Source organism: Amia ocellicauda, unplaced genomic scaffold (genome assembly GCF_036373705.1).
Source record: "Amia ocellicauda isolate fAmiCal2 unplaced genomic scaffold, fAmiCal2.hap1 HAP1_SCAFFOLD_151, whole genome shotgun sequence".
In the NCBI taxonomy this organism is placed as follows: domain Eukaryota; kingdom Metazoa; phylum Chordata; class Actinopteri; order Amiiformes; family Amiidae; genus Amia; species Amia ocellicauda.
The window spans coordinates 69,332-141,420 of record NW_027102714.1 but is presented as its reverse complement, the minus strand read 5'-3'; the positions used below and the strand labels follow the sequence as shown (position 1 = coordinate 141,420).

Below are 72,089 nucleotides of genomic sequence, written 5' to 3'. Positions count from 1 at the left end.
CATCTTGCACTATGGTGTCGGTAATATAGTTTTTTCGTGCAATACTTATTTATATTGTATTCATAATTCGTTTTGTCACTTGTTTCTTGCATACTGTTTTTATTTTGTGTGTTTTTTTCTTGTTTCAAACATAAAGAAAATCTAAGACATGAAGCTATGCAGTTTCTGTGTAAGTGTATGAACACAATGATCGGTGGTGGAATTGGCTGCGATGCAAGGGGACCAGCTAAAATCTTGCCTAGGGCATCAAATTGGTCAGGGCCGGCCCAGGGCGGAATGACTGATGTGAGTAGATAGTAGGGTTTTTTGGGCGCGGCCTATTTTGTTATGACGTATGCCCTAAGCTTATTAATATTCCTACGTCATAATTGGGGGGCGTGATTTTAGAGTTATTTCCTTAATTATTCCTACGTCATATCCGCCAGAAAGTGTACACCCCTAAAACCCTGAACAACAAGGCCCCCCATAACCGGTTGTTCTTGTTGTTCTTGTTGGTCAACTGTAGAGTGTGAATGGGTCGGCTCTTCCTGTAGCGGTTGGGGGTCTTTTTTAAATATACATGTAAGGGGCCCAGGTCTTAACAATGCCATTTTGAATAGTGCGTTTATCATATTCACACTGTCTCTGTCTCTGTCACTGTCTGTCTCTCTCTCTCTGTCTCTCTCGCCCAAGCATTTTATAAGATCAACAAGTTCTGTTGTCTGTAATGGTCCCAGGTCTTAACAATGCCATTTTGAATAGTGCGTTTATCATATTCACACTGGCTCTGTCTCTGTCTGTCTCTATATCTCTCTCTCTCGCCCAATCATTTTATAAGATCAACAAGTTCTGTTGTCTGTAATGGTCACAGGTCCTAACAATGCCTGTTTTGCATAGGGTACTTATGTTAACCCCAATGTATATGGCTCTGTCTCTCCCCTCAAATTTAATTAAAAATAAAATTAAAAAAAAGAGGGTGTGTGTGTGTGTGGGTGTTTGTGGGTATAGGTTAATTGTATTTGTATATAAAAAAATAAATAAAAAATAAAAAAAATAAAAGCTGTGGTTATATTTTATCTCACACATAATGTGTTCATTCGTTTTACTTAAATACATTCTAGGGTCTTAAAGCTCATAAGAGTTAGACTTAAGATAAGGATATGTTTTTAAGGTATTTTAGCAGGCTCAATCCCTGATGATAAGGAATCATTTAAAAAATAAAAACAACTGATCACTCAATGCTAAATAGATCACAACACTCAAGGCTAAATCACTCACACCACGGGGGACGGGGGTGGGCTCAGACAAACGTAGGCATGGCGTGTGGTCTCAAAACATTCAGAATACTTTTAAACTATATAATTTATAAGCTTTGTAAAATAAACCCAAATATCTCTTTTGTGGGGATAAATGCTGTTCTGAGTAGTTTGTGACTTGTTTAATACCAAACAAAGCATCGCTATTAAAAAAAAAAAAAAAAAAAAAAAATCACTGTAAAAGCGCTACTTATTTTAGATCTTTATAGTTATTTTCTTGGCTCAGGTTGTTTTTTAGCGCGTATAAAGGCCTGAAATATTCTTAGTGTTTATTGACTATAGGTCTTGATGCTTAAAAATGTTTTTTTGAGAGACCAAAAGGTTCTAATAAAAGTTTAGAGTAGAGAGGAGAGAGATCGTCGCCATCTTGGTTTCTATTTGAAATTGATGCAGGGTCATTTTATTGGTTGGTTTTGATATGTTAATTGATAACAGGACGGCACAAAGGCCAGCCCAGAACAATGCCTTACAAGCAGATCCGGCATCCGGCCATCAGTATAAGTATGAAGGTCTGGTCTTCAGCTCGACAGACTCATACTGACCTTTCGATTTAAGCCTAAAGATCAACAATGTCCGGAAACAACATCAACGACTTCGATTTAAACGAGTTTTTAGGTAAGTCTTCAGATTATTTTCATTGACTCAGAGCGTGGGCATGTATTGTAAATAAGGTTATAACATCTGTTTTAAGTTCTGTAAAATTATTTTTCAGCCAGTCAACAGGAGTTAATTCCCAACGCTGAGGAGATCATCTGGAACAACGACGGTAAGATTTTTGTGTTTGCGCTCAAGGGTTCTTATGTATGGGTGTGTGGTTGTGTTTTGAAGCGGCTCATTAGAGTTATGAAAACGTTTTAATATATATTAATGGCGGTCTCTTTAATTACACAGAAACTATCGAAAGGCCTGTGATTAATGTCTCCGAGGATCAACCAAGAGAAGTGGTTGTCCCTAGACAGGCTGTCTGCCGACCGGGTAAGAACTAAACCCCTGTTTGTTTGTATAACGTTTCGGTAAGATGTTTGAGGCCCGTTTTGTTAATTTAAAAAAATATCCTTTCTAACAGTATTAAGAAACGTGGTTCGAGACAACGAAAGGCCTTCCACATCGAGGGATTGTTTCGTTTTACCTTCGAGAACCGTAACCTTTCAAGAATCTGAAAGGCCGTCAGCCCCTGTATCTGATAGCGGTGAGTATATATCTGCCGCTTGTAAGAGGTTAAAGCTTTTTATAAAGAGGGGTGGTTAAAGGTTAAACATGTCTCTTACCTTCACAGAAGTGCAAAAAGCTAAATCAGCTGAAAAACATAAGAAACGATTATTCTTTGGAGGTAAGTAAGATCTTTCAAACTTTAATGTTTTTAAAAGGGTTTTGTTTGCCCGTTGAGGGCTAATATTTAAGCGAGGGGTGTCCATTTCCTGTAGGTCTTGGGGGTTCTGGGAAAGATCTTTAGAAGTCCGGACAGGTCTAGGCTTGTTTCTGGGGCATGTGTTTAGAAATGACCGATTGCCCGACCGTCTGGTTAGGAAGTAAAGCTGTCCGAAAGGTTTTAGTAAGTTGTTTGGCTTATCTCCCGCAATTATACTTCTGTTTTAAAGTGGCTGTAGGAAAAGGCTTGAAGGTGTTCATTGTATTTAATATTTAAACAGATCGTGAAAACGTTTGTGAAACAGGAAGTCCCGGGATCAGGAAGCGTTTACACTTGGAAGGTTCGTTTAAAAATGAAATGTGGTGTGTGTGTGTATAAAAAGTGTTTTATTAACAATATTACATTTAAGAAACAGTTTATTTACAGAGGCTTCTCTGTTTTACATTTATTATCAAGTCCTAATAAATATATTGTCTGTAAATAATAAGGCGTTGTAGTGAATGTCTAAGCCTATTTTCAAAGGTCTAAAAAAGCTAAAGGTTTTGAAGGTCCTGGACATGTTGTTTTAAGTTTGATTTCTGTCGCCGTTTAAAGATGTAAATGTAATGTATATTTTTATTCTTCCCAAGACTCTTGGGATAGTCATTCTGTGGATGAGCTATTGAGGACAATTACCCCGTCTAAGTGGGATCAAACATCTTCCCCGGAGAGATCACCGAGAGGATCCCCCACGGTGGTCTTGGAGACCCCCCAACATCTACTCAGGCCACAGCCTTCTGGGGGTAATTCAACAATCCAGATTCAGCCCGCCGCATTGTCGGGCGGAACAAATACAGGCAACCAACAACCTCAGGGGTCGCCGTCAGTCAGGGTTGACACACCACCCAACGACGGACTGGTTTCAACATCGTCCCCCCAGCCCCGTTTCTTGGCTACAGAAACGCTGAACAGTACACCGCGATTGGCCAGGGTGTCACCGCAAAGGCCTTCTTGGTCTCCGTCCGTGAGTATACGCTCGCTCCCTGCCTCCTTCGACCGAGATTTACCGGAGCGACCATCCTTTGCAGCTGAGCCAGGACACCATCCCCCGGAGCTACTTCCTGAAGGTCGGCATGAGTTGCTACATACCTTGTTACTAAATCAAAGACTTGTGTTAGTGGGGCAAAACCTTGTGATAGAGAGTCAAAACACCCTTATTAATACCCTTACTAACGAATTGTACCGTATTTAATGTTTTAATAGATACAAAACGCCTTACTATTGTGGGTTGTTGGAAAAATAAAAAATAAAAAAAAATGTCCGGACTTGGTAAAAGAACTCACAAACTAAAGGATTATGAACAAGTTAGGGCCCCAAAAAGACCTTCCCGAGAGAACACCCCCGGCCCTGTTGTGAACTCCTCTGATGTCCCAATGAACCAGGAACTATTACAAATGATAAATGATTTAAATAACCCCCAATCACCACCGATAGAATGTGAATTACCAGATTTACCGGTGAACCCCGACCTGTTACAGATGGTCAATGATCTAAATAACCACCTCCCAACGGTAGCGCTTATAGAGGTTCAACCCCTAGTTCACCCCGATTTGTTTGAAATGGTGGAGGCTTTGGAGACGCTACCCCGACCAAATTCTGCCCCTATTATAAATGATTTGAGACCATTAGAACACAGTACGGCGGCAGAAGCAGCCGTCACTATAGAGGAGGGTCTTGACATTAACCGGGTGGATATCTTTGAAGGACTTTTACAGGCTTTAAATGAGCCTCCTCAAAAAGGGGGTTTTGTAGATGTCAGCGGTGGGGGTGTTCGGAATGTGGAGGGTTCTGAGACTGATAAGGCTGTGGATGACATGCTCTGTGAGAATGTAGGGGTTGAAGGCTTTGTTCAAAATGATGATGTGTCCAAGAGTACCAGTGATCCCGTGATTATAGATAGACCGGCCTATAACAATTTTGAAATGATTCAGCGTTTTAATTTTGCAGAACTTTTAAATTGTGACAATTATGCAGAAATATTTGTCAACATACACGAGGCCTTGCAAAACATGCTTGAACAGGTTGCTGAAAGGGTCAGACCTCGAGATGTTGTACAGTTAGAACTCAGAGGGGATGATTTGTTTAGCAACCTATCTGTAATGCTGAGTGGAGATAATTTAGATGTTGATGAATTTCTGGCTAAAATCGAAGCGTTATTGCAAAGTAACGCATCCATCTTAGCTGATGAAAGTCTGTCTCTGGTAATGAATGTGTTTCGTAACCCTGAGGGTGGGGCGCTTAGAAGACTGTCGAAATGCTTGAAGAACGACATAATTAGGAACAAGCTCAGGCAATTAGTGGTGAGTTCCAATGGTGACAATAAGCTCTGTTTTGCTTACAGTTTAATAAAACTACTCACCCCCGACATGCCTGAACCCCAAGCTATGCAAGAGGCTTTAATGCTTCATCAGAGGGCCGGCTTAAACTCTCAACAGATGGTTGCCTTTTCAGACATTGCCATGTTTGAGGAGTTGTTGTCTTTAAAAATTGTTGTGTGGTACCGTTGTGAGGTAAAGGAAGTATTTGTGAAATTTCAGACACATCCTGAAACCCATACACAGACACTGTTTCTCTTCCTAAGTGATAGTCATTACTTTGGAATAAAGAGTTTGACGGCTTTTTTGGGTTGTTCGTATGTTTGTCATTGGTGTTATAAGGCCTTCAATGATAAGCTTAAGCACCGCTGTGACGGTTACTGTAACGTCTGTTTCAATCCGCAATGTCGTAAGGGTTTGGCCCCTACCATTCGATGTAAAGATTGCTTAAGGATTTGTCTCTCCGCGTTCTGTTTTTCCGAACATAAGGTGCAGAGGGCCGCTGCTGAGGGGGTTAAAAAACGGAGTTATTGTGATCAAACTAAATATTGCCCGCAGTGTTGCCTCCAGTACCGTTTTCATGAGGTTAAACCACACAAATGTCTGGAACCGAGATGTAGGATCTGTAATGCGGATTTAACCCCGGGGTCTGAACACCAGTGCTTTATTCAGCCGGTTAAAAAGGAGCCGCCGCACAACCGGTATGTCGTTTTTTATTTTGAATGCCGGCAAGAAAACGGGGTCCATGTTGCTAATTATATACACTGTATTGACATGTTGGATTGTGAGTGGTCAGCTAGCTAAACCAAAATACCTCAATTACACATTTATTGCCCACAATGCTAAGGGTTATGATTCTTACATATTGATGAAGTATCTGGTGGAAAATGGGGTGACCCCAAAAATAATAGCTCAGGGTAGCAAGATCATGTGTTTCACCGACGAGGCTTTCAACCAACGTTACATAGACTCGTTAAATTTCCTCCCCATGAAATTGAGCGCTTTGCCTAAAGCTCTGGGTTTTGAGGCTCAGAAGAAAGGTTGGTTCTGCCATTTTTTTAATACTAAGGACACTCAAAATTATCGAGGGTCCTACCCGCCCGCCTCTTATTATGGGGTTGATACTATGATGTCTCATGAGAGGGAGGAATTCTTTAAATGGTACAATACGGTTAAGGGAGGTGTTTTTGATTTCCGAGAAGAGATGGCCGCTTATTGTAAAAATGATGTGGTGATCCTTAAAGAAGCCTGTTTGCGTTTCCGCGCCGAGGTTATCAACACGTCGGGTCTCGACCCTTTGCAAAGTGTGACCATAGCGTCTCTCTGCATGAAAATGTATCGATCCAATTTCTTGCAGAAAAACACTATAGCGGTCACCACTTCTGACAACTATCGTGCTAGACAAAAGAACTTTTCGACTGTCTCCATACAGTGGCTGGAATATCTGAGTGCCCGGGATAACATCTTCATCAGACATGCTTTAAATCAAGGGGAAGTCAAAATGGGTCCTTACTACTTAGACGGTTTTAGCGACGTGTCCGGGCGGCGTACCGCTTATGAGTTTGCTGGTTGTATTTACCAGGGCTGTCCTCAGTGCTTCGACCCAAACACCTTTAACCCCGTAACACAAAAACTCTGCGGTGATATGTACTATGATTTCCAGGAACGAATTGAAACTTTAAAAAACACCTATGGTTTGAATGTACTGGTGATTTGGGAACACGCGTGGACGACCCTGAAGCAACAGGATGTGGGGGTACAACGGTTTATGGAAACCTTGGACTTTCCTGAACGTCTAGAGCCCAGGGGTGCGTTATTTGGGGGTCGTACCAACGCCCTCTGTTTACATTATGAGGTAAAGGAGGGTGAGAGAGTAGATTACTATGATTTCACCAGTCTGTACCCTTATGTCAACAAGACCAAAATGTACCCGGTGGGGCATCCAACCATTGTTTATCGTGACTTTCTCGAAATCGGACAGTACTTTGGTTTGATCAAAGTCAGCATGTACCCTCCTCGCGAGCTGTTCTTACCCGTGTTGCCTTACAGGTGTTCGGGAAAATTGATGTTCCCTCTGTGTAGAACGTGTGTGGAAACTGAAAATCAAAATACCTCTTGTCTGCACAGTGATGACGAGAGAGCGCTGACGGGTGTCTGGTGTAGCATTGAGCTTGACAAGGCGGTGGAGAAAGGTTACAGAGTCGGTAAGGTGTATGAGGTTTGGCATTTTTCTGAAAAATCTGATACTCTTTTTGCTGAGTACATTATGACCCATCTGAAAGGGAAACAGGAGGCATCGGGCTATCCCTCATGGTGTGTTGACTCCGCTGCCAAAGAGCGGTACGTTCAGCAATATTTTGAAAAGGAAGGGATCCGTCTAGAGCCGGGGAACATAACTGTAAACCCCGCCAAGAGACAAATGTCCAAACTGATTTTAAACAGTCTGTGGGGTAAGTTTGGGGAAAGAAATAACCGTCTAAACACAACCTTGATTAAAACCCCTGAACAGTTTATAGAATTTATGTTTTCCAAACAACATGCAGTATCACACTTTCAATTCTTAAATGACCACGTGGCACAGGTCCAGTGGAGGGCCCCTAAAGATTTCCCCACCAAACAGGGAAACGTTAATGTTTTCATAGCGGTTTTTACCACGGCTTACGCCCGGCTTGAACTGTACAACTTAATGGATCAGCTGCAGGAACGCACGCTCTATCATGATACTGACTCTGTAATCTTTGTCACCAGGCCAGGGGATTGGGTCCCTCCCCTCGGGGACTACCTTGGGGAGTTAACGAGTGAGCTAGATCCTCAGGACCACATAGTTGAGTTTGTTTCAGGGGGTCCTAAGACTTACGCATACAGAACGGCTGCGGGTAAGACCTGTATGAAAGTTAAGGGTTTCACTCTGAACCATTGTAACAACAAGCTCATTAACATCAAGTCTCTGACGACCCTGGTACAAAGTTTTGTAACCGAGAAAGACGCGCCTCCTCGCGAGATTATTACAGCCGGAAATCAGATCTATCGCAATAAAAAGGGGTACACATTGGAAAATAGATCACTAAACAAACGGTTCAGGGTGGTGTACAATAAAAGAGTGTTGAAGACTGATTATACCACTCTGCCTTATGGATATTAGCGGTGGTTTTGATAACAGACTTCAACACCCTTTCTCCTGTATTATAGCCGGTCCCTCCAATTCGGGTAAGAGCTATCTTATAAAGAACATCATAGAAGATGTGGACGCAACCGTGTCCCAAGCTCTTGACAACATAGTGTGGTGTTACTCTTGCTGGCAACCTCTCTACGATGATTTGGCATAAAAAAAAAAAAATCTGAAATTTGTGCAAGGTCTCCCCGCCTCGTTGTGTGACGATGACCTGTTCCCGCCCGGACAAACTAATCTAGTGATCCTTGATGACCTGATGGAGCAGGCCGGTGACAACAGTGAAGTGGAAAAAGCTTTCACAAAGTACACTCATCATAGGAATTTAAGTATTATTTATTTAGTTCAAAATCTATTTTTTCAAGGTAAAAAAAGCCGCACTATTAATTTAAATGCCAATTATATAATTATTTTTAAAAACCCCAGAGATAAACTACAGGTCACCGTCTTGGCTCGTCAAATGTACCCTAACCAGACCAAATTCTTTTTGGAGGCATTTGAGGATGCCACCAAAAAACCCTACGGGTACTTGATTGTGGACTTAAAAGCACAAACCCCAGAAGACTTTCGCCTCAGAACAGGTTTGTGCCCGCCCGATTGGCCGGCAGTGTATGTGCTAAAGAAAAGGAAATAAATAAGAATGTCTGTTCGGATTAAAAGAAATCTGCCGCTTTTGCAAATGTTATTTGAGGGGAGCCCGTGCCATAGGAAAGCTGTGCTGGCAGGGGCCCCCTCGGATTTGATCGAGACCCTGTGTAAAATAGCTTTTAACATCTTACGCGGTAATATACCCCTAACCCCTTCTCAACATTCTAAACTCAAAAAACAAAAAGCGGTTATCAAGATCATCGCTAATAAGAAGTATTCTATTAAAAGAAAAAGAAAGAAGATTAATCAAACCGGAGGTTTTATAGGACCGCTGTTGAGCATAGCCGTGCCTTTCCTAACCAGTCTTCTAGCTTCCAGAGTGGGTTAATAATGGAATATGCTCAGAAAATGTTTTTGATCCCTCAGGAGCAGCTTGAGAAACTGAGAAAAAATGTTGTCGGGCCAGAGCCCATTAGACAAACGGCCGAAAACAACCTGGACTCTGAAATGAAAGCTATACTGGCCAGGGCCGATTTAAATCAGTATTCCAAAGCCCAGATGTATAGCAACACGTTACAGCTCTACCTCCGTCTGGTTAGACAGGGTGAAAAAGATCAAAACATTTTAACTTTAACCATGGCCTCTCAAGAAAATGGTTCTGGGACTGATGCGGGGGGTACGGTTGATAAAGATGTTGCGGTGCCCGAACCTGTTGAGAGTTCAGAGGGAGATGTTGTAACGGATGTTTTGAGAAACATGCCGGCCAGAAGCAAAAGACATGCAGAATATATTCTGCACAAAATGGTTCAGAAACCGCGGGTAACGACTTGGAATGAACAGGGTGAATTTGTTTTTAAAGGACAACTGCTCAAAGGTTCACACATGTTTGATTTGTTGAAGAGTGTCACTAGCACTAATAAGGTACCCGATAGTCGCCGACCTGTAGGCTGGAATGCTTTCCTACAGGCGATGGCCTGTCTGAACATACCCCAATCAACAGTCCCTAACCAGGAAACGCGACAAAAAATCCGTCTGTGTAAAGAGGTGGTGACTGATCTGACGCCGATATCTCATTACTCTGACCGTGTTGAGCAACCCTCCTCAGGATCTATCCATCGTTGGGAAGCTTATTAGTCTCATGTTTTTATTTGTCTCCCCTGTAAATAAGGAACCGACAAACCATTTTTTTATTTTTATTTTTTATTTTCAAATGTTGTACATTTATTTATAACATAACCCTGCTTTGTATAAGATTTGTGCTGAATAAAAACAAAACTAATGATTCAAAGGCTGTTTTCATTATTTTTTCACTTTAACACGCATGACATCTTTTAAAATCCTCACAAGAACACCCCATCTGTATACATGGCTGGCTAGGGTCGTAAGTAATTGTGTTATAAGGGGGGGTCCACAGTGTCCTGACAAACTCTGCCACTTTTTTATCATTTTGGCCTAAATCCTCACTGTACAAGGACATAATATCGGGGTATGACCTTCCTTTAGATCTATGATATAAGAAAAACACACAGTGTTGACCACAAGTGAAGGTCTGAAGACTTTGTACTTGACGACCGCTGTAAATGGTTTCTTGACAGTTGTTGAGCAGAAAGTTATTGATCTTCCGAGGGAAAGGTCTGAAATCCGGGGGGTTTCCATAGGAATCAAAAAATTCCCCACGGCGGTCCTCCCTTAGATAAATAGCCAGCCAATGTTCTCCAGGCATATTTTTAGGGTGTGTGTTGATTATGTACATTGCAGGTAAATTCTTGATCTTAAATTTAGGCAGCTGGTCGCAGGCGTAGACTCCTTGAAACACTTTCCGTGAGCCGTCCAGGGCATTCATGATGTGGTTGAGCTCTCTGGTGTTCATTTTAATAATAATCATACGGAACGTTTCTCCTCTGATTCACCTCAATAATGTTGTCAAACACAGCATACACGACCATATTTACAGTGCGTGGTAGAGGCTGCTTGAAACGCATCTCCAAACGCATATTGCCCGTCTTCATCAGTGAAAAATGTTGTCCACACTCTTCGTCAGGGGTCAGGTTGAAACCGTACAGGGTGTAACCGCTGCAGTATTCCCGGCGATCGATCAGCAGAGGTTGATCCTTGAGATGGCGACCCGTAGCCAGTACTAGACTGTAATATTCACGAACCGCGTTGCCGTTTTCAAAGTCAGGTTGAAAAGGTCTGGATGGAACCTGCACACCATCGACGTACAGTGCTATAAATTCCGCGTTATAATGTTTAAAGTTAAAGGGGTTCTTGTTGTAAACCCCGGTAAATGCATCATTATCCACGAGACCTATAATAACCTGTTTTGGGAGCTGGCCTAGAAACAGATTTTCCTGGTTCATCACCCGTGTCCCTGCGGGGATACTGTGGACTTTCATATAGACTCTTTCGATCGGGTACTTGGCGTTTGCCGTCATTAAAGCCTGCGCATGTCCTAGTTTAACCGCCGGGGAGACGGATACTTTTTTCACAAACAGCGAGGCCGATAATATGGTCAGTTTATATTTTTCAGTATCAGGGGTCATCAGACAAAAAGCACTTTTACTACGGATCATTTTAATTTTAATGTCTACCCCGTTGAGCATGAGTTTTTCTTGGAAAAATATGTGTGCATGAATATGTCCCATTAGCTCAAAGGTCCTCCCTTCTGTTGAAAAGGCCGTTCTTTTTTGCAAACCCTTATTGAGTCCCTCTGGATCCTGGTCGTCCATAGCTTCCGGGGTGTCTTTGAAGAAAAGGCCGGGGCTGAACTGTTTGCTTAGGGTCTCCTCACTATAATTAAGGATACACTCCATCATGGCCCTATAGGGGTAAGTATTGCTGCTTTGACTAATGAGCCGATCTCCCAGGGTCACATCCACCTGTGAAAACATGGTGGCCACCGGGTAATTGATGACCCCAGCGTTGGCCGTCTTCTCGATTGCATCGCCATCCTCATCAGTCACTTTACAGTTCATTAAAATAAATGTGTTATTCAAATCAATATAATCCTCGCCATTGCCAGCTATAAAAAACTCCAGAGGGGCCGTATCTGAAATTGCGGAAAGAGGGGGTATCTCTACATATATGCTCTTATCTATACTCGTTTGAGTGTATGGAACTGTAAACAGATCCAGTTCTGATTTGACGCATTCTTCCGATAGACTGTGGACAAAAGACATTTTTAAAAGATGTATCCTGAGGCTCTATTTGTCTTTCTTTGAGATTTTCTTTTTGCAGGTTTTTTCTTGTGCTGCTTCCTTCTCCGAGTGTTTCCACGATATGTTGGAGAATGAGAGCTTCTTCGTTTTTTGTTAGCCACGGATCTTCGTCGCCCTGGTGGACACATACTGTTTCTTCTTTTACCCCCCCTCCTCGCCATTACCATGAGACCCGAACCCTCCTGCTGCTCATGGCTAGCTGCCCGGTTCATAACATTGGTGAACACGTCACTAACAATATTTTTAGCCGCTGATTTCAAGTGGGGTCTGGCTATAGCAAAGCCTCTCTTAAGCAGGGGTACGGCCATTCTAAAGAGACCACGAAAGAGTCCTCCTAGACCGGCTCCATACATTGTGGGGGCTCCTACAAAACCGGGCAAGCCGTTCCCGGCTTGCATCTTGTAATAATCCACATAGGCGCTAGGATCTACATAACCCCTCGAGGTAGCCATTTTAATAATGTACACACTGTTTCAGGGGTCGAAAATGTAGTTTGACAATAACTTTACCGAAGCGGAAGGGTACGTTGATATTCTGATCCGATTTTACTTCGATCGTGATGTTGTCAAAGTGGGTCTTTGAGACTGGTACGTAGTGTGGCTTGTCATAAGTAATTGTGACCATGTCATTGCTTTTACCTTTAATAAGTACATTTCTCAAAAGGGGGACATAGCTATCCCCGACCCTCTGGTGTGTTATGATATCCGTATACACATAAAGAGTGTAAAAGCCGCCCCTGATGTCAGCCGGGAAGGGGGCCACCACTTCTGAGAACCTGCTCTCTGTGTCAGAATAGAACCCTAATATACGCCCCAGTTGTCCTTTGGTTTGAATGCTAATACCAGGTTTTGACACCTTGTACACTCTGTTTTTAATAGGGTTGTAATATAGCTTGATGTTGGGGGTGCCTTCTGAGAACTGTTTATGCATCTCATCTAATATTGTATCCACATTGTCATAATAACCTCCTTGCATCGTGAATGTCCATTGACTCTTTTTAACATCGTCAAAAATGGCGAAGGTGGCATCCTTATCTTGTAAAACAGCCCAAGTGTAAGGATACTGTATTTCCGCCAACCCCACTTCCCACGACCCCCTTAGATCTATAGATTTTCCAAATTGTACCGTGTAACTGGATATTTCATTTTTAGGGTATATATCGAGAGAGGCGTTACTGGGTAGAGTCACGTAGAAGCCTCCTGATTCCATCTTGAGTATCGAATGTAATGACCCCCTCACACCGGCGGGCATGTTGTTATAAGGCTTGAATATCACAAACCTGTTGTTCAGGGACCCAACTATTGAACTTTTCAGGCCATCCAAGCCATTTCACCAACACATATTTTTTCCGGTTCTGGGTTTTCTCAGCTAATATCTTTTCAACTCTGTATACAATGTCTTTACCCACAATAATTTTTTGTAACTCGGCTTCGTAAAACGTTCCTTCTATATCCTCCCCGTCATAGTCTTTTAACCGGTACACGGGGGGGTCTCTAGCCACCTGTTCGGTAACTGTAAAATATTCGTCAGAAAATGTTTGTTCATAATCTTTGGCAAAAGTACTCCTTAGCTTTGAAACGCGAACCACATCGCCGATGTTGAACTTATAAGTAGTTTTCCCCTTCTTAATAAATGGGCCGTATAATTTTTTATAGACCTTAAAAGAATTACTTTGATCAACATCTATAGGCTTCATTTTAATACTGGCGTGATACCCTTGGTTGTAAGCATCGATAAAATCCTGAACTTTATCAAAATACTTGAACGTGTTGACCGCTGTAAAATATCTCCACATTTTGGTCTTTATGGTGCGGTTAAACCTCTCCACCACCGATGCCTTAAGCTCATTACCGGTGGTGAAATGATGTATTTTGTGTCTCTTCAGTAGATTCTGAAATTCTCTGTTGAGAAACTCTTTTCCTTTATCAGTCTGCAGTTTTTTAGGACATCGTCCCTGGGACAATATATCCTCAAAGGCCCTTGTCACCGCCCGACCTGTTTTATTATGTAGAATGCGAGCCCAGGCATATTTTGATAACACATCGATACACATCAATATAAATTTGTGACCATTGTTATGTTTTGATAAATTTGACATATCGACTAGATCCATTTGCCATTGTGAGTCTATGTCAGTTGCATATACACGGTTTCTTTTAAAGTTAATCCTGAGAGGTTTATGTAAGGTATAGGCGTCTTGTTCCCGTAACCATTCTGAAACAACCACATCATTAACCTTCACACCGGCCTCAGCGAGTCCCCTTTGAAAACCCTTCTTACCCGCCAAACCCCCAATCGTGGCTGGGTTGTAGTATAGTTCATGCATTTGGGGAGCTTGCCGAGTCATTCTGCCAAATAAACACACAGACCCACACTATGCGCAAAGTTTTTATACAAGGTTTTTTATTCAACTTCAGGAGAGCAGATACCCCTTTTTAGACATTTGAGAAAAGTATAACATACACAACAATTTTTTCTACGGTCCAGACAAAAAGAAATCAGATGATTGGTTACTTGATCTATATCAACAAATACCTGTTTCTTTATCTTGTAGGCACACACCTCAGTTACATATGTAAATAAAACAACAATATGACCTATTTTAAAAGTAAACAGAGGGGTATTAAACATGCTCAGTAAAAGGTCATACAGATGTTGATGAAATGGCCTAATATCATTCTTGGCCCCCTTGAGCGCTTCATCCCAGTGTTCATACCCCCCGGTCTTTGTTACAGCAACCATTAACTTTTCCAGGTTTGAAAGTTGATCCTCATCGATGGTTAAATCTGTAGAGAAAAGGCTCGCGTTGGCTACTTTTCTGTCAAGCACATGGTGTAATAGCGCTCTCAGGTTAGCTGCAGAGTGTTGATGACAGAACCAGTTGCAGCAGCAGTCCAGAACATTCCCCATGTTCAAAGTCCCTTAGTTCAGGTCAGAGTCTGAATCAGTGGCGTAGATGTCGAATTCTTCGTCGCTGCCCCCAGCTTTAACTTCTTTACGGAAGAAATAAGCTTTTAGCTTGCCAGCGGTTTTTCTACTTGGCTCATCCAGGTCATTGAGCAGCTGCCCAAGTTTCTCTATTATAAACGGCTCCTTTTTCAGCTCCAGCAAAATCTCATCTATGATTTTCTGGACTTGTCCAGCAGTGACATGTATGTGGGAGTAAGACAGAGCCTTGATTAGTGCCGGTTTCAGCCACGGTTTGTTCAGTCTTCTGTAAAACACGTTGAAATAGAACAGGAAATAGTAACGGTCTGGTTCAAACAAACAACTGTGTCTCAACTGACTGGGGTGATTCACTTCACACCCCCGACAGACTTCTTTCAGAGCTCGGTCGATGAGAGCACTCAGAATATACACCAGGGTGCTTTTAACCACTCTGCTTACTTGGACACCTACCCCGGGCATAAATCCTGCGTCTTCATCACGCCCCCGAGACAGTCCGATGCTCATTGGGTCGCCTGGTGGTTTGTGGGGTGTTTCTACATCCATTGGACTGACCCCCTCCTGAGACGCACAGACGGTAGACAGTTCGGCAAAATCGAGGCCCTCCATGAGCTCCAGAGGCTGGGGATCCCCGAGACTCATTTGGACATCCATCGCTCCGCATGTTGTTTCGTCCTGAGGGACCGGGGTCTGAGGTCTTGGAGGGTAACCGCAGTCAGAGGGTTCCGGAGTGTATACAAAATCTGGGGAATAGAACCAGGGGTGATCCCGGGTTTGAAGAGGCCTGTAGAGCCTGTCGACGTCCGCAGCTTTCGGGTAAGACATTCTCTTTAATTTTAAACCATGAATGAATTGTTGCGCCTTTTATCCTATCTCTTCACTACGTCACGACACACCGCCCTCTTAGAAGAGAGTAGACCCTGAGCCGTCAGACCCCCCTCCAACCCCCCACAGGTCGTCTGTTTTATCATCGTCGTCGTCATTCAAGGGGGATATATAATCCATAATCCAGCATATTCAACTTCTAACAGAATCCAGTTGTGAACATTTGGTCAAGATGTCAAAACCATCATTTATACAGTTTATGACCTCTTTCAAGAACGGCCAGTCCACGGCGTCAAACATAATTTCAGTAACCTGTTTTTCTGGATCCTCCACAACCCCTTCAATAGGGTTTGTAATCAGGGTACTGCTAAACAAAACCTTACGATCAGTAGTTAGAGATAGACTCTTCACCACTGTACCGTAGTTCTGCAAGCTTTCCCATTCACACCTTTCAAAACTCTGAGTCGGAGACTCCGTTTCGCCTTCTCTTGGACCCTCTTGCAAGCCTTCTAGAGTCTTATCCACAAGCCCCAGGTCTCTCCATGCCATCACCTTCAACCAGTCCTCAAAAGAGTATTCAATCACCGTCTCAAAAGGTTCCAACGTACCCTCCTTCTCTCCCAAAGCAAAAAGCTCCACTCCAACATAGCTGGGATCCCTTTTAAAGCGGTAACCCCGTCGACCCCCCCAGAACAACACCCAGGAGCGTTCAATCTTCAAATTGGTGAGTACAGGAACCCTTGCCCGGGATTGTTTCTTGCGGGGTTTCATGTTGATGTCGCTGGACATGTTGAAGAAGCGGGATGTTTCAGATGCTGAGAATTAAAGAGGTATTGCCTAAAAGCAGCGCGGGGTCTTAAATAGAGAGGAGAGTTTCGGGGCGTTGCCTTCAGAGGGGGGGGGGGGTCTTTATGGGTGGCCTTGTTGTTCAGGGTTTTAGGGGTGTACACTTTCTGACGGATATGACGTAGGAATAATTAAGGAAATAACTCTAAAATCACGCCCCCCAATTATGACGTAGGAATATTAATAAGCTTAGGGCATACGTCATAACAAAATAGGCCGCGCCCAAAAAACCCTACTATCTACTGATGTGCGGTCCTAATTAATCGGCTACGTAAATCATTCCTTTCCGACCGAACCTGTAACGCTCAAATAAATAATCTGTATAATTTATTTAGCCATCTAACTTCAAGTTAACCTGACACTGAGCAGGTTTGATTTTTGTTTGTCCGTGTTCCACCTCGGGGGGTAAATTCAATAAACTATGCGCTAAATAAAAACTGACCTTTAAATAAACAGTATTCATCTATCGAGAATCTATGTTCATGGTTTGTATAGAAGTATTTCCACATATGCATCTGGACACTCGGGCAAGCCAGCTGAGAAGTCGCTCAAGTCGCCGCAGCTAAGTATCGCCTTTTTCTCTCGCGTTTCCTAGTTTAGTTAAGAGTTACATTGATTGTTTACGTGGTTTGTTTAGCTAAGAATGATATATCTTGCACCTGTTTTGTAGTAAGAGCAGCGACTGTTTGTTAGTGAATTTAGCAAGTTACTTAGCACACTCAATCAGAAGCTTTACACTGTAGGCTGTGATTATTCGCATGTATCTAGTCAGATGAATGATCTGAAATGCATCAAAAGTCATGGAATGAGAGACTTTCCGGGCGTTGGTGGTATAGTGGTGAGCATAGCTGCCTTCCAAGCAGTTGACCCGGGTTCGATTCCCGGCCAACGCAACGTTTTCTTTCTAGGCTTCCGCCATCACACTTGTGATGCTTCGGGGGAGTTCGACACCATTCAAGCTATTGCGACCCTACTAAGCCTGCACTTACCGCTGTTTTCACTAACACACTTCTGGTGAACCGTTGCGCATGAACAGATGACGAATAAATGGCCTTACACTAGTATCCCACAGCACCAGCTTCGTCTGTAGAAAAACAAAGGTTCCTCTGCCTGCTGCAGGATACCCACATCACACTTGACTCGCAGACCTTTACTGCGCCCTCTTGCTTGACGTGGGCCGTGCTCCCAGAAGCGCTGTAACATACATGTGCACTTGCGTGCAAAAGTATTCGGTATTACATTTATTTGACGTGTTCATTGCTTGAATATACTTTAAAAGCTAATACACTCCTCTCCATGCTCACCAACAACAATGTTGGCGACGATGACGGCTAAAGTAAGGAGAAATAGAAATGCCACTTCCATTCACTCCAATTACTATTGTTGTTATTATTACAAGGGAAAACTATGACCCTTGGTCATCAGTGTCTTGGGCGGACAGTTATGTCATTTAACAACATCCAAGATACCCGAGCCATCGGTCAGTCAGCACCGCTAGATGGCGGCAGTCAGACACTCATGCAATGTTTGAAGGAGAAAGTGTTCAAATAGAGGAGCGCACAACTCTCTACGTGGCACCGATGTTAACTAGTTTTCACAGAAACCTGTGCTATGTGGCTCGTTGGTCTAGGGGTATGATTCAAAGGGTTCAAATCCCGGACGAGCCCTTTGTTTTAGTCTTCTCTCATTCATTTTCATTTTGACAGGGTACTTTTGCCAACATGAAAAACATTTCCTTCATGTATCATGACTTCATTATGGTAATATCTCATTTCGTATGTTTCCAAATAGGCCTCTTAACAATCATCTACAAGCCTACATATACCAGCATGATTTCATACAATGTGCACGATATGTAGTCCATGTCTGTCTCTCTGTCTCTCTAGATATATGTTTATAATTGAGTTGATGATAGTTGCATCTGTGCGCCAAACTGTGTCTGAGCAGCAGACTGTAACTTGAAATAATTGCATGAAAATGTCTGTATCTTCTTAATTTTATGCAGGTTAGTTCAGCTAGTAAGAAAGGTCACTATCTTTTTTTTATCTTTTTCTGTAACTAAACCATTCAGTCTTTCTACATGATGCCGTAAATCCAACATTTCCCCAATTCGCTCCCTGCGAGAAGACAATGCGGTGTGCAATGAAAGTGATAGCCTGTCACTTGGCACTTCAGTTCTGCGTACCACCAAGTCTTATTAGACTCCTTAGTTCTAACTGCAAGTTCCCTGCCATGTCCATGAAAGGGGATTGAGTCCGTATTGAACCATTATCTAAAACACAAAACTATGAGAAAGCTGGTGCGCATCGCTACCTTCCGAGTAGTGGCCAGTACTACTACTACTAAAGGTAATTATACTAAGGAACGAATGAACGAAAGAGAGAGTATCATTACTCAGTACACTTAGAGGCTATGTGTGTACTAGTAACTTGTTACTTGATTTAAGTCACGAAAAGTCGCATCCAACGTCAGTCCCATCCTATGTAATGTGTGATGTCCAGAGCCGGCCCTAGCCATTTGGGGGCCATATGCGAGATTTGATAGTAGCCCCAGAACCATCCCCCCTCTCGATGAAAAACATTTTAGTGGTGCCCATGTTTATGGCGTATAGAGAATGTTTAGTTAAAACTAAAATAAACACAAACATTTAAATAATGCACATCACAGAACATGTATTGCACTTTAACATACACTGTACTTGTTGAAGAAATTGATGTAATAATCAATACAAATGTAAATAGTGCACTATGCATATTGAAATCAGAGCAATAACTAATAAACTGTTTAGGTAAAATAACATCCACACCAAAAATACTCAATATTGAAAATACTGTAGTGCACAAAAAACTGAATTTAAATAATACAATACTATCAAAAATCATTAGCTGACAACTGGCAAACTACTGCAGTACTTAACTACTAGCTGATCATTATCATCATTTGGATGGCAACTGGCAGTAGGCTAGCTAGCAAAGTGAGCTGGATTATTACTTTATAATGATATATAATTTATAAAGACATGTAAATTCCTCACAAAGTTATGACTTAAAGTCCCACTGCTTGGAATTTAGAAAACACAGAACATCACTAAAGTTCCCCTGACATTATCTTTATAAACTCCACCACAATATACATTATATCCATCATATTTACATTACATTTAGCATACATATCCCTGACGCGTGTATTGACCTCACTGGAGACAATATGCTCGAGTCACAGATTAAATGCCCCTCTCCCTCTCGGGTTTACATGGTCTTAGTTTATTGCACTAGAGACGAGTTGTTTACCCGCAGCCCTGCACAGGGCAAAGGACTGTCTTGTGCATTGCGCCTTGTTTAATACTTTGTTTTAATGATCTTACAGAGTGGTTTTTTACGTCACTGGTGGGGCTACAAAGCCATGAATCGAAGTGTTTTATCAAGTTAGGATTAAAACACGATGTACAAAACTGAACAGTGTACAACAGACCCACAACAATTTAGAGAGCATAATGATAAAGGAAACCACTGATCTGCATTAACCATGAAACGTCCATCAGCAATGTACTTTACCTTGAAACCCACAATAAATGGACCAGACCGTTACCTTGCACTTTTAAAATGCGTCCATTTCCGGAATGTTACATGGATACCATCATCTCAGACATTAGAATTTGCACGTAAACTGTGGGCTTAGATCGTGGAAAATTGTGCGTGTTTTCAAAATTTCTACGCCATTTACTGGTGTTCTTGGGATGCTCCTTCTGTGTGACCGTATACCTCGAGTAAACGTTTACTCGGTCTGCTTGAGCAAGTGGGTTGAAATGACGTGTGTAAGCCGAAAGCCAGTAATGTATTTTGATACCAGACATTACAGCTTTCATGACCAGGGGCGCAGCGAGGATTTCAGGGCCCCATGAAAGTAAAAAAGGTAGTTACCGAAGTGTGACCCATCGGGAGGATAGCTAAACCCGGGGGTTATGCCTGTGAGGAGAGGTTGAGGGGTGGATGAGGAAGCTCGCCACTTGATAGGTCCGGTCGTTGAGGTAGGAGGAGAAACAAGTGAGAGCAGTCCCAGAGATTCCAAGGTCAGCGAGGCAGGAGAGGAGGATGGAGTGATCGACGGTGTCAAATGTTGCGGAGAGACCAAGGAGGATGAGGATTGAGGAGAGGGAGGCTGCCCGAGCACAGTTGAGGGAGTCAGTGACTGCCAGGACAGCAGTCTCAGTGGTGTGAGCGGTGTTTGGAAGGCGGATTGCAGAGGATCAAGAAGTGAGAGATGGGAAAGGAATGCAGAGAGCTGACAGTGGACCGCACGCTCGAGGGTCTTTGAGAGGAAGGGGAGTAGGGCGACAGGGCAGAGACAGGTGCCTCTGAGGAGAGGTGGGGTCAAGGGTAGGTTTCTTGAGGAGTGGGATGACCGCAGCTTGTTTAAATGCAAGAGGGGAAACAGCCAGAGAGGAGTGAGGAGTTGAGGAGGGAGGAGAAGAAGGGGAGTTGAAATGGAGCAGACGCTTGCAGGAGGCGAGTAGAGAGAGGGTCCAGGGGACATATTATGGGTTTGTGACCTAGGAGGAGAGAGGAAAGTTCAGAGTCTGAGAGAGGAGAGAATGAAGAAATGGAAGCTTGATCGGTGGGAGACTTGGGCAGGGTGGGAGTGGAGAGGAGACTGTTGAAGAGCTTGTGGATGTCTGTGATCTTGTAGAAGAATGAGGCAAAATGATGAGGTGAGATGAGATGAGGGAGGAGGGGGGAGAAGAGAGAGAAGGTGGAGTAAAGCTTGCGGGGGTTGTGGACAGTGGATTCAAAGAATGACTGGAAGTAAGACTGAGGTGAGCGAGGAGGGGAATGTGGGCAGTAGAGAGTGGTAGAGTGCGAGGGTAGCTGGGAGTTTGGATCTCTTCCACTTGTGCTCAGTGGTGCGCAGACTGGTTGAGCAGAGAACAGAAGAGGTCCAAGGCTGAGGAGGGGAGGGACGGACAGAACGAGACAGTTCTTTATTTACACCTTTTCCTGAAATCAGGAGCGATTCAAACTTCTGGTTTGAAATAGCTGTAGAACTGTCGCTATTTCGGTTGGAATTTCATGAATAAATTAATATAGGGACAACCTATGGACTGCCTACAAGACGCACAATCCCAAGAAAAAGGGAGCAAAGTCGATACACGAATTGTTTATGAAGGCAAAAAAAAAAATAGGCAATTAACCAATCGTGAAGCATGAACCGATTCCAAAGTACAACAACCCTGCTAGCACATTGCCTCAATGCTGTAGCAATATAAATTATATTGCTACAATGTTATTGGCAATGTTGTGTGTTAGCAGGGAATACCTGTACAGTTTTTTTCCAACAATCTGAAAAGTTAAATACTGGTGCTGAAAAATTAGGTACTAATAAAACAGAAGTATTTGGCACACACAAGTAATGTGTGTTGGTTCGGCAGTTACTGCTCTCAGGAAGGTAATGTGACTGCCTCCCGTCTCCCCAAAGCTCCCGTCATTGATGAAGCAGGCGTGACCGCACCTTCCCAAGCTCTTCACTATGACTTCACATCTTGTCGCTATTAAAATCTAGGATGTGTCACAGAGTGGAAGTTATACAGTACCACTGGGGGGTAAAACTTATGGAAGCACGACTACACCACCTAGCGGTTGTCTACAGCCGCTAGGACCCATTGGGAGGTTGTCGATTGCCCAAATATGCCCATTTTGCATTTACTACCTCTCAATTCTCCCTTCGATTTAGGTTATTTAAATTGGGGAATCTCAAGCCAGGAGCACACCACAGACCACACAAGACAGGTATACAATTAACTGGATTACAAATCTCTAATATAAAATCCATCAGACTTCCTCTTTATGTTAAAAAGACAAAAAAGTTCAAACTAAAAAATGCATTCGTGGAGGGTTCTGTTGGTCTCCTCCGGCAGCACCAGGAGCTGGAATGGGGCAGGCAATAGTCCACGTGTCCTAGTAAAAAGTAATGAGGGGCTCCGACAAAAATTCAGCTTCTGCTCTGGTCCGGGTTTGGCAATACAAAGAAATTACAATGTCCATGTACAGTCCAAGAAAACAATGGCCGAGTTGAAAAAAAAAAAAAACAGGTTGCTCGTTGTTATCCTTTGAAACACTACTGTAGTTCAAAAAGCCAGTACGCTATCCCTTCTCTGGATACTCTCGCTAGCGTTGCAGAGGTCGCCTCAGCTCTCCTCTGGGTCTCTTAGCCCTTTCCGTTACTTGTCCATCAAGTCCTTCGTTCGCCTTTGGCTCCACGTTTCGTTCCCGTTGCTCTGCAATCCCGTCCCCCCCAGCTCCACCCCGGGAGCATTTTATCTCCAGCCTAACAGGTGCTCCTCATGGTCAATTATTGAATTTCGTAGAACCTGGCGAATAAGCGGGTACTCTCATGAATGCGTGATTAGCCATGTGTATATTTAAATCAATCAATCGTAAATAAAACTCGTGCATTTCCGTGAAGTGAAGCGGGACATTCAAAGTAAACAAACGTGATTTTAATGGGAATAATGTGATAATATAAGAGGTTTAAAGTGAATTAATAAAACAAAACAAAAAGCAATAAAAAACACACAAAACAAATACCAAAATAGGCTAACGCCCATTGCTAGTGATGCAGTAAAGGGACACTGTTTGGAATGAATGAGAATTGTGCATTCTTACCGATGCCCCACAACGATCACACCTTTTGATCGATCAGCTATTTAACTCTTTCATCAACCTCCATTACCTATAACATAATTCTGAGAAATATACCTTTTCTTTCAAGTGTGCTGCAGGAAACATCCACTTATTTATAATTCGTTTTATGTCACTTGTTTGCTGCAAGAAAGGCAAGGCGGTAAGGCTGTAGAACACTGCTACATTATGCATCTTGCACTATGGTGTCGGTAATATAGTTTTTTCGTGCAATACTTATTTATATTGTATTCATAATTCGTTTTTTCACTTGTTTCTTGCATACTGTTTTTATTTTGTGTGTTTTTTTCTTGTTTCAAAAATAAAGAAAATCTAAGACATGAAGCTATGCAGTTTCTGTGTAAGTGTATGAACACAATGATCGGTGGTGGAATTGGCTGCGATGCAAGGGGACCAGCTAAAATCTTGCCTAGGGCATCAAATTGGTCAGGGCCGGCCCAGGGCGGAATGACTGATGTGCGGTCCTAATTAATCGGCTACGTAAATCATTCCTTTCCGACCGAACCTGTAACGCTCAAATAAATAATCTGTATAATTTAAATCTATAATCTCTATGAATTATTCCTCGCAGAAAAGCTACTGGGTCTGGATCACTACTGGATCTGTTAGGAACGGCGCCGTCATTGTTGGGGGACACAGTCAGCTGTCATTTAACTGGGCAGATGAAATACAGTCAGATTGTTAGCCATCTAACTTCAAGTTAACCTGACAGGGAGCAGGTTTGAGATGCTGGACATGCTGCTCTGGAAACATAGCTGGCTGAACTTTAAACTCGCTACGGAGAATGGAAAATCCCGAGTTAATGCCAAGTTATCCTGAAACTTAGCCGGCTAACCTACTTATCCAAGTAGGAAGAACACACCCAGGTGCCAATATGTTGTTGGTTTCTTTACAATGCTTGTGTAACTTAATAATATATATACTTCTCCTTGTACAGAAAACATATCGGCACAATTCGAACTTATGCAAGTTTTATTGTAGAATACTACTACTACTAATAATAATTACAATTATTATGATAATAAACACGAAACAGAGACTGATTAGCATACGTTGAGGTTATCAACAAAGCTATTAACTCTTTACCATAATGCATTTTTACTATTAAGTTGTATCTGAAGCATATCATCTTTCGTGAAACTTGATTTGATTATGTACTTACCCAGCGTTACTTTTAACTTTTCTGTATGTGCACATATTCCTGTTATCCACAAACCACTGTAGTTATTTAAAGCAACTAAACGCAATAACTTCATCGTCACTCTTGTAACATTAAAACCCAATATTCACTGGCGCTGTTTAAACTGTGAATAACTAGGTGAGTGCATGTTTTTTCAGACAATGGCCAATTCTACCTGTTCACCAAAAGCAAGCATGTGCAAATATGTACATTTATTATTTGGACCTTATTATATTAAACCTATTGTAAAATAAAATACAATATTAGTAAAGGCAAATACACTCACCTAAAGGATTATTAGATACACCTGTTCAATTTCTCATTAATGCAATTATCTAACCAACCAATCACATGGCAGTTGCTTCAATGCATTTAGGGGTGTGGTCCTGGTCAAGACAATCTCCTGAACTCCAAACTGGATGTCTGAATGGGAAAGAAAGGTGATTTAAGCAATTTTGAGCGTGGCATGGTTGTTGGTGCCAGACGGGCCGGTCTGAGTATTTCACAATCTGCTCAGTTACTGGGATTTTCACGCACAACCATTTCTAGGGTTTACAAAAAATGGTGTGAAAAGGGAAAAACATCCAGTATGCAGCAGTCCTGTGGGCGAAAATGCCTTGTTGATGCTAGAGGTCAGAGGAGAATGGGCCGACTGATTCAAGCTGATAGAAGAGCAACTTTGACTGAAATAAACACTCGTTACAACCGAGGTATGCAGCAAGGCATTTGTGAAGCCACAACACGTACAACCTTGAGGCGGATGGGCTACAACAGCAGAAGACCCCACCGGGTACCACTCATCTCCACTACAGATAGGAAAAAGAGGCTACAATTTGCACAAGCTCACCAAAATTGGACAGTTGAAGACTGGAAAAATGTTGCCTGGTCTGATGAGTCTCGATTTCTGTTGAGACATTCAGATGGTAGAGTCAGAATTTGGCGTAAACAGAATGAGAACATGGATCCATCATGCCTTGTTACCACTGTGCAGGCTGGTGGTGGTGGTGTAATGGTGTGGGGGATGTTTTCTTGGCACACTTTAGGCCCCTTAGTGCCAATTGGGCATCGTTTAAATGCCACGGCCTACCTGAGCATTGTTTCTGAGCATGTCCATCCCTTTATGACCACCATGTACCCATCCTCTGATGGCTACTTCCAGCAGGATAATGCACCATGTCACAAAGGTCGAATCATTTCAAATTGGTTTCTTGAACATGACAATGAGTTCACTGTACTAAACTGGCCCCCACAGTCACCAGATCTCGACCCAATTGAGCATCTTTGGGATGTGGTGGAACGGGAGCTTCGTGCCCTGGATGTGCATCCCACAAATCTCGATCAACTGCAAGATGCTATCCTATCAATATGGGCCAACATTTCTAAAGAATGCTTTCAGCACCTTGTTGAATCAATGCCACGTAGAATTAAGGCAGTTCTGAAGGCGAAAGGGGGTAAAACACAGTATTAGTATGGTGTTCCTAATAATCCTTTAGGTGAGTGTATAAGCGGAATATATTTGTTATAAATACAGCAAATATAGTTTTATATTCACTGTATTTTCCATTTCATGGGATTCCAGAATAATTTCTGTATCAAATTTAAACTACTGAGATATCATATTAAAGATATAGGAAAGACCAAACACATGTGCAGTATCCGTTTTTTTTTCTTTCTTTCTGTAATTTCTGCTTTAAGTTTAACTTGGTATTCACGTCATGCCATGTGTTCTGTGTCATGCTCACTGTCACTATCTCTTTAGCATTCTGTTTAACTTCTTCATCACGTCAATGCTTCAGTTGCCCATTCATTAACCTAAATGGTCACTAGCAAAACATCACCATAGTTCCCAATATTTTTCCTTGACGTCCTGTGTTAACTGAAGTTTAAGGACCTCGTGGCGCAACGGTAGCGCGTCTGACTCCAGATCAGAAGGTTGTGTGTTCAAATCACGTCGGGGTCAGTCTTTTACTCTACATTCCCTGTAATATCACTCAATAATTCCTGCTGTGGAGAGTGTTATTAATATCCTAGAATGCAAACGTTGTTAGTCTAAGTAACATGCATCTACACCCGAGAGGATGCATAAAAGTCAGTCTGGTCTCCTGCACGTTGAAATTATATTTGATTTTAAGAATCCGTATCGTTTGTTATATTTTAATCTGCCTTGTTATAGGCTATTAACAGTAGACTGTCACAATCCGTGTTTTATTCACCTGCTGTATAGCTCCCTTTTATGTATTTCTTGTGCTTTCGATTACCGCCTACCCAATACTGTCTCACTTTCTGATCCCTGGTCGACACTATTCATACACTAATAAAAACGTATAGAAATACTTTAGATAACATCAACACTACTAGGTAATAATAGTAGATGGGATTCAATGTTCATTTCTCGGTTCATGTTTGAGCGATTCCGAGGCCTCGCTAAGGTGCCTTTTAGTGATGCGCTAAGGTCGCTGCACTGTGGCGCGGCACACCGACCCCCCAGGATGTTGCCATATTATTAGGAATATTATTAGGGTTCCACTGTACAAGATCTGCTGCCGTGCTCGGCATTACCAGCAGCTTATCCAGACGGAGGCGCCGGGTGTCACAGAGAGATGCAGGTCGGTGCTGCTAGTGGAGCGAGTCACTCATACTTTGACAATCACTCTTTGGGTGCATCGGGGTGTGTATATTGAAGTCACTAGACTTTCATTGACGTACACGGAGTAGCCTACACAGCATCAGCTGAGTTTGCGCCTGTAGAAAAGCCTGGCTGAATTTCTGCCAGCCCCAGCTCCTCTAGTCCAATAGTGCTATTAGTCAGCAACATTAGATGGCAGTCACACACAAGGTGCTTGAACTTGAGACTGAGAAAGTTTCCAGCTGTTGGAGCGCACCGCTTTCTACGTGGCACTAGTGTAAAGATGTCACTAATGTAAGTTTGTTCGAGATATGATTCTCTCTTAGAGTGCGAGAGGTCCTGGTTTAAAATGCCTTTCTTTTACGGTTTTCTTAATTTCTCATTGTATAAAACACATTATTATTATTTTTATTTCTTGGCAGACGCCCTTATGCAGGGCGACTTGCAACATAAGTGCAAGAATACAGTTAAGTACAAGGCATCAAACATTACAAATTCAAATTTACATTAAACAAAGCAATTCAAGATAATACATTTTACAACTTCCAATGTATACAGTTAAGTACAGTAAGTGCAGTCATACATTGTGAAAAGTAAAGCTAAGTGCCGTCAAGATGTACGACAATTGTCGAAATCATGTATTTGGCCAGTGAATAAGATCTCTTCTCCTCTCATCAGCATTTTATTATGGTATTACCCCTTTTATGTAAAGATTAGTTTATAATGCACATGCATATACTACATATACTATTATCATTTAAAATATTGTAGACAGACGCCATCCGACTGTCTATCCGTCTATTTTTAAATCCATCTAGTTTTGTCCATTTGTCCAAAATGTGGCTAGAGACAGTGGCTTGCTTTCTACCTAGTTCCCCCAGTAAAAGCCATTAACCACTGAAGAAACTCAATTCATTTCTGACAGTCATTTAAGGTAAGGTACATCCTTGCCATTCTTAACAATGACTGTGATGTCATCTACGTAAGCCACCGCTTTGAAAAGTTTCATTAATACACCAGGAACAATCAGCCCAAATAGTCTGTAGGTTATGTAAATGCATCACTACCAGCAGGTGACACACACACACACACACACACACACACTTTTCTCTCGAGTTTGTTTTTCCATTCCAATGGGTGTCCAAGTTACTCCAACAGTCCAAGTTACACTGTCAATCAAATACATCATTGTCCGTGTTCCACCTTGGTGGGTAAATTCAATAAACTATGCGCTAAATAAAAACTGACCTTTAAATAAACAGTATTCATCTATCGAGAATCTATGTTCATGGATTGTATAGAAGTATTTCCACATATGCATCTGGACACTCGGGCAAGCCAGCTGAGAAGTCGCTCAAGTCGCCGCAGCTAAGTATCGCCTTTTTCTCTCGCGTTTCCTAGTTTAGTTAAGAGTTACATTGATTGTTTACGTGGTTTGTTTAGCTAAGAATGATATATCTTGCACCTGTTTTGTAGTAAGAGCAGCGACTGTTTGTTAGTGAATTTAGCAAGTTACTTAGCACACTCAACACGCCCTGTCTGTAATCAGAAGCTTTACACTGTAGGCTGTGATTATTCGCATGTATCTAGTCAGATGAATGATCTGAAATGCATCAAAAGTCATGGAATGAGAGACTTTCTGGGCGTTGGTGGTATAGTGGTGAGCATAGCTGCCTTCCAAGCAGTTGACCCGGGTTCGATTCCCGGCCAACGCAACGTTTTCTTTCTAGGCTTCCGCCATCACACTTGTGATGCTTCGGGGGAGTTCGACACCATTCAAGCTATTGCGACCCTACTAAGCCTGCACTTACCGCTGTTTTCACTAACACACTTCTGGTGAACCGTTGCGAACCGTTGACGAATAAATGGCCTTACACTAGTATCCCACAGCACCAGCTTCGTCTGTAGAAAAACAAAGGTTCCTCTCCCTGCTGCAGGATACCCACATCACACTTGACTCGCAGACCTTTACTGCGCCCTCTTGCTTGACGTGGGCCGTGCTCCCAGTAGCGCTGTAACATACATGTGCACTTGCGTGCAAAAGTATTCGGTATTACATTTATTTGACGTGTTCATTGCTTGAATATACTTTAAAAGCTAATACACTCCTCTCCATGCTCACCAACAACAATGTTGGCGACGATGACGGCTAAAGTAAAGTGAAATAGAAATGCCACTTCCATTCACTCCAATTACTATTGTTGTTATTATTACAAGGGAAAACTATGACCCTTGTTCATCAGTGTCTTGGGCGGACAGTTATGTCATTTAACAACATCCAAGATACCCGAGCCATCGGTCAGTCAGCACCGCTAGATGGCGGCAGTCAGACACTCATGCAATGTTTGAAGGAGAAAGTGTTCAAATAGAGGAGCGCACAACTCTCTACGTGGCACCGATGTTAACTAGTTTTCACAGAAACCTGTGCTATGTGGCTCGTTGGTCTAGGGGTATGATTCAAAGGGTTCAAATCCCGGACGAGCCCTTTGTTTTAGTCTTCTCTCATTCATTTTCATTTTGACAGGGTACTTTTGCCAACATGAAAAACATTTCCTTCATGTATCATGACTTCATTATGGTAATATCTCATTTCGTATGTTTCCAAATAGGCCTCTTAACAATCATCTACAAGCCTACATATACCAGCATGATTTCATACAATGTGCACGATATGTAGTCCATGTCTGTCTCTCTGTCTCTCTAGATATATGTTTATAATTGAGTTGATGATAGTTGCATCTGTGCGCCAAACTGTGTCTGAGCAGCAGACTGTAACTTGAAATAATTGCATGAAAATGTCTGTATCTTCTTAATTTTATGCAGGTTAGTTCAGCTAGTAAGAAAGGTCACTATCTTTTTTTTATCTTTTTCTGTAACTAAACCATTCAGTCTTTCTACATGATGCCGTAAATCCAACATTTCCCCAATTCGCTCCCTGCGAGAAGACAATGCGGTGTGCAATGAAAGTGATAGCCTGTCACTTGGCACTTCAGTTCTGCGTACCACCAAGTCTTATTAGACTCCTTAGTTCTAACTGCAAGTTCCCTGCCATGTCCATGAAAGGGGATTGAGTCCGTATTGAACCATTATCTAAAACACAAAACTATGAGAAAGCTGGTGCGCATCGCTACCTTCCGAGTAGTGGCCAGTACTACTACTACTAAAGGTAATTATACTAAGGAACGAATGAACGAAAGAGAGAGTATCATTACTCAGTACACTTAGAGGCTATGTGTGTACTAGTAACTTGTTACTTGATTTAAGTCACGAAAAGTCGCATCCAACGTCAGTCCCATCCTATGTAATGTGTGATGTCCAGAGCCGGCCCTAGCCATTTGGGGGCCATATGCGAGATTTGATAGTAGCCCCAGAACCATCCCCCCTCTCGATGAAAAACATTTTAGTGGTGCCCATGTTTATGGCGTATAGAGAATGTTTAGTTAAAACTAAAATAAACACAAACATTTAAATAATGCACATCACAGAACATGTATTGCACTTTAACATACACTGTACTTGTTGAAGAAATTGATGTAATAATCAATACAAATGTAAATAGTGCACTATGCATATTGAAATCAGAGCAATAACTAATAAACTGTTTAGGTAAAATAACATCCACACCAAAAATACTCAATACTGAAAATACTATAGTGCACAAAAAACTGAATTTAAATAATACAATACTATGAAAAATCATTAGCTGACAACTGGCAAACTACTGCAGTACTTAACTACTAGCTGATCATTATCATCATTTGGATGGCAACTGGCAGTAGGCTAGCTAGCAAAGTGAGCTGGATTATTACTTTATAATGATATATAATTTATAAAGACATGTAAATTCCTCACAAAGTTATGACTTAAAGTCCCACTGCTTGGAATTTAGAAAACACAGAACATCACTAAAGTTCCCCTGACATTATCTTTATAAACTCCACCACAATATACATTATATCCATCATATTTACATTACATTTAGCATACATATCCCTGACGCGTGTATTGACCTCACTGGAGACAATATGCTCGAGTCACAGATTAAATGCCCCTCTCCCTCTCGGGTTTACATGGTCTTAGTTTATTGCACTAGAGACGAGTTGTTTACCCGCAGCACTGCACAGGGCAAAGGACTGTCTTGTGCATTGCGCCTTGTTTAATACTTTGTTTTAATGATCTTACCGAGTGGTTTTTTACGTCACTGGTGGGGCTACAAAGCCATGAATCGAAGTGTTTTATCAAGTTAGGATTAAAACACGATGTACAGTACTGAACAGTGTACAACAGACCCACAACAATTTAGAGAGCATAATGATAAAGGAAACCACTGATCCGCATTAACCATGAAACGTCCATCAGCAATGTACTTTACCTTGAAACCCACAATAAATGGACCAGACCGTTACCTTGCACTTTTAAAATGCGTCCATTTCGGGAATGTTACATGGATACCATCATCTCAGACGTTAGATTTTGCACGTAAACTGTGGGCTTAGATCGTGGAAAATTGTGCATGTTTTCAAAATTTCTACGCCATTTACTGGTGTTTTTGGGATGCTCCTTCTGTGTGACCGTATACCTCGAGTAAACGTTTACTCGGTCTGCTTGAGCAAGTGGGTTGAAATGACGTGTGTAAGCCGAAAGCCAGTAATGTATTTTGATACCAGACATTACAGCTTTCATGACCAGGGGCGCAGCGAGGATTTCAGGGCCCCATGAAAGTAAAAAAGGTAGCTACCGAAGTGTGAACCATCGGGAGGATAGCTAAACCCGGGGGTTATGCCTGTGAGGAGAGGTTGAGGGGTGGATGAGGAACCTCGCCACTTGATAGGTCCGGTCGTTGAGGTAGGAGGAGAAACAAGTGAGAGCAGTCCCAGAGATTCCAAGGTCAGCGAGGCAGGAGAGGAGGATGGAGTGATCGACGGTGTCAAATGTTGCGGAGAGACCAAGGAGGATGAGGATTGAGGAGAGGGAGGCTGCCCGAGCACAGTTGAGGGAGTCAGTGACTGCCAGGAGAGCAGTCTCAGTGGTGTGAGCGGTGTTTGGAAGGCGGATTGCAGAGGATCAAGAAGTGAGAGATGGGAAAGGAATGCAGAGAGCTGACAGTGGAAAGTGAATAAATAAAACAAAACAAGAAGCAATAAAAAACACACAAAACAAATACCAAAATAGGCTAACGCCCATTGCTAGTGATGCAATAAAGGGACACTGTTTGGAATGAATGAGAATTGTGCATTCTTACCGATGCCCCACAACGATCACACCTTTTGATCGATCAGCTATTTAACTCTTTCATCAACCTCCATTACCTATAACATAATTTTGAGAAATGTACTTTTTCTTTCAAGTGTGCTGCAGGAAACATCCACTTATTTATAATTCGTTTTATGTCACTTGTTTGCTGCAAGAAAGGCAAGGCGGTAAGGCTGTAGAACACTGCTACATTATGCATCTTGCACTATGGTGTCGGTAATATAGTTTTTTCGTGCAATACTAATTTATATTGTATTCATAATTCGTTTTGTCACTTGTTTCTTGCATACTGTTTTTATTTTGTGTGGTTTTTTATTGTTTCAAAAATAAAGAAAATCTAAGACATGAAGCTATGCAGTTTCTGTGTGAGTGTATGAACACAATGATCGGTGGTGGAATTGGCTGCGATGCCAGGGGCACCAGCTAAAATCTTGCCTAGGGCATCAAATTGGTCAGGGCCGGCCCAGGGCGGAATGACTGATGTGCGGTCCTAATTAATCGGCTACGTAAATCATTCCTTTCCGACCGAACCTGTAACGCTCAAATAATTAATCTGTATAATTTAAATCTATAATCTCTATGAATTATTCCTCGCAGAAAAGCTACTGGGTCTGGATCACTACTGGATCTGTTAGGAACGCCGCCGTCATTGTTGGGGGACACAGTCAGCTGTCATTTAACTGGGCAGATGAAATACAGTCAGATTGTTAGCCATCTAACTTCAAGTTAACCTGACAGGGAGCAGGTTTGAGATGCTGGACATGCTGCTCTGGAAACATAGCTGGCTGAACTTTAAACTCGCTACGGAGAATGGAAAATCCCGAGTTAATGCCAAGTTATCCTGAAACTTAGCCGGCTAACCTACTTATCCAAGTAGGAAGAACACACCCAGGTGCCTATATGTTGTTGGTTTCTTTACAATGCTTGTGTAACTTAATAATATATATACTTTTCCTTGTGCAGAAAACATATCGGCACAATTCGAACTTATGCAAGTTTTATTGTAGAATACTACTACTACTAATAATAATTACAATTATTATGATAATAAACACGAAACAGAGACTGATTAGCATACGTTGAGGTTATCAACAAAGCTATTAACTCTTTACCATAATGCATTTTTACTATTAAGTTGTATCTGAAGCATATCATCTTTCGTGAAACTTGATTTGATTGTGTACTTACCCAGCGTTACTTTTCACTTTTCTGTATGTGCACATATTCCTGTTATCCACAAACCACTGTAGTTATTTAAAGCAACTAAACGCAATAACTTCATCGTCACTCCTGTAACATTAAAACCCAATATTCACTGGCGCTGTTTAAACTGTGAATAACTAGGTGAGTGCATGTTTTTTTCAGATAATGGCCAATTCTACCTGTTCACCAAAAGCAAATACACTCACCTAAAGGATTATTAGATACACCTGTTCAATTTCTCATTAATGCAATTATCTAACCAACCAATCACATGGCAGTTGCTTCAATGCATTTAGGGGTGTGGTCCTGGTCAAGACAATCTCCTGAACTCCAAACTGGATGTCTGAATGGGAAAGAAAGGTGATTTAAGCAATTTTGAGCGTGGCATGGTTGTTGGTGCCAGACGGGCCGGTCTGAGTATTTCACAATCTGCTCAGTTACTGGGATTTTCACGCACAACCATTTCTAGGGTTTACAAAAAATGGTGTGAAAAGGGAAAAACATCCAGTATGCGGCAGTCCTGTGGGCGAAAATGCCTTGTTGATGCTAGAGGTCAGAGGAGAATGGGCCGACTGATTCAAGCTGATAGAAGAGCAACTTTGACTGAAATAACCACTCGTTACAACCGAGGTATGCAGCAAGGCATTTGTGAAGCCACAACACGTACAACCTTGAGGCGGATGGGCTACAACAGCAGAAGACCCCACCGGGTACCACTCATCTCCACTACAGATAGGAAAAAGAGGCTACAATTTGCACAAGCTCACCAAAATTGGACAGTTGAAGACTGGAAAAATGTTGCCTGGTCTGATGAGTCTCGATTTCTGTTGAGACATTCAGATGGTAGAGTCAGAATTTGGCGTAAACAGAATGAGAACATGGATCCATCATGCCTTGTTACCACTGTGCAGGCTGGTGGTGGTGGTGTAATGGTGTGGGGGATGTTTTCTTGGCACACTTTAGGCCCCTTAGTGCCAATTGGGCATCGTTTAAATGCCACGGCCTACCTGAGCATTGTTTCTGAGCATGTCCATCCCTTTATGACCACCATGTACCCATCCTCTGATGGCTACTTCCAGCAGGATAATGCACCATGTCACAAAGGTCGAATCATTTCAAATTGGTTTCTTGAACATGACAATGAGTTCACTGTACTAAACTGGCCCCCACAGTCACCAGATCTCGACCCAATTGAGCATCTTTGGGATGTGGTGGAACGGGAGCTTCGTGCCCTGGATGTGCATCCCACAAATCTCGATCAACTGCAAGATGCTATCCTATCAATATGGGCCAACATTTCTAAAGAATGCTTTCAGCACCTTGTTGAATCAATGCCACGTAGAATTAAGGCAGTTCTGAAGGCGAAAGGGGGTAAAACACAGTATTAGTATGGTGTTCCTAATAATCCTTTAGGTGAGTGTATAAGCGGAATATATTTGTTATAAATACAGCAAATATAGTTTTATATTCACTGTATTTTCCATTTCATGGGATTCCAGAATAATTTCTGTATCAAATTTAAACTACTGAGATATCATATTAAAGATATAGGAAAGACCAAACACATGTGCAGTATCCGTTTTTTTTTCTTTCTTTCTGTAATTTCTGCTTTAAGTTTAACTTGGTATTCACGTCATGCCATGTGTTCTGTGTCATGCTCACTGTCACTATCTCTTTAGCATTCTGTTTAACTTCTTCATCACGTCAATGCTTCAGTTGCCCATTCATTAACCTAAATGGTCACTAGCAAAACATCACCATAGTTCCCAATATTTTTCCTTGACGTCCTGTGTTAACTGAAGTTTAAGGACCTCGTGGCGCAACGGTAGCGCGTCTGACTCCAGATCAGAAGGTTGTGTGTTCAAATCACGTCGGGGTCAGTCTTTTACTCTACATTCCCTGTAATATCACTCAATAATTCCTGCTGTGGAGAGTGTTATTAATATCCTAGAATGCAAACGTTGTTAGTCTAAGTAACATGCATCTACACCCGAGAGGATGCATAAAAGTCAGTCTGGTCTCCTGCACGTTGAAATTATATTTGATTTTAAGAATCCGTATCGTTTGTTATATTTTAATCTGCCTTGTTATAGGCTATTAACAGTAGACTGTCACAATCCGTGTTTTATTCACCTGCTGTATAGCTCCCTTTTATGTATTTCTTGTGCTTTCGATTACCGCCTACCCAATACTGTCTCACTTTCTGATCCCTGGTCGACACAATTCATACACTAATAAAAACGTATAGAAATACTTTAGATAACATCAACACTACTAGGTAATAATAGTAGATGGGATTCAATGTTCATTTCTCGGTTCATGTTTGAGCGATTCCGAGGCCTCGCTAAGGTGCCTTTTAGTGATGCGCTAAGGTCGCTGCACTGTGGCGCGGCACACCGACCCCCCAGGATGTTGCCATATTATTAGGAATATTATTAGGGTTCCACTGTACAAGATCTGCTGCCGTGCTCGGCATTACCAGCAGCTTATCCAGACGGAGGCGCCGGGTGTCACAGAGAGATGCAGGTCGGTGCTGCTAGTGGAGCGAGTCACTCATACTTTGACAATCACTCTTTGGGTGCATCGGGGTGTGTATATTGAAGTCACTAGACTTTCATTGACGTACACGGAGTAGCCTACACAGCATCAGCTGAGTTTGCGCCTGTAGAAAAGCCTGGCTGAATTTCTGCCAGCCCCAGCTCCTCTAGTCCAATAGTGCTATTAGTCAGCAACATTAGATGGCAGTCACACACAAGGTGCTTGAACTTGAGACTGAGAAAGTTTCCAGCTGTTGGAGCGCACCGCTTTCTACGTGGCACTAGTGTAAAGATGTCACTAATGTAAGTTTGTTCGAGATATGATTCTCTCTTAGAGTGCGAGAGGTCCTGGTTTAAAATGCCTTTCTTTTACGGTTTTCTTAATTTCTCATTGTATAAAACACATTATTATTATTTTTATTTCTTGGCAGACGCCCTTATGCAGGGCGACTTGCAACATAAGTGCAAGAATACAGTTAAGTACAAGGCATCAAACATTACAAATTCAAATTTACATTAAACAAAGCAATTCAAGATAATACATTTTACAACTTCCAATGTATACAGTTAAGTACAGTAAGTGCAGTCATACATTGTGAAAAGTAAAGCTAAGTGCCGTCAAGATGTACGACAATTGTCGAAATCATGTATTTGTCCAGTGAATAAGATCTCTTCTCCTCTCATCAGCATTTTATTATGGTATTACCCCTTTTCTGTAAAGATTAGTTGATAATACACATGCATATACTACATATACTATTATCATTTAAAATATTGTAGACAGACGCCATCCGACTGTCTATCCGTCTATTTTTAAATCCATCTAGTTTTGTCCATTTGTCCAAAATGTGGCTAGAGACAGTGGCTTGCTTTCTACCTAGTTCCCCCAGTAAAAGCCATTAACCACTGAAGAAACTCAATTCATTTCTGACAGTCATTTAAGGTAAGGTACATCCTTGCCATTCTTAACAATGACTGTGATGTCATCTACGTAAGCCACCGCTTTGAAAAGTTTCATTAATACACCAGGAACAATCAGCCCAAATAGTCTGTAGGTTATGTAAATGCATCACTACCAGCAGGTGACACACACACACACACACACACACACACTTTTCTCTCGAGTTTGTTTTTCCATTCCAATGGGTGTCCAAGTTACTCCAACAGTCCAAGTTACACTGTCAATCAAATACATCATTGTCCGTGTTCCACCTTGGTGGGTAAATTCAATAAACTATGCGCTAAATAAAAACTGACCTTTAAATAAACAGTATTCATCTATCGAGAATCTATGTTCATGGATTGTATAGAAGTATTTCCACATATGCATCTGGACACTCGGGCAAGCCAGCTGAGAAGTCGCTCAAGTCGCCGCAGCTAAGTATCGCCTTTTTCTCTCGCGTTTCCTAGTTTAGTTAAGAGTTACATTGATTGTTTACGTGGTTTGTTTAGCTAAGAATGATATATCTTGCACCTGTTTTGTAGTAAGAGCAGCGACTGTTTGTTAGTGAATTTAGCAAGTTACTTAGCACACTCAACACGCCCTGTCTGTAATCAGAAGCTTTACACTGTAGGCTGTGATTATTCGCATGTATCTAGTCAGATGAATGATCTGAAATGCATCAAAAGTCATGGAATGAGAGACTTTCTGGGCGTTGGTGGTATAGTGGTGAGCATAGCTGCCTTCCAAGCAGTTGACCCGGGTTCGATTCCCGGCCAACGCAACGTTTTCTTTCTAGGCTTCCGCCATCACACTTGTGATGCTTCGGGGGAGTTCGACACCATTCAAGCTATTGCGACCCTACTAAGCCTGCACTTACCGCTGTTTTCACTAACACACTTCTGGTGAACCGTTGCGCATGAACAGATGACGAATAAATGGCCTTACACTAGTATCCCACAGCACCAGCTTCGTCTGTAGAAAAACAAAGGTTCCTCTGCCTGCTGCAGGATACCCACATCACACTTGACTCGCAGACCTTTACTGCGCCCTCTAGCTTGACGTGGGCCGTGCTCCCAGTAGCGCTGTAACATACATGTGCACTTGCGTGCAAAAGTATTCGGTATTACATTTATTTGACGTGTTCATTGCTTGAATATACTTTAAAAGCTAATACACTCCTCTCCATGCTCACCAACAACAATGTTGGCGACGATGACGGCTAAAGTAAAGTGAAATAGAAATGCCACTTCCATTCACTCCAATTACTATTGTTGTTATTATTACAAGGGAAAACTATGACCCTTGTTCATCAGTGTCTTTGGCGGACAGTTATGTCATTTAACAACATCCAAGATACCCGAGCCATCGGTCAGTCAGCACCGCTAGATGGCGGCAGTCAGACACTCATGCAATGTTTGAAGGAGAAAGTGTTCAAATAGAGGAGCGCACAACTCTCTACGTGGCACCGATGTTAACTAGTTTTCACAGAAACCTGTGCTATGTGGCTCGTTGGTCTAGGGGTATGATTCAAAGGGTTCAAATCCCGGACGAGCCCTTTGTTTTAGTCTTCTCTCATTCATTTTCATTTTGACAGGGTACTTTTGCCAACATGAAAAACATTTCCTTCATGTATCATGACTTCATTATGGTAATATCTCATTTCGTATGTTTCCAAATAGGCCTCTTAACAATCATCTACAAGCCTACATATACCAGCATGATTTCATACAATGTGCACGATATGTAGTCCATGTCTGTCTCTCTGTCTCTCTAGATATATGTTTATAATTGAGTTGATGATAGTTGCATCTGTGCGCCAAACTGTGTCTGAGCAGCAGACTGTAACTTGAAATAATTGCATGAAAATGTCTGTATCTTCTTAATTTTATGCAGGTTAGTTCAGCTAGTAAGAAAGGTCACTATCTTTTTTTTATCTTTTTCTGTAACTAAACCATTCAGTCTTTCTACATGATGCCGTAAATCCAACATTTCCCCAATTCGCTCCCTGCGAGAAGACAATGCGGTGTGCAATGAAAGTGATAGCCTGTCACTTGGCACTTCAGTTCTGCGTACCACCAAGTCTTATTAGACTCCTTAGTTCTAACTGCAAGTTCCCTGCCATGTCCATGAAAGGGGATTGAGTCCGTATTGAACCATTATCTAAAACACAAAACTATGAGAAAGCTGGTGCGCATCGCTACCTTCCGAGTAGTGGCCAGTACTACTACTACTAAAGGTAATTATACTAAGGAACGAATGAACGAAAGAGAGAGTATCATTACTCAGTACACTTAGAGGCTATGTGTGTACTAGTAACTTGTTACTTGATTTAAGTCACGAAAAGTCGCATCCAACGTCAGTCCCATCCTATGTAATGTGTGATGTCCAGAGCCGGCCCTAGCCATTTGGGGGCCATATGCGAGATTTGATAGTAGCCCCAGAACCATCCCCCCTCTCGATGAAAAACATTTTAGTGGTGCCCATGTTTATGGCGTATAGAGAATGTTTAGTTAAAACTAAAATAAACACAAACATTTAAATAATGCACATCACAGAACATGTATTGCACTTTAACATACACTGTACTTGTTGAAGAAATTGATGTAATAATCAATACAAATGTAAATAGTGCACTATGCATATTGAAATCAGAGCAATAACTAATAAACTGTTTAGGTAAAATAACATCCACACCAAAAATACTCAATACTGAAAATACTATAGTGCACAAAAAACTGAATTTAAATAATACAATTCTATCAAAAATCATTAGCTGACAACTGGCAAACTACTGCAGTACTTAACTACTAGCTGATCATTATCATCATTTGGATGGCAACTGGCAGTAGGCTAGCTAGCAAAGTGAGCTGGATTATTACTTTATAATGATATATAATTTATAAAGACATGTAAATTCCTCACAAAGTTATGACTTAAAGTCCCACTGCTTGGAATTTAGAAAACACAGAACATCACTAAAGTTCCCCTGACATTATCTTTATAAACTCCACCACAATATACATTATATCCATCATATTTACATTACATTTAGCATACATATCCCTGACGCGTGTATTGACCTCACTGGAGACAATATGCTCGAGTCACAGATTAAATGCCCCTCTCCCTCTCGGGTTTACATGGTCTTAGTTTATTGCACTAGAGACGAGTTGTTTACCCGCAGCACTGCACAGGGCAAAGGACTGTCTTGTGCATTGCGCCTTGTTTAATACTTTGTTTTAATGATCTTACCGAGTGGTTTTTTACGTCACTGGTGGGGCTACAAAGCCATGAATCGAAGTGTTTTATCAAGTTAGGATTAAAACACGATGTACAGTACTGAACAGTGTACAACAGACCCACAACAATTTAGAGAGCATAATGATAAAGGAAACCACTGATCCGCATTAACCATGAAACGTCCATCAGCAATGTACTTTACCTTGAAACCCACAATAAATGGACCAGACCGTTACCTTGCACTTTTAAAATGCGTCCATTTCGGGAATGTTACATGGATACCATCATCTCAGACGTTAGATTTTGCACGTAAACTGTGGGCTTAGATCGTGGAAAATTGTGCATGTTTTCAAAATTTCTACGCCATTTACTGGTGTTTTTGGGATGCTCCTTCTGTGTGACCGTATACCTCGAGTAAACGTTTACTCGGTCTGCTTGAGCAAGTGGGTTGAAATGACGTGTGTAAGCCGAAAGCCAGTAATGTATTTTGATACCAGACATTACAGCTTTCATGACCAGGGGCGCAGCGAGGATTTCAGGGCCCCATGAAAGTAAAAAAGGTAGCTACCGAAGTGTGACCCATCGGGAGGATAGCTAAACCCGGGGGTTATTCCTGTGAGGAGAGGTTGAGGGGTGGATGAGGAAGCTCGCCACATGATAGGTCGTTGAGGTAGGAGGAGAAACAAGTGAGAGCAGTCCCAGAGATTCCAAGGTCAGCGAGGCAGGAGAGTAGGATGGAGTGATCGACGGTGTCAAATGTTGCGGAGAGACCAAGGAGGATGAGGATTGAGGAGAGGGAGGCTGCCCGAGCACAGTTGAGGGAGTCAGTGACTGCCAGGAGAGCAGTCTCAGTGGTGTGAGCGGTGTTTGGAAGGCGGATTGCAGAGGATCAAGAAGTGAGAGATGGGAAAGGAATGCAGAGAGCTGACAGTGGAAAGTGAATAAATAAAACAAAACAAGAAGCAATAAAAAACACACAAAACAAATACCAAAATAGGCTAACGCCCATTGCTAGTGATGCAATAAAGGGACACTGTTTGGAATGAATGAGAATTGTGCATTCTTACCGATGCCCCACAACGATCACACCTTTTGATCGATCAGCTATTTAACTCTTTCATCAACCTCCATTACCTATAACATAATTTTGAGAAATGTACTTTTTCTTTCAAGTGTGCTGCAGGAAACATCCACTTATTTATAATTCGTTTTATGTCACTTGTTTGCTGCAAGAAAGGCAAGGCGGTAAGGCTGTAGAACACTGCTACATTATGCATCTTGCACTATGGTGTCTGTAATATAGTTTTTTCGTGCAATACTAATTTATATTGTATTCATAATTCGATTTGTCACTTGTTTCTTGCATACTGTTTTTATTTTGTGTGGTTTTTTATTGTTTCAAAAATAAAGAAAATCTAAGACATGAAGCTATGCAGTTTCTGTGTGAGTGTATGAACACAATGATCGGTGGTGGAATTGGCTGCGATGCCAGGGGCACCAGCTAAAATCTTGCCTAGGGCATCAAATTGGTCAGGGCCGGCCCAGGGCGGAATGACTGATGTGCGGTCCTAATTAATCGGCTACGTAAATCATTCCTTTCCGACCGAACCTGTAACGCTCAAATAATTAATCTGTATAATTTAAATCTATAATCTCTATGAATTATTCCTCGCAGAAAAGCTACTGGGTCTGGATCACTACTGGATCTGTTAGGAACGGCGCCGTCATTGTTGGGGGACACAGTCAGCTGTCATTTAACTGGGCAGATGAAATACAGTCAGATTGTTAGCCATCTAACTTCAAGTTAACCTGACAGGGAGCAGGTTTGAGATGCTGGAAATGCTGCTCTGGAAACATAGCTGGCTGAACTTTAAACTCGCTACGGAGAATGGAAAATCCCGAGTTAATGCCAAGTTATCCTGAAACTTAGCCGGCTAACCTACTTATCCAAGTAGGAAGAACACACCCAGGTGCCTATATGTTGTTGGTTTCTTTACAATGCTTGTGTAACTTAATAATATATATACTTTTCCTTGTGCAGAAAACATATCGGCACAATTCGAACTTGTGCAAGTTTTATTGTAGAATACTACTACTAATAATAATAATTACAATTATTATGATAATAAACACGAAACAGAGACTGATTAGCATACGTTGAGGTTATCAACAAAGCTATTAACTCTTTACCATAATGCATTTTTACTATTAAGTTGTATCTGAAGCATATCATCTTTCGTGAAACTTGATTTGATTATGTACTTACCCAGCGTTACTTTTAACTTTTCTGTATGTGCACATATTCCTGTTATCCACAAACCACTGTAGTTATTTAAAGCAACTAAACGCAATAACTTCATCGTCACTCTTGTAACATTAAAACCCAATATTCACTGGCGCTGTTTAAACTGTGAATAACTAGGTGAGTGCATGTTTTTTCAGACAATGGCCAATTCTACCTGTTCACCAAAAGCAAGCATGTGCAAATATGTACATTTATTATTTGGACCTTATTATATTAAACCTATTGTAAAATAAAATACAATATTAGTAAAGGCAAATACACTCACCTAAAGGATTATTAGATACACCTGTTCAATTTCTCATTAATGCAATTATCTAACCAACCAATCACATGGCAGTTGCTTCAATGCATTTAGGGGTGTGGTCCTGGTCAAGACAATCTCCTGAACTCCAAACTGGATGTCTGAATGGGAAAGAAAGGTGATTTAAGCAATTTTGAGCGTGGCATGGTTGTTGGTGCCAGACGGGCCGGTCTGAGTATTTCACAATCTGCTCAGTTACTGGGATTTTCACGCACAACCATTTCTAGGGTTTACAAAAAATGGTGTGAAAAGGGAAAAACATCCAGTATGCAGCAGTCCTGTGGGCGAAAATGCCTTGTTGATGCTAGAGGTCAGAGGAGAATGGGCCGACTGATTCAAGCTGATAGAAGAGCAACTTTGACTGAAATAAACACTCGTTACAACCGAGGTATGCAGCAAGGCATTTGTGAAGCCACAACACGTACAACCTTGAGGCGGATGGGCTACAACAGCAGAAGACCCCACCGGGTACCACTCATGTCCACTACACATAGGAAAAAGAGGCTACAATTTGCACAAGCTCACCAAAATTGGACAGTTGAAGACTGGAAAAATGTTGCCTGGTCTGATGAGTCTCGATTTCTGTTGAGACATTCAGATGGTAGAGTCAGAATTTGGCGTAAACAGAATGAGAACATGGATCCATCATGCCTTGTTACCACTGTGCAGGCTGGTGGTGGTGGTGTAATGGTGTGGGGGATGTCTTCTTGGCACACTTTAGGCCCCTTAGTGCCAATTGGGCATCGTTTAAATGCCACGGCCTACCTGAGCATTGTTTCTGAGCATGTCCATCCCTTTATGACCACCATGTACCCATCCTCTGATGGCTACTTCCAGCAGGATAATGCACCATGTCACAAAGGTCGAATCATTTCAAATTTTGTTTCTTGAACATGACAATGAGTTCACTGTACTAAACTGGCCCCCACAGTCACCAGATCTCAACCCAATAGAGCATCTTTGGGATGTGGTGGAACGGGAGCTTCGTGCCCTGGATGTGCATCCCGCAAATCTCGATCAACTGCAAGATGCTATCCTATCAATATGGGCCAACATTTCTAAAGAATGCTTTCAGCACCTTGTTGAATCAATGCCACGTAGAATTAAGGCAGTTCTGAAGGTGAAAGGGGGTAAAACACAGTATTAGTATGGTGTTCCTAATAATCCTTTAGGTGAGTGTATAAGCGGAATATATTTGTTATAAATACAGCAAATATAGTTTTATATTCACTGTATTTTCCATTTCATGGGATTCCAGAATAATTTCTGTATCAAATTTAAACTACTGAGATATCATATTAAAGATATAGGAAAGACCAAACATATGTGCAGTGTCCGGTTTTCTTTGTTTTCTTTCTTTCTGTAATTTCTGCTTTAAGTTTAACTTGGTATTCACGTCATGCCATGTGTTCTGTGTCATGCTCACTGTCACTATCTCTTTAGCATTCTGTTTAACTTCTTCATCACGTCAATGCTTCAGTTGCCCATTCATTAACCTAATGGTCACTAGCAAAACATCACCATAGTTCCCAATATTTTTCCTTGACGTCCTGTGTTAACTGAAGTTTAAGGACCTCGTGGCGCAACGGTAGCGCGTCTGACTCCAGATCAGAAGGTTGTGTGTTCAAATCACGTCGGGGTCAGTCTTTTACTCAACATTCCCTGTAATATCACTCAATAATTCCTGCTCTGGAGAGTGTTATTAATATCCTAGAATGCAAACGTTGTTAGTCTAAGTAACATGCATCTACACCCGAGGGGATGCATAAAAGTCAGTCTGGTCTCCTGCACGTTGAAATTATATTTGATTTTAAGAATCCGTATCGTTTGTTATATTTTAATCTGCCTTGTTATAGGCTATTAACAGTCGACTGTCACAATCCGTGTTTTATTCACCTGCTGTATAGCTCCCTTTTATGTATTTCTTGTGCTTTCGATTACCGCCTACCCTATACTGTCTCACTTTCTGATCCCTGGTCGACACAATTCATACACTAATAAAAACGTATAGAAATACTTTAGATAACATCAACACTACTAGGTAATAATAGTAGATGGGATTCAATGTTCATTTCTCGGTTCATGTTTGAGCGATTCCGAGGCCTCGCTAAGGTGCCTTTTAGTGATGCGCCAAGGTCGCTGCACTGTGGCGCGGCACACCGACCCCCCAGGATGTTGCCATATTATTAGGAATATTATTAGGGTTCCACTGTACAAGATCTGCTGCCGTGCTCGGCATTACCAGCAGCTTATCCAGACGGAGGCGCCGGGTGTCACAGAGAGATGCAGGTCGGTGCTGCTAGTGGAGCGAGTCACTCATACTTTGACAATCACTCTTTGGGTGCATCGGGGTGTGTATATTGAAGTCACTAGACTTTCATTGACGTACACGGAGTAGCCTACACAGCATCACCTGAGTTTGCGCCTGTAGAAAAGCCTGGCTGAATTTCTGCCAGCCCCAGCTCCTCTAGTCCAATAGTGCTATTAGTCAGCAACATTAGATGGCAGTCACACACAAGGTGCTTGAACTTGAGACTGAGAAAGTTTCCGGCTGTTGGAGCGCACCGCTTTCTACGTGGCACTAGTGTAAAGATGTCACTAATGTAAGTTTGTTCGAGATATGATTCTCTCTTAGAGTGCGAGAGGTCCTGGTTTAAAATGCCTTTCTTTTACGGTTTTCTTAATTTCTCATCAGCATTTTATTATGGTATTACCCCTTTTCTGTAAAGATTAGTTTATAATACACATGCATATACTACATATACTATTATTAAACATTATTATTATTTTTATTTCTTGGCAGACGCCCTTATGCAGGGCGACTTGCAACATAAGTGCAAGAATACAGTTAAGTACAAGGCATCAAACATTACAAATTCAAATTTACATTAAACAAAGCAATTCAAGATAATACATTTTACAACTTCCAATGTATACAGTTAAGTACAGTAAGTGCAGTCATACATTGTGAAAAGTAAAGCTAAGTGCCGTCAAGATGTACGACAATTGTCGAAATCATGTATTTGGCCAGTGAATAAGATCTCTTCTCCTCTCATCAGCATTTTATTATGGTATTACCCCTATTCTGTAAAGATTAGTTTATAATACACATGCATATACTACATATACTATTATCATTTAAAATATTGTAGACAGACGCCATCCGACTGTCTATCCGTCTATTTTTAAATCCATCTAGTTTTGTCCATTTGTCCAAAATGTGGCTAGAGACAGTGGCTTGCTTTCTACCTAGTTCCCCCAGTAAAAGCCATTAACCACTGAAGAAACTCAATTCATTTCTGACAGTCATTTAAGGTAAGGTACATCCTTGCCATTCTTAACAATGACTGTGATGTCATCTACGTAAGCCACCGCTTTGAAAAGTTTCATTAATACACCAGGAACAATCAGCCCAAATAGTCTGTAGGTTATGTAAATGCATCACTACCAGCAGGTGACACACACACACACACACACACACACACACACACACACACACACACACACACACACACACACACACACACACACACACTTTTTTCTCGAGTTTGTTTTTCCATTCCAATGGGTGTCCAAGTTACTCCAACAGTCCAAGTTACACTGTCAATCAAATACATCATTGTCCGTGTTCCACCTTGGTGGGTAAATTCAATAAACTTTGCGCTAAATAAAAACTGACCTTTAAATAAACAGTATTCATCTATCGAGAATCTATGTTCATGGTTTGTATAGAAGTATTTCCACATATGCATCTGGACACTCGGGCAAGCCAGCTGAGAAGTCGCTCAAGTCGCCGCAGCTAAGTATCGCCTTTTTCTCTCGCGTTTCCTAGTTTAGTTAAGAGTTACATTGATTGTTTACGTGGTTTGTTTAGCTAAGAATGATATATCTTGCACTTGTTTTGTAGTAAGAGCAGCGACTTTTTGTTAGTGAATTTAGCAAGTTACTTAGCACACTCAACACGCCCTGTCTGTAATCAGAAGCTTTACACTGTAGGCTGTGATTATTCGCATGTATCTAGTCAGATGAATGATCTGAAATGCATCAAAAGTCATGGAATGAGAGACTTTCTGGGCGTTGGTGGTATAGTGGTGAGCATAGCTGCCTTCCAAGCAGTTGACCCGGGTTCAATTCCCGGCCAACGCAACGTTTTCTTTCTAGGCTTACGCCATCACACTTGTGATGCTTCGGGGGAGTTCGACACCATTCAAGCTATTGCGACCCTACTAAGCCTGCACTTACCGCTGTTTTCACTAACACACTTCTGGTGAACCGTTGCGCATGAACAGATGACGAATAAATGGCCTTACACTAGTATCCCACAGCACCAGCTTCGTCTGTAGAAAAACAAAGGTTCCTCTCCCTGCTGCAGGATACCCACATCACACTTGACTCGCAGACCTTTACTGCGCCCTCTTGCTTCACGTGGGCCGTGCTCCCAGAAGCGCTGTAACATACATGTGCACTTGCGTGCAAAAGTATTCGGTATTACATTTATTTGACGTGTTCATTGCTTGAATATACTTTAAAAGCTAATACACTCCTCTCCATGCTCACCAACAACAATGTTGGCGACGATGACGGCTAAAGTAAGGAGAAATAGAAATGCCACTTCCATTCACTCCAATTACTATTGTTGTTATTATTACAAGGGAAAACTATGACCCTTGGTCATCAGTGTCTTGGGCGGACAGTTATGTCATTTAACAACATCCAAGATACCCGAGCCATCGGTCAGTCAGCACCGCTAGATGGCGGCAGTCAGACACTCATGCAATGTTTGAAGGAGAAAGTGTTCAAATAGAGGAGCGCACAACTCTCTACGTGGCACCGATGTTAACTAGTTTTCACAGAAACCTGTGCTATGTGGCTCGTTGGTCTAGGGGTATGATTCAAAGGGTTCAAATCCCGGACGAGCCCTTTGTTTTAGTCTTCTCTCATTCATTTTCATTTTGACAGGGTACTTTTGCCAACATGAAAAACATTTCCTTCATGTATCATGACTTCATTATGGTAATATCTCATTTCGTATGTTTCCAAATAGGCCTCTTAACAATCATCTACAAGCCTACATATACCAGCATGATTTCATACAATGTGCACGATATGTAGTCCATGTCTGTCTCTCTGTCTGTCTAGATATATGTTTATAATTGAGTTGATGATAGTTGCATCTGTGCGCCAAACTGTGTCTGAGCAGCAGACTGTAACTTGAAATAATTGCATGAAAATGTCTGTATCTTCTTAATTGTATGCAGGTTAGTTCAGCTAGTAAGAAAGGTCACTATCTTTTTTATCTATTTCTGTAACTAAACCATTCAGTCTTTCTACATGATGCCGTAAATCCAACATTTCCCCAATTCGCTCCCTGTGAGAAGACAATGCGGTGTGCAATGAAAGTGATAGCCTGTCACTTGGCACTTCAGTTCTGCGTACCACCAAGTCTTATTAGACTCCTTAGTTCTAACTGCAAGTTCCCTGCCATGTCCATGAAAGGGGATTGAGTCCGTATTGAACCATTATCTAAAACACAAAACTATGAGAAAGCTTTCGTGATCTATTGGTGCGCATCGCTACCTTCCGAGTAGTGGCCAGTACTACTACTACTAAAGGTAATTATACTAAGGAACGAATGAACGAAAGAGAGAGTATCATTACTCAGTACACTTAGAGGCTATGTGTGTACTAGTAACTTGTTACTTGATTTAAGTCACGAAAAGTCGCATCCAACGTCAGCCCCATCCTATGTAATGTGTGATGTCCAGAGCCGGCCCTAGCCATTTGGGGGCCATATGCGAGATTTGATAGTAGCCCCAAAACCATCCCCCCTCTCAATGAAAAAAATTTTAGTGGTGCCCATGTTTATGGCGTATAGAGAATGTTTAGTTAAAACTAAAATAAACACAAACATTTAAATAATGCACATCACAGAACATGTATTGCACTTTAACATACACTGTACTTGTTGAAGAAATTGATGTAATAATCAATACAAATGTAAATAGTGCACTATGCATATTGAAATCAGAGCAATAACTAATAAACTGTTTAGGTAAAATAACATCCACACCAAAAATGGCAACTGGCAGTAGGCTAGCTAGCAAAGTGAGCTGGATTATTACTTTATAATGATATATAATTTATAAAGACATGTAAATTCCTCACAAAGTTATGACTTAAAGTCCCACTGCTTGGAATTTAGAAAACACAGAACATCACTAAAGTTCCCCTGACATTATCTTTATAAACTCCACCACAATATACATTATATCCATCATATTTACATTACATTTAGCATACATATCCCTGACGCGTGTATTGACCTCACTGGAGACAATATGCTCGAGTCACAGATTAAATGCCCCTCTCCCTCTCGGGTTTACATGGTCTTAGTTTATTGCACTAGAGACGAGTTGTTTACCCGCAGCACTGCACAGGGCAAAGGACTGTCTTGTGCATTGCGCCTTGTTTAATACTTTGTTTTAATGATCTTACCGAGTGGTTTTTTACGTCACTGGTGGGGCTACAAAGCCATGAATCGAAGTGTTTTATCAAGTTAGGATTAAAACACGATGTACAGTACTGAACAGTGTACAACAGACCCACAACAATTTAGAGAGCATAATGATAAAGGAAACCACTGATCCGCATTAACCATGAAACGTCCATCAGCAATGTACTTTACCTTGAAACCCACAATAAATGGACCAGACCGTTACCTTGCACTTTTAAAATGCGTCCATTTCGGGAATGTTACATGGATACCATCATCTCAGACATTAGATTTTGCACGTAAACTGTGGGCTTAGATCGTGGAAAATTGTGCATGTTTTCAAAATTTCTACGCCATTTACTGGTGTTCTTGGGATGCTCCTTCTGTGTGACCATATACCTCGAGTAAACGTTTACTCGGTCTGCTTGAGCAAGTGGGTTGAAATGACGTGTGTAAGCCGAAAGCCAGTAATGTATTTTGATACCAGACATTACAGCTTTCATGACCAGGGGCGCAGCGAGGATTTCAGGGCCCCATGAAAGTAAAAAAGGTAGTTACCGAAATGTGACCCATCGGGAGGATAGCTAAACCCGGGGGTTATGCCTGTGAGGAGAGGTTGAGGGATGGATGAGGAAGCTCGCCACTTGATAGGTCCGGTCGTTGAGGTAGGAGGAGAAACAAGTGAGAGCAGTCCCAGAGATTCCAAGGTCAGCGAGGCAGGAGAGGAGGATGGAGTGATCGACGGTGTCAAATGTTGCGGAGAGACCAAGGAGGATGAGGATTGAGGAGAGGGAGGCTGCCCGAGCACAGTTGAGGGAGTCAGTGACTGCCAGGACAGCAGTCTCAGTGGTGTGAGCGGTGTTTGGAAGGCGGATTGCAGAGGATCAAGAAGTGAGAGATGGGAAAGGAATGCAGAGAGCTGACAGTGGACCGCACGCTCGAGGGTCTTTGAGAGGAAGGGGAGTAGGGCGACAGGGCAGAGACAGGTGCCTCTGAGGAGAGGTGGGGTCAAGGGTAGGTTTCTTGAGGAGTGGGATGACCGCAGCTTGTTTAAATGCAAGAGGGGAAACAGCCAGAGAGGAGTGAGGAGTTGAGGAGGGAGGAGAAGAAGGGGAGTTGAAATGGAGCAGACGCTTGCAGGAGGCGAGTAGAGAGAGGGTCCAGGGGACATATTATGGGTTTGTGACCTAGGAGGAGAGAGGAAAGTTCAGAGTCTGAGAGAGGAGAGAATGAAGAAATGGAAGCTTGATCGGTGGGAGACTTGGGCAGGGTGGGAGTGGAGAGGAGACTGTTGAAGAGCTTGTGGATGTCTGTGATCTTGTAGAAGAATGAGGCAAAATGATGAGGTGAGATGAGATGAGGGAGGAGGGGGGAGATGAGAGAGAAGGTGGAGTAAAGCTTGCAGGGGTTGTGGACAGTGGATTCAAAGAATGACTGGAAGTAAGACTGAGGTGAGCGAGGAGGGGAATGTGGGCAGTAGAGAGTGGTAGAGTGCGAGGGTCGCTGGGAGTTTGGATCTCTTCCACTTGTGCTCAGTGGTGCGCAGACTGGATCAGGTTGAGCGGAGAACAGAAGAGATCCAAGGCTGAGGAGGGGAGGGATGGACAGAACGAGACGGTGTAAATGAAGAACTTTTTCCTGAAATCAGGAGCGATTCAAACTTCCGGTTTGAAATAGCTGTAGAACTGTCGCTATTTCGGTTGGAATTTCATGAATAAATTAATATAGGGACAACCTATGGACTGCCTACAAGACGCACAATCCCAAGAAAAAGGGAGCAAAGTCGATCCACGAATTGTTTATGAAGGCAAAAAAAAAATAGGCAATTAACCAATCGTGAAGCATGAATCGATTCCAAAGTACAACAACCCTGCTAGCACATTGCCTCAATGCTGTAGCAATATAAATTATATTGCTACAATGTTATTGGCAATGTTGTGTGTTAGCAGGGAATACCTGTACAGTTTTTTTCCAACAATCTGAAAAGTTAAATACTGGTGCTGAAAAATTAAGTACTAATAAAACAGAAGTATTTGGCACACACAAGTAATGTGTGTTGGTTCGGCAGTTACTGCTCTCAGGAAGGTAATGTGACTGCCTCCCGTCTCCAAAAAAGCTCCCGTCATTGATGAAGCAGGCGTGACCGCACCTTCCCAAGCTCTTCACTATGACTTCACATCTTGTCGCTATTAAAATCTAGGATGTGTCACAGAGTGGAAGTTATACAGTACCACTGGGGGGTAAAACTTATGGAAGCACGACTACACCACCTAGCGGTTGTCTACAGCCGCTAGGACCCATTGGGAGGTTGTCGATTGCCCAAATATGCCCATTTTGCATTTACTACCTCTCAATTCTCCCTTCGATTTAGGTTATTTAAATTGGGGAATCTCAAGCCAGGAGCACACCACAGACCACACAAGACAGGTATACAATTAACTGGATTACAAATCTCTAATATAAAATCCATCAGACTTCCTCTTTATGTTAAAAAGACAAAAGTTCAAACTAAAAAATGCATTCGTGGAGGGTTCTGTTGGTCTCCTCCGGCAGCACCAGGAGCTGGAATGGGGCAGGCAATAGTCCACGTGTCCTAGTACAAAGTAATGAGGGGCTCCGACAAAAATTCAGCTTCTGCTCTGGTCCGGGTTTGGCAATACAAAGAAATTACAATGTCCATGTACAGTCCAAGAAAACAATGGCCGAGTTGAAAAAAAAAAAAAACAGGTTGCTCGTTGTTATCCTTTGAAACACCACTGTAGTTCAAAAAGCCTGTACGCTATCCCTTCTCTGGATACTCTCGCTAGCGTTGCAGAGGTCGCCTCAGCTCTCCTCTGGGTCTCTTAGCCCTATCCGTTACTTGTCCATCAAGTCCTTCGTTCGCCTTTGGCTCCACGTTTCGTTCCCGTTGCTCTGCAATCCCGTCCCCCCCAGCTCCACCCCGGGAGCATTTTATCTCCAGCCTAACAGGTGCTCCTCATGGTCAATTATTGAATTTCGTAGAACCTGGCGAATAAGCGGGTACTCTCATGAATGCGTGATTAGCCATGTGTATATTTAAATCAATCAATCGTAAATAAAACTCGTGCATTTCCGTGAAGTGGGGCGGGACATTCAAAGTAAACAAACGTGATTTTAATGGGAATAATGTGATAATATAAGAGGTTTAAAGTGAATTAATAAAACAAAACAAAAAGCAATCAAAAACACACAAAACAAATACCAAATGCTAGTGATGCAGTAAAGGGACACTGTTTGGAATGAATGAGAATTGTGCATTCTTACTGATGCCCCACAACGATCACACCTTTTGATCGATCAGCTATTTAACTCTTTCATCAACCTCCATTACCTATAACATAATTCTGAGAAATATACCTTTTCTTTCAAGTGTGCTGCAGGAAACATCCACTTATTTATAATTCGTTTTATGTCACTTGTTTGCTGCAAGAAAGGCAAGGCGGTAAGGCTGTAGAACACTGCTACATTATGCATCTTGCACTATGGTGTCGGTAATATAGTTTTTTCGTGCAATACTTATTTATATTGTATTCATAATTCGTTTTGTCACTTGTTTCTTGCATACTGTTTTTATTTTGTGTGTTTTTTTCTTGTTTCAAACATAAAGAAAATCTAAGACATGAAGCTATGCAGTTTCTGTGTAAGTGTATGAACACAATGATCGGTGGTGGAATTGGCTGCGATGCAAGGGGACCAGCTAAAATCTTGCCTAGGGCATCAAATTGGTCAGGGCCGGCCCAGGGCGGAATGACTGATGTGAGTAGATAGTAGGTTTTTTTGGGCGCGGCCTATTTTGTTATGACGTATGCCCTAAGCTTATTAATATTCCTACGTCATAATCGGGGGGCGTGATTTTAGAGTTATTTCCTTAATTATTCCTACGTCATATCCGTCAGAAAGTGTACACCCCTAAAACCCTGAACAACAAGGCCCCCCATAACCGGTTGTTCTTGTTGTTCTTGTAGGTCAACTGTAGAGTGTGAATGGGTCGGCTCTTCCTGTAGCGGTTGGGGGTCTTTTTTAAATATACATGTAAGGGGCCCAGGTCTTAACAATGCCATTTTGAATAGTGCGTTTATCATATTCACACTGTCTCTGTCTCTGTCTCTGTCTGTCTCTCTCTCTCTGTCTCTCTCGCCCAAGCATTTTATAAGATCAACAAGTTCTGTTGTCTGTAATGGTCCCAGGTCTTAACAATGCCATTTTGAATAGTGCGTTTATCATATTCACACTGGCTCTGTCTCTGTCTGTCTCTATATCTCTCTCTCTCGCCCAATCATTTTATAAGATCAACAAGTTCTGTTGTCTGTAATGGTCACAGGTCCTAACAATTCCTGTTATGCATAGGGTACTTATGTTAACCCCAATGTATATGGCTCTGTCTCTCCCCTCAAATTTAATTAAAAATAAAATTAAAAAAAAGAGGGTGTGTGTGTGTGTGGGTGTTTGTGGGTATAGGTTAATTGTATTTGTAAAAAAAAAAAAAAAAAAAAAAAAAAAAAAAAGCTGTGGTTATATTTTATCTCACACATAATGTGTTCATTCGTTTTACTTAAATACATTCTAGGGTCTTAAAGCTCATAAGAGTTAGACTTAAGATAAGGATATGTTTTTAAGGTATTTTTGCAGGCTCAATCCCTGATGATAAGGAATCATTTAAAAAATAAAAACAACTGATCACTCAATGCTAAATAGATCACAACACTCAAGGCTAAATCACTCACACCACGGGGGACGGGGGTGGGCTCAGACAAACGTAGGCATGGCGTGTGGTCTCAAAACATTCAGAATACTTTTAAACTATATAATTTATAAGCTTTGTAAAATAAACCCAAATATCTCTTTTGTGGGGATAAACGCTGTTCTGAGTAGTTTGTGACTTGTTTAATACCAAACAAAGCATCGCTATTAAAAAAAAAAAAAAAAAAAAAAAATCACTGTAAAAGCGCTACTTATTTTAGATCTTTATAGTTATTTTCTTGGCTCAGGTTGTTTTTTAGCGCGTATAAAGGCCTGAAATATTCTTAGTGTTTATTGACTATAGGTCTTGATGCTTAAAAATGTTTTTTTGAGAGACCAAAAGGTTCTAATAAAAGTTTAGAGTAGAGAGGAGAGAGATCGTCGCCATCTTGGTTTCTATTTGAAATTGATGCAGGGTCATTTTATTGGTTGGTTTTGATATGTTAATTGATAACAGGACGGCACAAAGGCCAGCCCAGAACAATGCCTTACAAGCAGATCCGGCATCCGGCCATCAGTATAAGTATGAAGGTCTGGTCTTCAGCTCGACAGACTCATACTGACCTTTCGATTTAAGCCTAAAGATCAACAATGTCCGGAAACAACATCAACGACTTCGATTTAAACGAGTTTTTAGGTAAGTCTTCAGATTATTTTCATTGACTCAGAGCGTGGGCATGTATTGTAAATAAGGTTATAACATCTGTTTTAAGTTCTGTAAAATTATTTTTCAGCCAGTCAACAGGAGTTAATTCCCAACGCTGAGGAGATCATCTGGAACAACGACGGTAAGATTTTTGTGTTTGCGCTCAAGGGTTCTTATGTATGGGTGTGTGGTTGTGTTTTGAAGCGGCTCATTAGAGTTATGAAAACGTTTTAATATATATTAATGGCGGTCTCTTTAATTACACAGAAACTATCGAAAGGCCTGTGATTAATGTCTCCGAGGATCAACCAAGAGAAGTGGTTGTCCCTAGACAGGCTGTCTGCCGACCGGGTAAGAACTAAACCCCTGTTTGTTTGTATAACGTTTCGGTAAGATGTTTGAGGCCCGTTTTGTTAATTTAAAAAAATATCCTTTCTAACAGTATTAAGAAACGTGGTTCGAGACAACGAAAGGCCTTCCACATCGAGGGATTGTTTCGTTTTACCTTCGAGAACCGTAACCTTTCAAGAATCTGAAAGGCCGTCAGCCCCTGTATCTGATAGCGGTGAGTATATATCTGCCGCTTGTAAGAGGTTAAAGCTTTTTATAAAGAGGGGTGGTTGAGGTTGAGGGCTAATATTTAAGCGAGGGGTGTCCATTTCCTGTAGGTCTTGGGGGTTCTGGGAAAGATCTTTAGAAGTCCGGACAGGTCTAGGCTTGTTTCTGGGGCATGTGTTTAGAAATGACCGATTGCCCGACCGTCTGGTTAGGAAGTAAAGCTGTCCGAAAGGTTTTAGTAAGTTGTTTGGCTTATCTCCCGCAATTATACTTCTGTTTTAAAGTGGCTGTAGGAAAAGGCTTGAAGGTGTTCATTGTATTTAATATTTAAACAGATCGTGAAAACGTTTGTGAAACAGGAAGTCCCGGGATCAGGAAGCGTTTACACTTGGAAGGTTCGTTTAAAAATGAAATGTGGTGTGTGTGTGTATAAAAAGTGTTTTATTAACAATATTACATTTAAGAAACAGTTTATTTACAGAGGCTTCTCTGTTTTACATTTATTATCAAGTCCTAATAAATATATTGTCTGTAAATAATAAGGCGTTGTAGTGAATGTCTAAGCCTATTTTCAAAGGTCTAAAAAAGCTAAAGGTTTTGAAGGTCCTGGACATGTTGTTTTAAGTTTGATTTCTGTCGCCGTTTAAAGATGTAAATGTAATGTATATTTTTATTCTTCCCAAGACTCTTGGGATAGTCATTCTGTGGATGAGCTATTGAGGACAATTACCCCGTCTAAGTGGGATCAAACATCTTCCCTGGAGAGATCACCGAGAGGATCCCCCACGGTGGTCTTGGAGACCCCCCAACATCTACTCAGGCCACAGCCTTCTGGGGGTAATTCAACAATCCAGATTCAGCCCGCCGCATTGTCGGGCGGAACAAATACAGGCAACCAACAACCTCAGGGGTCGCCGTCAGTCAGGGTTGACACACCACCCAACGACGGACTGGTTTCAACATCGTCCCCCCAGCCCCGTTTCTTGGCTACAGAAACGCTGAACAGTACACCGCGATTGGCCAGGGTGTCACCGCAAAGGCCTTCTTGGTCTCCGTCCGTGAGTATACGCTCGCTCCCTGCCTCCTTCGACCGAGATTTACCGGAGCGACCATCCTTTGCAGCTGAGCCAGGACACCATCCCCCGGAGCTACTTCCTGAAGGTCGGCATGAGTTGCTACATACCTTGTTACTAAATCAAAGACTTGTGTTAGTGGGGCAAAACCTTGTGATAGAGAGTCAAAACACCCTTATTAATACCCTTACTAACGAATTGTACCGTATTTAATGTTTTAATAGATACAAAACGCCTTACTATTGTGGGTTGTTGGAAAAATAAAAAATAAAAAAAAATGTCCGGACTTGGTAAAAGAACTCACAAACTAAAGGATTATGAACAAGTTAGGGCCCCAAAAAGACCTTCCCGAGAGAACACCCCCGGCCCTGTTGTGAACTCCTCTGATGTCCCAATGAACCAGGAACTATTACAAATGATAAATGATTTAAATAACCCCCAATCACCACCGATATAATGTGAATTACCAGACTTACCGGTGAACCCCGACCTGTTACAGATGGTCAATGATCTAAATAACCACCTCCCAACGGTAGCGCTTATAGAGGTTCAACCCCTAGTTCACCCCGATTTGTTTGAAATGGTGGAGGCTTTGGAGACGCTACCCCGACCAAATTCTGCCCCTATTATAAATGATTTGAGACCATTAGAACACAGTACGGCGGCAGAAGCAGCCGTCACTATAGAGGAGGGTCTTGACATTAACCGGGTGGATATCTTTGAAGGACTTTTACAGGCTTTAAATGAGCCTCCTCAAAAAGGGGGTTTTGTAGATGTCAGCGGTGGGGGTGTTCGGAATGTGGAGGGTTCTGAGACTGATAAGGCTGTGGATGACATGCTCTGTGAGAATGTAGGGGTTGAAGGCTTTGTTCAAAATGATGATGTGTCCAAGAGTACCAGTGATCCCGTGATTATAGATAGACCGGCCTATAACAATTTTGAAATGATTCAGCGTTTTAATTTTGCAGAACTTTTAAATTGTGACAATTATGCAGAAATATTTGTCAACATACACGAGGCCTTGCAAAACATGCTTGAACAGGTTGCTGAAAGGGTCAGACCTCGAGATGTTGTACAGTTAGAACTCAGAGGGGATGATTTGTTTAGCAACCTATCTGTAATGCTGAGTGGAGATAATTTAGATGTTGATGAATTTCTGGCTAAAATCGAAGCGTTATTGCAAAGTAACGCATCCATCTTAGCTGATGAAAGTCTGTCTCTGGTAATGAATGTGGTTCGTAACCCTGAGGGTGTGGCGCTTAGAAGACTGTCGAAATGCTTGAAGAACGACATAATTAGGAACAAGCTCAGGCAATTAGTGGTGAGTTCCAATGGTGACAATAAGCTCTGTTTTGCTTACAGTTTAATAAAACTACTCACCCCCGACATGCCTGAACCCCAAGCTATGCAAGAGGCTTTAATGCTTCATCAGAGGGCCGGCTTAAACTCTCAACAGATGGTTGCCTTTTCAGACATTGCCATGTTTGAGGAGTTGTTGTCTTTAAAAATTGTTGTGTGGTACCGTTGTGAGGTAAAGGAAGTATTTGTGAAATTTCAGACACATCCTGAAACCCATACACAGACACTGTTTCTCTTCCTAAGTGATAGTCATTACTTTGGAATAAAGAGTTTGACGGCTTTTTTGGGTTGTTCGTATGTTTGTCATTGGTGTTATAAGGCCTTCAATGATAAGCTTAAGCACCGCTGTGACGGTTACTGTAACGTCTGTTTCAATCCGCAATGTCGTAAGGGTTTGGCCCCTACCATTCGATGTAAAGATTGCTTAAGGATTTGTCTCTCCGCGTTCTGTTTTTCCGAACATAAGGTGCAGAGGGCCGCTGCTGAGGGGGTTAAAAAACGGAGTTATTGTGATCAAACTAAATATTGCCCGCAGTGTTGCCTCCAGTACCGTTTTCATGAGGTTAAACCACACAAATGTCTGGAACCGAGATGTAGGATCTGTAATGCGGATTTAACCCCGGGGTCTGAACACCAGTGCTTTATTCAGCCGGTTAAAAAGGAGCCGCCGCACAACCGGTATGTCTTTTTTGATTTTGAATGCCGGCAAGAAAACGGGGTCCATGTTGCTAATTATATACACTGTATTGACATGTTGGATTGTGAGTGGTCAGCTAGCTAGTCCAAAATACCTCAATTACACATTTATTGCCCACAATGCTAAGGGTTATGATTCTTACATATTGATGAAGTATCTGGTGGAAAATGGGGTGACCCCAAAAATAATAGCTCAGGGTAGCAAGATCATGTGTTTCACCGACGAGGCTTTCAACCAACGTTACATAGACTCGTTAAATTTCCTCCCCATGAAATTGAGCGCTTTGCCTAAAGCTCTGGGTTTTGAGGCTCAGAAGAAAGGTTGGTTCTGCCATTTTTTTAATACTAAGGACACTCAAAATTATCGAGGGTCCTACCCGCCCGCCTCTTATTATGGGGTTGATACTATGATGTCTCATGAGAGGGAGGAATTCTTTAAATGGTACAATACGGTTAAGGGAGGTGTTTTTGATTTCCGAGAAGAGATGGCCGCTTATTGTAAAAATGATGTGGTGATCCTTAAAGAAGCCTGTTTGCGTTTCCGCGCCGAGGTTATCAACACGTCGGGTCTCGACCCTTTGCAAAGTGTGACCATAGCGTCTCTCTGCATGAAAATGTATCGATCCAATTTCTTGCAGAAAAACACTATAGCGGTCACCACTTCTGACAACTATCGTGCTAGACAAAAGAACTTTTCGACTGTCTCCATACAGTGGCTGGAATATCTGAGTGCCCGGGATAACATCTTCATCAGACATGCTTTAAATCAAGGGGAAGTCAAAATGGGTCCTTACTACTTAGACGGTTTTAGCGACGTGTCCGGGCGGCGTACCGCTTATGGGTTTGCTGTTTGTATTTACCAGGGCTGTCCTCAGTGCTTCGACCCAAACACCTTTAACCCCGTAACACAAAAACTCTGCGGTGATATGTACTATGATTTCCAGGAACGAATTGAAACTTTAAAAAACACCTATGGTTTGAATGTACTGGTGATTTGGGAACACGCGTGGATGACCCTGAAGCAACAGGATGTGGGGGTACAACGGTTTATGGAAACCTTGGACTTTCCTGAACGTCTAGAGCCCAGGGATGCGTTATTTGGGGGTCGTACCAACGCCCTCTGTTTACATTATGAGGTAAAGGAGGGTGAGAGAGTAGATTACTATGATTTCACCAGTCTGTACCCTTATGTCAACAAGACCAAAATGTACCCGGTGGGGCATCCAACCATTGTTTATCGTGACTTTCTCGAAATCGGACAGTACTTTGGTTTGATCAAAGTCAGCATGTACCCTCCTCGCGAGCTGTTCTTACCCGTGTTGCCTTACAGGTGTTCGGGAAAATTGATGTTCCCTCTGTGTAGAACGTGTGTGGAAACTGAAAATCAAAATACCTCTTGTCTGCACAGTGATGACGAGAGAGCGCTGACGGGTGTCTGGTGTAGCATTGAGCTTGACAAGGCGGTGGAGAAAGGTTACAGAGTCGGTAAGGTGTATGAGGTTTGGCATTTTTCTGAAAAATCTGATACTCTTTTTGCTGAGTACATTATGACCCATCTGAAAGGGAAACAGGAGGCATCGGGCTATCCCTCATGGTGTGTTGACTCCGCTGCCAAAGAGCGGTACGTTCAGCAATATTTTGAAAAGGAAGGGATCCGTCTAGAGCCGGGGAACATAACTGTAAACCCCGCCAAGAGACAAATGTCCAAACTGATTTTAAACAGTCTGTGGGGTAAGTTTGGGGAAAGAAATAACCGTCTAAACACAACCTTGATTAAAACCCCTGAACAGTTTATAGAATTTATGTTTTCCAAACAACATGCAGTATCACACTTTCAATTCTTAAATGACCACGTGGCACAGGTCCAGTGGAGGGCCCCTAAAGATTTCCCCACCAAACAGGGAAACGTTAATGTTTTCATAGCGGTTTTTACCACGGCTTACGCCCGGCTTGAACTGTACAACTTAATGGATCAGCTGCAGGAACGCACGCTCTATCATGATACTGACTCTGTAATCTTTGTCACCAGGCCAGGGGATTGGGTCCCTCCCCTCGGGGACTACCTTGGGGAGTTAACGAGTGAGCTAGATCCTCAGGACCACATAGTTGAGTTTGTTTCAGGGGGTCCTAAGACTTACGCATACAGAACGGCTGCGGGTAAGACCTGTATGAAAGTTAAGGGTTTCACTCTGAACCATTGTAACAACAAGCTCATTAACATCAAGTCTCTGACGACCCTGGTACAAAGTTTTGTAACCGAGAAAGACGCGCCTCCTCGCGAGATTATTACAGCCGGAAATCAGATCTATCGCAATAAAAAGGGGTACACATTGGAAAATAGATCACTAAACAAACGGTTCAGGGTGGTGTACAATAAAAGAGTGTTGAAGACTGATTATACCACTCTGCCTTATGGATATTAGCGGTGGTTTTGATAACAGACTTCAACACCCTTTCTCCTGTATTATAGCCGGTCCCTCCAATTCGGGTAAGAGCTATCTTATAAAGAACATCATAGAAGATGTGGACGCAACCGTGTCCCAAGCTCTTGACAACATAGTGTGGTGTTACTCTTGCTGGCAACCTCTCTACGATGATTTGGCATCAAAAAAAAATAATCTGAAATTTGTGCAAGGTCTCCCCGCCTCGTTGTGTGACGATGACCTGTTCCCGCCCGGACAAACTAATCTAGTGATCCTTGATGACCTGATGGAGCAGGCCGGTGACAACAGTGAAGTGGAAAAAGCTTTACAAAAGTACACTCATCATAGGAATTTAAGTATTATTTATTTAGTTCAAAATCTATTTTTTCAAGGTAAAAAAAGCCGCACTATTAATTTAAATGCCAATTATATAATTCTTTTTAAAAACCCCAGAGATAAACTACAGGTCACCGTCTTGGCTCGTCAAATGTACCCTAACCAGACCAAATTCTTTTTGGAGGCATTTGAGGATGCCACCAAAAAACCCTACGGGTACTTGATTGTGGACTTAAAAGCACAAACCCCAGAAGACTTTCGCCTCAGAACAGGTTTGTGCCCGCCCGATTGGCCGGCAGTGTATGTGCTAAAGAAAAGGAAATAAATAAGAATGTCTGTTCGGATTAAAAGAAATCTGCCGCTTTTGCAAATGTTATTTGAGGGGAGCCCGTGCCATAGGAAAGCTGTGCTGGCAGGGGCCCCCTCGGATTTGATCGAGACCCTGTGTGAAATAGCTTTTAACATCTTACGCGGTAATATACCCCTAACCCCTTCTCAACATTCTAAACTCAAAAAACAAAAAGCGGTTATCAAGATCATCGCTAATAAGAAGTATTCTATTAAAAGAAAAAGAAAGAAGATTAATCAAACCGGAGGTTTTATAGGACCGCTGTTGAGCATAGCCGTGCCTTTCCTAACCAGTCTTCTAGCTTCCAGAGTGGGTTAATAATGGAATATGCTCAGAAAATGTTTTTGATCCCTCAGGAGCAGCTTGAGAAACTGAGAAAAAATGTTGTCGGGCCAGAGCCCATTAGACAAACGGCCGAAAACAACCTGGACTCTGAAATGAAAGCTATACTGGCCAGGGCCGATTTAAATCAGTATTCCAAAGCCCAGATGTATAGCAACACGTTACAGCTCTACCTCCGTCTGGTTAGACAGGGTGAAAAAGATCAAAACATTTTAACTTTAACCATGGCCTCTCAAGAAAATGGTTCTGGGACTGATGCGGGGGGTACGGTTGATAAAGATGTTGCGGTGCCCGAACCTGTTGAGAGTTCAGAGGGAGATGTTGTAACGGATGTTTTGAGAAACATGCCGGCCAGAAGCAAAAGACATGCAGAATATATTCTGCACAAAATGGTTCAGAAACCGCGGGTAACGACTTGGAATGAACAGGGTGAATTTGCTTTTAAAGGACAACTGCTCAAAGGTTCACACATGTTTGATTTGTTGAAGAGTGTCACTAGCACTAATAAGGTACCCGATAGTCGCCGACCTGTAGGCTGGAATGCTTTCCTACAGGCGATGGCCTGTCTGAACATACCCCAATCAACAGTCCCTAACCAGGAAATGCGACAAAAAATCCGTCTGTGTAAAGAGGTGGTGACTGATCTGACGCCGATATCTCATTACTCTGACCGTGTTGAGCAACCCTCCTCAGGATCTATCCATCGTTGGGAAGCTTATTAATCTCATGTTTTTATTTGTCTCCCCTGTAAATAAGGAACCGACAAACCATTTTTTTATTTTTATTTTTTATTTTCAAATGTTGTACATTTATTTATAACATAACCCTGCTTTGTATAAGATTTGTGCTGAATAAAAACAAAACTAATGATTCAAAGGCTGTTTTCATTATTTTTTCACTTTAACACGCATGACATCTTTTAAAATCCTCACAAGAACACCCCATCTGTATACATGGCTGGCTAGGGTCGTAAGTAATTGTGTTATAAGGGGGGGTCCACAGTGTCCTGACAAACTCTGCCACTTTTTTATCATTTTGGCCTAAATCCTCACTGTACAAGGACATAATATCGGGGTATGACCTTCCTTTAGATCTATGATATAAGAAAAACACACAGTGTTGACCACAAGTGAAGGTCTGAAGACTTTGTACTTGACGACCGCTGTAAATGGTTTCTTGACAGTTGTTGAGCAGAAAGTTATTGATCTTCCGAGGGAAAGGTCTGAAATCCGGGGGGTTTCCATAGGAATCAAAAAATTCCCTTACGGCGGTCCTCCCTTAGATAAATAGCCAGCCAATGTTCTCCGGGCATATTTTTAGGGTGTGTGTTGATTATGTACATTGCAGGTAAATTCTTGATCTTAAATTTAGGCAGCTGGTCGCAGGCGTAGACTCCTTGAAACACTTTCCGTGAGCCGTCCAGGGCATTCATGATGTGGTTGAGCTCTCTGGTGTTCATTTTAATAATAATCATACAGAACGTTTCTCCTCTGATTCACCTCAATAATGTTGTCAAACACAGCATACACGACCATATTTACAGTGCGTGGTAGAGGCTGCTTGAAACGCATCTCCAAACGCATATTGCCCGTCTTCATCAGTGAAAAATGTTGTCCACACTCTTCGTCAGGGGTCAGGTTGAAACCGTACAGGGTGTAACCGCTGCAGTATTCCCGGCGATCGATCAGCAGAGGTTGATCCTTGAGATGGCGACCCGTAGCCAGTACTAGACTGTAATATTCACGAACCGCGTTGCCGTTTTCAAAGTCAGGTTGAAAAGGTCTGGATGGAACCTGCACACCATCGACGTACAGTGCTATAAATTCCGCGTTATAATGTTTAAAGTTAAAGGGGTTCTTGTTGTAAACCCCGGTAAATGCATCATTATCCACGAGACCTATAATAACCTGTTTTGGGAGCTGGCCTAGAAACAGATTTTCCTGGTTCATCACCCGTGTCCCTGCGGGGATACTGTGGACTTTCATATAGACTCTTTCGATCGGGTACTTGGCGTTTGCCGTCATTAAAGCCTGCGCATGTCCTAGTTTAACCGCCGGGGAGACGGATACTTTTTTCACAAACAGCGAGGCCGATAATATGGTCAGTTTATATTTTTCAGTATCAGGGGTCATCAGACAAAAAGCACTTTTACTACGGATCATTTTAATTTTAATGTCTACCCCGTTGAGCATGAGTTTTTCTTGGAAAAATATGTCTGCATGAATATGTCCCATTAGCTTAAAGGTCCTCCCTTCTGTTGAAAAGGCCGTTCTTTTTTGCAAACCCTTATTGAGTCCCTCTGGATCCTGGTCGTCCATAGCTTCCGGGGTGTCTTTGAAGAAAAGGCCGGGGCTGAACTGTTTGCTTAGGGTCTCCTCACTATAATTAAGGATACACTCCATCATGGCCCTATAGGGGTAAGTATTGCTGCTTTGACTAATGAGCCGATCTCCCAGGGTCACATCCACCTGTGAAAACATGGTGGCCACCGGGTAATTGATGACCCCAGCGTTGGCCGTCTTCTCGATTGCATCGCCATCCTCATCAGTCACTTTACAGTTCATTAAAATAAATGTGTTATTCAAATCAATATAATCCTCGCCATTGCCAGCTATAAAAAACTCCAGAGGGGCCGTATCTGAAATTGCGGAAAGAGGGGGTATCTCTACATATATGCTCTTATCTATACTCGTTTGAGTGTATGGAACTGTAAACAGATCCAGTTCTGATTTGACGCATTCTTCCGATAGACTGTGGACAAAAGACATTTTTAAAAGATGTATCCTGAGGCTCTATTTGTCTTTCTTTGAGACTTTCTTTTTGCAGGTTTTTTCTTGTGCTGCTTCCTTCTCCGAGTGTTTCCACGATATGTTGGAGAATGAGAGCTTCTTCGTTTTTTGTTAGCCACGGATCTTCGTCGCCCTGGTGGACACATACTGTTTCTTCTTTTACCCCCCCTCCTCGCCATTACCATGAGACCCGAACCCTCCTGCTGCTCATGGCTAGCTGCCCGGTTCATAACATTGGTGAACACGTCACTAACAATATTTTTAGCCGCTGATTTCAAGTGGGGTCTGGCTATAGCAAAGCCTCTCTTAAGCATGGGTACGGCCATTCTAAAGAGACCACGAAAGAGTCCTCCTAGACCGGCTCCATACATTGTGGGGGCTCCTACAAAACCGGGCAAGCCGTTCCCGGCTTGCATCTTGTAATAATCCACATAGGCGCTAGGATCTACATAACCCCTCGAGGTAGCCATTTTAATAATGTACACACTGTTTCAGGGGTCGAAAATGTAGTTTGACAATAACTTTACCGAAGCGGAAGGGTACGTTGATATTCTGATCCGATTTTACTTCGATCGTGATGTTGTCAAAGTGGGTCTTTGAGACTGGTACGTAGTGTGGCTTGTCATAAGTAATTGTGACCATGTCATTGCTTTTACCTTTAATAAGTACATTTCTCAAAAGGGGGACATAGCTATCCCCGACCCTCTGGTGTGTTATGATATCCGTATACACATAAAGAGTGTAAAAGCCGCCCCTGATGTCAGCCGGGAAGGGGGCCACCACTTCTGAGAACCTGCTCTCTGTGTCAGAATAGAACCCTAATATACGCCCCAGTTGTCCTTTGGTTTGAATGCTAATACCAGGTTTTGACACCTTGTACACTCTGTTTTTAATAGGGTTGTAATATAGCTTGATGTTGGGGGTGCCTTCTGAGAACTGTTTATGCATCTCATCTAATATTGTATCCACATTGTCATAATAACCTCCTTGCATCGTGAATGTCCATTGACTCTTTTTAACATCGTCAAAAATGGCGAAGGTGGCATCCTTATCTTGTAAAACAGCCCAAGTGTAAGGATACTGTATTTCCGCCAACCCCACTTCCCACGACCCCCTTAGATCTATAGATTTTCCAAATTGTACCGTGTAACTGGATATTTCATTTTTAGGGTATATATCGAGAGAGGCGTTACTGGGTAGAGTCACGTAGAAGCCTCCTGATTCCATCTTGAGTATCGAATGTAATGACCCACTCACACCGGCGGGCATGTTGTTATAAGGCTTGAATATCACAAACCTGTTGTTCAGGGACCCAACTATTGAACTTTTCAGGCCATCCAAGCCATTTCACCAACACATATTTTTTCCGGTTCTGGGTTTTCTCAGCTAATATCTTTTCAACTCTGTATACAATGTCTTTACCCACAATAATTTTTTGTAACTCGGCTTCGTAAAACGTTCCTTCTATATCCTCCCCGTCATAGTCTTTTAACCGGTACACGGGGGGGTCTCTAGCCACCTGTTCGGTAACTGTAAAATATTCGTCAGAAAATGTTTGTTCATAATCTTTGGCAAAAGTACTCCTTAGCTTTGAAACGCGAACCACATCGCCGATGTTGAACTTATAAGTAGTTTTCCCCTTCTTAATAAATGGGCCGTATAATTTTTTATAGACCTTAAAAGAATTACTTTGATCAACATCTATAGGCTTCATTTTAATACTGGCGTGATACCCTTGGTTGTAAGCATCGATAAAATCCTGAACTTTATCAAAATACTTGAACGTGTTGACCGCTGTAAAATATCTCCACATTTTGGTCTTTATGGTGCGGTTAAACCTCTCCACCACCGATGCCTTAAGCTCATTGCCGGTGGTGAAATGATGTATTTTGTGTCTCTTCAGTAGATTCTGAAATTCTCTGTTGAGAAACTCTTTTCCTTTATCAGTCTGCAGTTTTTTAGGACATCGTCCCTGGGACAATATATCCTCAAAGGCCCTTGTCACCGCCCGACCTGTTTTATTATGTAGAATGCGAGCCCAGGCATATTTTGATAACACATCGATACACATCAACATAAATTTGTGACCATTGTTATGTTTTGATAAATTTGACATATCGACTAGATCCATTTGCCATTGTGAGTCTATGTCAGTTGCATATACACGGTTTCTTTTAAAGTTAATCCTGAGAGGTTTATGTAAGGTATAGGCGTCTTGTTCCCGTAACCATTCTGAAACAACCACATCATTAACCTTCACACCGGCCTCAGCGAGTCCCCTTTGAAAACCCTTCTTACCCGCCAAACCCCCAATCGTGGCTGGGTTGTAGTATAGTTCATGCATTTGGGGAGCTTGCCGAGTCATTCTGCCAAATAAACACACAGACCCACACTATGCGCAAAGTTTTTATACAAGGTTTTTTATTCAACTTCAGGAGAGCAGATACCCCTTTTTAGACATTTGAGAAAAGTATAACATACACAACAATTTTTTCTACGGTCTAGACAAAAAGAAATCAGATGATTGGTTACTTGATCTATATCAACAAATACCTGTTTCTTTATCTTGTAGGCACACACCTCAGTTACATATGTAAATAAAACAACAATATGACCTATTTTAAAAGTAAACAGAGGGGTATTAAACATGCTCAGTAAAAGGTCATACAGATGTTGATGAAATGGCCTAATATCATTCTTGGCCCCCTTGAGCGCTTCATCCCAGTGTTCATACCCCCCGGTCTTTGTTACAGCAACCATTAACTTTTCCAGGTTTGAAAGTTGATCCTCATCGATGGTTAAATCTGTAGAGAAAAGGCTCGCGTTGGCTACTTTTCTGTCAAGCACATGGTGTAATAGCGCTCTCAGGTTAGCTGCAGAGTGTTGATGACAGAACCAGTTGCAGCAGCAGTCCAGAACATTCCCCATGTTCAAAGTCCCTTAGTTCAGGTCAGAGTCTGAATCAGTGGCGTAGATGTCGAATTCTTCGTCGCTGCCCCCAGCTTTAACTTCTTTACGGAAGAAATAAGCTTTTAGCTTGCCAGCGGTTTTTCTACTTGGCTCATCCAGGTCATTGAGCAGCTGCCCAAGTTTCTCTATTATAAACGGCTCCTTTTTCAGCTCCAGCAAAATCTCATCTATGATTTTCTGGACTTGTCCAGCAGTGACATGTATGTGGGAGTAAGACAGAGCCTTGATTAGTGCCGGTTTCAGCCACGGTTTGTTCAGTCTTCTGTAAAACACGTTGAAATAGAACAGGAAATAGTAACGGTCTGGTTCAAACAAACAACTGTGTCTCAACTGACTGGGGTGATTCACTTCACACCCCCGACAGACTTCTTTCAGAGCTCGGTCGATGAGAGCACTCAGAATATACACCAGGGTGCTTTTAACCACTCTGCTTACTTGGACACCTACCCCGGGCATAAATCCTGCGTCTTCATCACGCCCCCGAGACAGTCCGATGCTCATTGGGTCGCCTGGTGGTTTGTGGGGTGTTTCTACATCCATTGGACTGACCCCCTCCTGAGACGCACAGACGGTAGACAGTTTGGCAAAATCGAGGCCCTCCATGAGCTCCAGAGGCTGGGGATCCCCGAGACTCATTTGGACATCCATCGCTCCGCATGTTGTTTCGTCCTGAGGGACCGGGGTCTGAGGTCTTGGAGGGTAACCGCAGTCAGAGGGTTCCGGAGTGTATACAAAATCTGGGGAATAGAACCAGGGGTGATCCCGGGTTTGAAGAGGCCTGTAGAGCCTGTCGACGTCCGCAGCTTTCGGGTAAGACATTCTCTTTAATTTTAAACCATGAATGAATTGTTGCGCCTTTTATCCTATCTCTTCACTACGTCACGACACACCGCCCTCTTAGAAGAGAGTAGACCCTGAGCCGTCAGACCCCCCTCCAACCCCCCACAGGTCGTCTGTTTTATCATCGTCGTCGTCATTCAAGGGGGATATATAATCCATAATCCAGCATATTCAACTTCTAACAGAATCCAGTTGTGAACATTTGGTCAAGATGTCAAAACCATCATTTATACAGTTTATGACCTCTTTCAAGAACGGCCAGTCCACGGCGTCAAACATAATTTCAGTAACCTGTTTTTCTGGATCCTCCACAACCCCTTCAATAGGGTTTGTAATCAGGGTACTGCTAAACAAAACCTTACGATCAGTAGTTAGAGATAGACTCTTCACCACTGTACCGTAGTTCTGCAAGCTTTCCCATTCACACCTTTCAAAACTCTGAGTCGGAGACTCCGTTTCGCCTTCTCTTGGACCCTCTTGCAAGCCTTCTAGAGTCTTATCCACAAGCCCCAGGTCTCTCCATGCCATCACCTTCAACCAGTCCTCAAAAGAGTATTCAATCACCGTCTCAAAAGGTTCCAACGTACCCTCCTTCTCTCCCAAAGCAAAAAGCTCCACTCCAACATAGCTGGGATCCCTTTTAAAGCGGTAACCCCGTCGACCCCCCCAGAACAACACCCAGGAGCGTTCAATCTTCAAATTGGTGAGTACAGGAACCCTTGCCCGGGATTGTTTCTTGCGGGGTTTCATGTTGATGTCGCTGGACATGTTGAAGAAGCGGGATGTTTCAGATGCTGAGAATTAAAGAGGTATTGCCTAAAAGCAGCGCGGGGTCTTAAATAGAGAGGAGAGTTTCGGGGCGTTGCCTTCAGAGGGGGGGGGGGGGTCTTTATGGGTGGCCTTGTTGTTCAGGGTTTTAGGGGTGTACACTTTCTGACGGATATGACGTAGGAATAATTAAGGAAATAACTCTAAAATCACGCCCCCCAATTATGACGTAGGCATATTAATAAGCTTAGGGCATACGTCATAACAAAATAGGCCGCGCCCAAAAAACCCTACTATCTACTGATGTGCGGTCCTAATTAATCGGCTACGTAAATCATTCCTTTCCGACCGAACCTGTAACGCTCAAATAAATAATCTGTATAATTTATTTAGCCATCTAACTTCAAGTTAACCTGACACTGAGCAGGTTTGATTTTTGTTTGTCTGTGTTCCACCTCGGGGGGTAAATTCAATAAACTATGCGCTAAATAAAAACTGACCTTTAAATAAACAGTATTCATCTATCGAGAATCTATGTTCATGGTTTGTATAGAAGTATTTCCACATATGCATCTGGACACTCGGGCAAGCCAGCTGAGAAGTCGCTCAAGTCGCCGCAGCTAAGTATCGCCTTTTTCTCTCGCGTTTCCTAGTTTAGTTAAGAGTTACATTGATTGTTTACGTGGTTTGTTTAGCTAAGAATGATATATCTTGCACCTGTTTTGTAGTAAGAGCAGCGACTGTTTGTTAGTGAATTTAGCAAGTTACTTAGCACACTCAACACGCCCTGTCTGTAATCAGAAGCTTTACACTGTAGGCTGTGATTATTCGCATGTATCTAGTCAGATGAATGATCTGAAATGCATCAAAAGTCATGGAATGAGAGACTTTCTGGGCGTTGGTGGTATAGTGGTGAGCATAGCTGCCTTCCAAGCAGTTGACCCGGGTTCAATTCCCGGCCAACACAACGTTTTCTTTCTAGGCTTCCGCCAATAGCCATCATTCAAGCTATTGCGACCCTACTAAGCCTGCACTTACCGCTGTTTTCACTAACACACTTCTGGTGAACCGTTGCGCATGAACAGATGACGAATAAATGGCCTTACACTAGTATCCCACAGCACCAGCTTCGTCTGTAGAAAAACAAAGGTTCCTCTGCCTGCTGCAGGATACCCACATCACACTTGACTCGCAGACCTTTACTGCGCCCTCTTGCTTGACGTGGGCCGTGCTCCCAGAAGCGCTGTAACATACATGTGCACTTGCGTGCAAAAGTATTCGGTATTACATTTATTTGACGTGTTCATTGCTTGAATATACTTTAAAAGCTAATACACTCCTCTCCATGCTCACCAACAACAATGTTGGCGACGATGACGGCTAAAGTAAGGAGAAATAGAAATGCCACTTCCATTCACTCCAATTACTATTGTTGTTATTATTACAAGGGAAAACTATGACCCTTGGTCATCAGTGTCTTGGGCGGACAGTTATGTCATTTAACAACATCCAAGATACCCGAGCCATCAGTCATGGCGGCAGTCAGACACTCATGCAATGTTTGAAGGAGAAAGTGTTCAAATAGAGGAGCGCACAACTCTCTACGTGGCACCGATGTTAACTAGTTTTCACAGAAACCTGTGCTATGTGGCTCGTTGGTCTAGGGGTATGATTCAAAGGGTTCAAATCCCGGACGAGCCCTTTGTTTTAGTCTTCTCTCATTCATTTTCATTTTGACAGGGTACTTTTGCCAACATGAAAAACATTTCCTTCATGTATCATGACTTCATTATGGTAATATCTCATTTCGTATGTTTCCAAATAGGCCTCTTAACAATCATCTACAAGCCTACATATACCAGCATGATTTCATACAATGTGCACGATATGTAGTCCATGTCTGTCTCTCTGTCTCTCTAGATATATGTTTATAATTGAGTTGATGATAGTTGCATCTGTGCGCCAAACTGTGTCTGAGCAGCAGACTGTAACTTGAAATAATTGCATGAAAATGTCTGTATCTTCTTAATTTTATGCAGGTTAGTTCAGCTAGTAAGAAAGGTCACTATCTTTTTTTTATCTTTTTCTGTAACTAAACCATTCAGTCTTTCTACATGATGCCGTAAATCCAACATTTCCCCAATTCGCTCCCTGCGAGAAGACAATGCGGTGTGCAATGAAAGTGATAGCCTGTCACTTGGCACTTCAGTTCTGCGTACCACCAAGTCTTATTAGACTCCTTAGTTCTAACTGCAAGTTCCCTGCCATGTCCATGAAAGGGGATTAAATCCGTATTGAACCATTATCTAAAACACAAAACTATGAGAAAGCTTTCGTGATCTATTGGTGCGCATCGCTACCTTCCGAGTAGTGGCCAGTACTACTACTACTAAAGGTAATTATACTAAGGAACGAATGAACGAAAGAGAGAGTATCATTACTCAGTACACTTAGAGGCTATGTGTGTACTAGTAACTTGTTACTTGATTTAAGTCACGAAAAGTCGCATCCAACGTCAGTCCCATCCTATGTAATGTGTGATGTCCAGAGCCGGCCCTAGCCATTTGGGGGCCATATGCGAGATTTGATAGTAGCCCCAGAACCATCCCCCCTCTCGATGAAAAACATTTTAGTGGTGCCCATGTTTATGGCGTATAGAGAATGTTTAGTTAAAACTAAAATAAACACAAACATTTAAATAATGCACATCACAGAACATGTATTGCACTTTAACATACACTGTACTTGTTGAAGAAATTGATGTAATAATCAATACAAATGTAAATAGTGCAC

General features: G+C 42.1%; 8 non-coding genes across 8 annotated transcripts; all 8 read left to right on the top strand.

Moving 5' to 3' along the window:
• The first annotated feature begins 17,431 nt into the window (after window positions 1-17,431).
• trnag-ucc (transfer RNA glycine (anticodon UCC)) lies at window positions 17,432-17,503 on the top strand. The gene has a single exon. It is a non-coding gene; the product is annotated as a tRNA-Gly (tRNA).
• Window positions 17,504-26,373: 8,870 nt separating this feature from the next.
• Window positions 26,374-26,445, top strand: trnaw-cca (transfer RNA tryptophan (anticodon CCA)). Its single transcript has one exon. It is a non-coding gene; the product is annotated as a tRNA-Trp (tRNA).
• Window positions 26,446-28,754: 2,309 nt separating this feature from the next.
• Window positions 28,755-28,826, top strand: trnag-ucc (transfer RNA glycine (anticodon UCC)). The gene has a single exon. It is a non-coding gene; the product is annotated as a tRNA-Gly (tRNA).
• Window positions 28,827-35,375: 6,549 nt separating this feature from the next.
• On the top strand, window positions 35,376-35,447 carry trnaw-cca (transfer RNA tryptophan (anticodon CCA)). The gene has a single exon. It is a non-coding gene; the product is annotated as a tRNA-Trp (tRNA).
• A 2,309-nt stretch (window positions 35,448-37,756) lies between these two features.
• trnag-ucc (transfer RNA glycine (anticodon UCC)) lies at window positions 37,757-37,828 on the top strand. Its single transcript has one exon. It is a non-coding gene; the product is annotated as a tRNA-Gly (tRNA).
• Window positions 37,829-44,464: 6,636 nt separating this feature from the next.
• On the top strand, window positions 44,465-44,536 carry trnaw-cca (transfer RNA tryptophan (anticodon CCA)). The gene has a single exon. It is a non-coding gene; the product is annotated as a tRNA-Trp (tRNA).
• Window positions 44,537-46,967: 2,431 nt separating this feature from the next.
• trnag-ucc (transfer RNA glycine (anticodon UCC)) lies at window positions 46,968-47,039 on the top strand. The gene has a single exon. It is a non-coding gene; the product is annotated as a tRNA-Gly (tRNA).
• Window positions 47,040-70,191: 23,152 nt separating this feature from the next.
• trnag-ucc (transfer RNA glycine (anticodon UCC)) lies at window positions 70,192-70,263 on the top strand. Its single transcript has one exon. It is a non-coding gene; the product is annotated as a tRNA-Gly (tRNA).
• The last annotated feature ends 1,826 nt before the right edge of the window (window positions 70,264-72,089 follow it).